This window comes from Papaver somniferum, chromosome 2 (assembly GCF_003573695.1).
Source record: "Papaver somniferum cultivar HN1 chromosome 2, ASM357369v1, whole genome shotgun sequence".
NCBI lineage: Eukaryota > Viridiplantae > Streptophyta > Magnoliopsida > Ranunculales > Papaveraceae > Papaver > Papaver somniferum.
The window spans coordinates 145299833-145371921 of record NC_039359.1 but is presented as its reverse complement, the minus strand read 5'-3'; the positions used below and the strand labels follow the sequence as shown (position 1 = coordinate 145371921).

Here is a 72089-nt window from a genome sequence, read left to right as displayed (position 1 = left end):
TTTTCCCGTAGTGTAACGAATATAAAAATAACTATCAAATTATACATATTTCTTATAGTAACAAAAATAGGTCATCTATTTATGGGACAAAACTTAAAACCAAATAGGTCATCTAATTAGGGACGGAGAGAGTATATATTACTAACGGGTACGTTTAATCCTTGGATTTTTTAATGTTGTTATTACACTGTCTATTTGACCCGGTGACCCAGGTTGAACCACTGGTTAAACCAGTCGACCCTGATCTAGTGACTTCACGATACGATGCCCGGTCGGGTTTTTAAAACATTGATCTTGGCAGCAACCAAGTTTACCATGCATACAGTCCAAAAGAAGCCCTTTAAAGATGACCTAGATAAGCCTTTAAAGATGACCTAGATATTTCGTTCGAAGCTAACAGAAAATCAACCACTGCATTAGTTGACTAGCTAGTAAATATTTAGGGCAACTCCTGCAAAACGAAACCCTAAACATAACAACTTCTTTGAAGGAATGCTTTAAGAGTTACTTATAAAGACGCACTTTGATTAACCTTAAAGTCGGTCTACTCTGTCATGGAGAAAACGGCAGCTTTAGGATCATCAAAGGCATCGGTACCTTGGCTTGTTTTTCCATATGGTGAACGTAATGAAAATCAAGCTTTTTATAATATTTTTGAACCCAATAACACAAGTTATAGAATGTGCATACCTGAGTTAAGTAGGAAAACTTTTTGGCAGAAACATTCTCATCAAGGATGGTTGATTATTCTATGTACTTCGAAGGATGATGTCGATAGCCAGTCTATACATAATTGGAAATATGGGGATTGTTTTATGTGGAATCCAGTAACCCTAGAGACAATTCAGTTACCAAGTTTGCTCTACTGGATGAATAAACCTGATGAATTTAGAATGATTGATTGTGTCTTATCATCTCCTCCTCGAGTTCTTATTGGCGGTGGTGATGACGATAAGGATCCCATAGTTCTATTTCTTTTTGCACGAGATAATCATAAACGTGAACTGATTGAGCATGTCTTTTTATTTTGCCTACCTGGAGACGGACAATGGAGAACCCAATCGGTATCTGGAGATATTATAAAATATCACGAACTTATCTCCCTCCATTGTTTTAAAGGTAAGTTGTACGCTATGAATATGAACAATAATCAGTTAGAGATCAAAACGCAACATCAAATTGGAGCTAATGAAAATAACTTGGCGATTTCTATAAATCCATTCCAGGTAAATTCTTGCACTTTGCGTTCTTTTCAAGGAGCAAGGGACGACTCTATGGTGCTAATATATTTTGCGGAATGTTACCATGAACTTTTCAAGATAGAAATGGATTGCAATTATAGTGGAGCTGTGACGGTAATAATCTCAATAACTATAACCAGATTGGATTTCATTATGATGGAGTGGAAGGTGGTGAATAGTCTCGACGATCATGTTCTCTTTGTTGGAGTTGGAAATAAAACAGCTTGTTGTTGTTGCTTAGCTGCCGATTTGGGACTCCCCAGGGGTTGTTTGTACTACACACTTGATAAAGATCAGGGGCTGTACAAATTTGACGTAGAAAGCACTGATGAGTCTGTTACCTTGCCGGATCCAAAGATGCCAACATCAAGGTTCTCGTTGGACTGGATCATGTTGCCTAATGGATGGGGAAGAAAGGAAGATATGCTTGGTGAAGATGAAGAAAAAGATGAAGGGGTGAAAAAAACAATTATAATTAGTTATAATGAGATGGAGAATAAGAATGAAATTGCAATTCATGGTGAAGAACGTAATATTATAAAGAGAAGGCAACTTCATGTTTTATGCTGGTTTTTCCAGAGTTTCTTCAATTGTTTTCAACACAATGAACGTCGACAGTTAGAAGAAGAAGAAGAAAAAATACCTTGGGGTATACTTAATGAAGACATGGTGAAGTTGATAGCAAGTTATCTTCATCCATTAGATTACGTACATTTTCGTTCCGTTAGTAAAGCAAATTGAGAGATGTTGCCTGTAGTAAAGCCTGGATTCCTTTCCCCTACTAAGACCTTAGAAACAACATATTTATCACCATGGCTCGTATTCCCTGCAGATACCAGCTCCACCATCTATAATATGGTAAACCCGATGCATAATAACGAGAAGTACCTCGTGAAGTTCTCGGAATTCCTAGTAGGCACTACAATCCGTTTTCAAAGAGGTGGTTGGCTACTGATGTCCAGAGAGGAGGAATTATTCTTTTACAATCCCTTTGCTAGAGAGACCATCATACTTCCAGATTTTCCCGGGTGTCATTACATTTCAGACATCTCTTTCTCATCTTTACCGACTGCTTCAGACTGTATAGTCTTCGGGATTGATGTTGCTGGCTTACATGATTCTCTCACCATCTACTTTGTAAGAAGAGGTGAACAAGACTGGCATGCTTCTGAAGAATATGATGTTGGAAAGTATTCGCCATTGCGTAACACTCCAACTTTGTTCCAGGAGTTCTTCTTGTCTGTAGGTTATGACGGAACTTTAGGAGAACTTATTACTGATGATGATCCTTATAGTGATCTTATGGAAGAACCTTGTGCACAATTTAACGACTCGTATCCAACTTTCTTGGTGGAGTGCGGAGGAGATCTCTTACTGGTAAAACTAGGATCGTCGGTTAGAAACTTTGAAATGGATTTCTCTGAAATGGAATGGGTTAAAGTTGAAAGTCTGGGAAACCATATGTTGTTCATCAGCGACATCCTGTGTTTCTCAGCAATCGCTCCAGATAGTCAGATGGCGAACAAAGTATATTTCCCTAGATTATGGTTGGATGGTGAAGGGATATTATACTATTCACTTGAAACTGGAAATTACCACTCTTTTGGTGGTGTTGTGCATTCTGCTAAGAATATATATGGCACCAAGGGATGGCATTCAAACTGCATTTGGATTCAGCCTAATTGGTCGAAGTCCACTCCTCGAGAACTTGACTGGCTGAAGTCTCCTTCCTAAACCAGTTGTATATTAGTATTTTTCTTATTTCTCCGATACTAAAGTTTATGTTCTTCTAGATTCTACGTAATTTCTTTATTGAATACTTTCTTATTCCATAGAAAGCCATTTTTTTGAAGACTTCAGCTACATTTATGAACCATGCATGAACGGGCAATTACAATGAATATTCTGGATTGTCATTCCAAGATGCCAAATTGCCAATGTTCTTTAATGCAAAGTCTGGTTCAAGAAAATTTGCTACAGCCGTCTAGGCATTCTTCGCCAAAAGCAAAAGCTTGTAGCATAGCCTTCCTTATATTTCCACTACTGATAGGCCCTTTTATCTAAACCGAAAGATGGAGCCAGAGATTTAACTCAATCGGGACAATAATATATTGGGGTAGGCCACCTCAATATTAGGCATCTAGGCCCATTTTTTAGAAGTCCCTCTTTTATAAATGGGAATATGCATGCATGTCTCGGCAGCTAACAACCAAGGAACCCTAAATACTACACTACTTATTTTTAAGGAATGGTTCGAGAATTTACGTATAAAGAGACACTTCGATCGGTGTCCAGGTTATATTACGTGTGTCCTCCCCTCCTTCAAACTTCACTCTTTGACATTCTCTTCCTTCAGGGTAGAAAGTGCAGCGCATAACAAGCTTATGCTGTGTCCTTGGGAGTAGTGCTAGGATTTTGCTAAATCATCAGAAACTACTCTGCCATGATGAAGAAAACGGCAGCTTCAGGATCATCAAAGGAAGTACCTTGGCTTGTTTTTCCATACGGAGAAGGTAAAGGAAAATCAAGCTTTTCATAATATTTTCGAACCAAATAAGACAAGTTATAGAGTGTGCATACCTGAGTTAAGCAGGAAAACTTTTTGGCAGAAACCTTCTCATCAAGGTTGGTTGATTATTTTATGTAGCGAAAAAGATGATGATGATGATATTGTTGATAACCGGAATTGAAAATATGGGGATTGTTTTTTGTGGAATCCGTTAACACCAGAGACAATTCAGTTACCAAGTTTACTCTACTGGGTGAATAAAGCTGATGAATTTAGTATGATTGATTGTGTTTTGTCGTCTCCTCCTCGAGTTGGCGATAAAGATCCAATAGCTCTGTTTCTGTTTTTGCATAAATATGAAAATGATCTGATTGAGCACGTCTTCTTATTTTGCCAACCTGGAGAGAAACAATGGAGAACACAATTGTTGTCTGGAGATATTTTAAGCAGACGCGAATTTATGTCCCTCCAGTGCTTTAAAGGAAAGTTATATGCCATGGGTCAGAACAAAAATCACTTAGAGATCGAAAAGCGGCATCAAATTGGAACTAATGATGAATATAGTTTGGCGCTTTTTATAATGCCGTTTCAGGTAAGTTTTTGCGCTTTTGCATTTCAAGGAGCAAGGGACGATTCTCTGTGGCTAGCATATTTTGTGGAATGTCACAATGAACTTTATCGGATAGAAATAAATTCCAATGAAAGCGGATTTGAGAAGGTAGTTACTGTAGGATCAGAATCTCGCAACGATAATGTCTCAGCGAAATTATCAACAACACAACACAACAACGTCGCAGAATAATTTCAGAAATGATACGATAAACGACGTCAGCTAGAATCACGAGAAAGATGTGATAGTCCTGCGAAAATTAGAGAGCTTGCGAGATTAACATTTGTAAGGCTGCGAGAATGTCGCAGACCATATCCTAAAATAAAGGACATATTAGCTGTCATCCACTATGTATTTCCTTATAAATAGTCGTTCAAGTTGTAAAGAAGGGCGGAGAGATCTTTTTTGAGTAAGAAACAAGTAAATAGGAGAGAGAAAGTCTAGAGCAGAGGTCATTCTTGATTCCTTTATCTTTTCTTGTAAGAATATTCAAAGATTGATCAATAAAATTAAGAGTGTAAATCTAAAAATGAGTTGAGTAATCATGAAATCATATGAGGGGTGTAGTGTAGGATTTCCTGCAACTACATAATGGCGCTAGAAACAGGGAGGTATTGAAGATTATTCTAGAAAAAATTGAAGATTAATATTGAGATTTGTGAAGATTTAGAGTGATTGATTAAGAATTTTACATAATTTCTTGCAATTTGTTAACATTGAAGAAATGGCTAGAAGAAGAAATACATCCGAACAACCGACTACTGTTAGAAGAAGCAAGAGAATTGCTGGGAGAGAAAGAAGTGAAATGGGAGAATCTACTAGAATGAGAAGTAATAGAGAAAATCAAATTCAACCACCAATTCAACAAACACTAGTACAAGGGAGGAATACAAATTATGATAGGGTGAGTATACACACTTGGCAATCAAATTCGGCAGAAGAAGTAGAAGAAGAGCAACAAACCAGAAACCATAGACAGGTAGGGAGAAATCAAGAAGCGGATGAATAAATAATTCATGGAGATGAGGAAATTGGAGCGTTAGAAACGTTGAGACGAAGAATACATGAAGAAAGAAGAGCTGAGGCAGAAGAACGTGCAAATCTAACAAGGCAAAATCACGAATTAAGGATGGAAAATATGAGACTACATAGTAGAAGATCGAGAAGTATTACAAAATCATATTCAAGATCGACTAGAAGAGAAATGAGGCGAAACTCACCCACAATCAATGCTGGAAACAATATTCAAGAAGAAATATCAAATCCTAATGAAGAATACCGCGAAAATAGAGAAAGAGCTGATGATCGTTACGTTCCACAAAATGGAACTTTTTACGATGGGCAAAATGGTAGAAATCAAGGGAACGGACAACGGCAGGGACGAAATGACCAAGATGACGAAGGAAATCGAGAGGAAGGAAGAAGAATTTTACATGAAAGAGAAACTCAAAGAAATCAACAGACGATTGAAGAAAAAATTGAAAGACATTATGCTGAACAAGCACGTTTAATTTGCGAACGTGAAAGATTGAGAGCGGAAATGGAAGAACAAGAGCTTCAGGAGAGAATTCGAAAGAACAATCACGACAATCGAGAAAGAAGGCGTACACAAAACCGGAATAACGGTAATCTCAATGAAGAGTATGATAGAGTACAGAGGATGGCTGAAAGACAGCGAATGGAATTGATAAGAAATGAACAAAATCATGGAGGGTAAAATGAAGGCATATCATATGCGAATTCAAAAGATAGAGAGAAGAAGAAATCGCAGAAGAAGACGAGATGAGGATAATGAAGAAGAAATGCAAAATTTCGCGAGAGAAGAAAGACATGAACGCAGAAGAAGAGAGGCGAAATTAAAAAGACCAATGGATCAAAATTCAGGTGTAAATAAACAAATCTTGAAAGAATTAGAAGAAATGAGAGGAATGCTAAATAATAGAGGAGAAGTAGGCAGAAGACAATTGGATGAAGCAATAGAAGAAGCTGCGAAAACTCCATTTACAAGGGAAGTACAATTAGGAGGAATACCACCGAAATGCAATTTGCCCGCATTAACCAGCATTTTTGATGGAACAACTTGTGCAATTCAACACATTAAAGCCTATGTGAGGTGCATGTTGCAATGGGAAAATCATGATGCCGTATTGTGCAAATATTTCGCATCCAGCTTAACAGGAGAGGCGTTAAAATGGTTTGAAGGTCTACCAAAGAATACAATAACATCCTTCAATCATTTGCAGACTACATTCCTAGGGGCATATATAAGTAATAATTCTTCGCGACCTGGTATAGAAGATGTGTTTGGATTAAAACAGAGGATTGGCGAAAGTTTGAAACACCTGACTAAAAGATGGAGAACTATGTGTAGCGAAATGGCTGGCCGTGTAGATGAGAGATATCTTATATTATCATTTATCAATGCTATGTTTGCAACAAACCTATTGTATGTCCAAATTTTCAGAGTCAAGAATACGATCACAATGACTGAATTGCGAGAACTTCAAGAAGAATACATTGCTCTAGAGGAAAGGCAAAATGAAATGGAATCATATCCAGTTGCGAACACCAACTCACAAACAGCGAATGCAAGCTTATTACCCAAGCTAAAAACACAGTAGCGAATACTTCGCAAGTACAACAAGAGAAGGTGACGGGTAACAATCAACAGAAACTGGTGGCTATGGGAAGCCGAGATCAAGAGGAGTATGAAAGAGAAAGAAATTTCTACAATCGTGGTGGAAATAACAAGATTCAAAGACTCGATCAACCACAAGAAACTTATGGAGGTCAAAGACAAAACTATAATAGAGGACAAGGAGGTCACAAGGTAGTATGGGAAGAAATCAAGATGCCACCTCTAAATGCAAGTGTGGAGAAAATATGGGAAGCTATAATTTTGATGGAGAATATACCAACACCATGGAACATGGGAACGGAACCACCTCCAAACCACAGAAGCCATGAGTTTTGTTCTTATCATCATTTTCATGGACATACAACAAATGATTGCAGAAATGTAAAAAGAATTATTTTGAGAATGATAGATCAAGGAAAACTAAACCACTTTTTGGTAGGGCACCCACAATCTCAACCATTGCCACCACCACCAGAGCATCACAAAGTAAACACGATGAAAAAGAAGGAAACATTCTTCATAGAAGTTGGTGCAAAAGCAAAGAATCTATTCTGTCACTCTATCGTACATTCATATAAGACAATTGAAGATTTTCATGACAATGTTTTGAGTAGAGTGTTCGCAAGAGATAACGATGGAAGAGAAATTATGAATATTGCGAAAATCTCGCCACTAGAGGAATGGCAGAAAAAAGATCATTTCTTTTACCGCAGAAGAAATTCCCGAAGGTGAAGAGGTGCATGATAATCCATTGGTAGTAAAATTAGAAATTAATCCAAAACCAAAAAGAAGATGAGGATGATGAAGCTGAAGATTCATGGGCAATTAATAGAATTCTAATCGATACTGGAAGCTCTGTGAACATCTTATTTTATCATACTTATAAAACTATGGGAGGAAGAGATGATGATCTTATACCATCAACTATAAGATATATGGTTTTAATGGTACTGCTAACAAGCCTAAAGGGGAGGTTACTATGCGAATTCCATTGAAGGGAATATCTTTGAAATATTATTCTGTGTCGTTGATGTAGAATCACCCTACAATGCGTTAATTGGTCGACCTTGGCTACATGGGATTCTAGGTGTAGCTTCAACTTTCCACCAGTGCATCAAATTCCCTCACCCCAGCGGTGTAGGAATCATAAAGGGAGATTGGGTTGAAGGAAAGAGGTGTTACGAAACTGAGATAGAATCTTGCGAAGGAAGAGCAAACAAGAAGGAAAACTGGCGACACAAAATCAAAGATACACAGAGAAGTGAGAGGTTGATGGTGGATGCAATCGAAAGAAAAAGAAAGAAGAGATGTTGCAAAACTAATGCTAGCTCAGAATAAAAATGATGAACATACCACTACCAAGGAAGCAGTAGCAGAAAATAATAAAGAAGCAGAGGATGGTAAAGGTAATAGAAACAAGAAATGTATGAATGATTAAGTTGTTGCGACACTCTCGCAATAAGTAAAATTCTCAAAAATACATTTTATTGAATGAAAAAATTGAGATTGCGAAATCCAAATACAATATGATGATATGCGAGACTCTCGCAGAGATAATGAATTTTACAGAAGACAATCAGAGAAAAATGACAAAAGAGAAAGGGGCGAACCTTTATGGCGTAAACCCTAGTTCGCGAATAAAATTTCGCAAGAGGCAAATGTAAGACCTAAAGTACGTCATATTAAGGGGTACCTGTTGCATGGCTCAGGGAAAGGCTACACCGCCACCAGAACCTGAGTCATGGAGATTTGGGGTCAATAAAGCCCATCCGGGAGAGGCACCTTGGATTCTCAGCTTAAGCATATGACTTGGGTTGGGCGACTAAGGTAATAAGGACTCTCCCAAGGAGTGCAGATCTGATCAAGGCGCCGAGGTACACGGTTGAGTCAAGAGTGCCAGGGACGTTTGAAGCGTACTTTGCCATTCTTGACAAGTCTTGGCTTATACTGCACTCGGCCTGAAGAAAACCCCACTTAGGGTGCAGTCTCGTAACCATAAGCCCTATAGGTAAAAGGGATAAGAGGCTGCGAAAACAACTGGTTGTTGTTAAGACTGGATGGGAGGAGCTAACCTTGTATGGTAGAAGTACGCCTCCTTGAAGGGGCAACCAGGGGGGAGATAAGGGCGGCGCCCTCCATTATGGAGATGATAAGTGTCTTAAGACGCAAATGTCATGAGGCTTTTTATTCGCAAGGGTATTAAGGCTTGTCATATTTGTGCAACAATCCTGAAGAGGCAATAATACAAAAGAAAAAGATAAGACGAGATCAATGGGTTTTCGCATGAAAGTGGGAAACGTCCTGCGATTTCGTCGCAAGACGGCAATGTCATGGGGCTTTATTTTCGCAAGAATATTTAAGCCTGTCATATTGTCGCAACATTCCTGAAGAGGTCACAATACAAAAGAAAAGGTTAAGGCAAGATCAATGGGTTTTTGCATGAAAGTGCAAGGACGTCCTGCGATTTTGTCGCAATGACAAGAGGTGGCATAATAAGACCTTTAATTAGGAAGGCAAAATAAGACCACACAAGAATGAGATTTTGAAAAGAATCAAAATTCACTTCGCATAACATTGCGAAGTTATACATAATTAACTGCGAAATTGAGGCATAAAATAAGAAAAATTTATAAAATCTATCATTTGGATACAAATAACAGAGGCAAGTATGGGAATGAATGAAATTAGAAAATGTTATTTGTCTCCATATGATAGATTTACACAAAGATTCAAAAATTAATGATTATATTGATTAACTGTGTTGCAAGGAAGAATTGTTTTAATGAATGCAGGTAAAAATGAAAGAAACACAAATATACAGAAAGAAGGAATAAACGTACAAGCATTACAGAGAATCAAAGAAATAAACAAAGACTACTTCTTAGTTGATCCTTCATTATCTTCATCAGACTTGTTCCCTTCTTCGTCTGCGTCAGAATTTTCATCATCATCAGAACCTTCATCACCATCAGATTCTTCATCATCAGCTTCGCTATCAGAAATAATCAGACTGGGAGTATTCTGTGGGATCTCTTCCAAGAGACAAGGATAATTAGAATGAGGGATATTATGATCGACACAAACCATTTGGATAGTTTGATTGCGAAAATGCATAGCATCATTCTTAAAATTCGCAACAGTGATCTTGATTTTATTCTTTAATCTAGAATACTTGTCGTTGCGAGAAGAAAGATTCTTTGCGAGTTCCTCCTTTTCAGCTTCGAGTTCCTCAATCTTTTCACGATATCTACTTTCAGAATATGCGAGCAAAAGACAATCAATTATTAACTTGATGAAAATTCATAAGAAGCAAAAGATTAGTAAAGAAGAGCAGTTAGTAACCTTCTCTGTCAGAAATCATATCTCTAATCAAGGATGTATGCTCAACTTGGAGACTAACATTTACACCTAAATATTTTCTGGCATCATCTAAGATTTTCGCAGCCCAAAAAAATTCATCCTCATTACTTATAAGAAGACGAGAACGAATTAGGTTTTCCCTTTCGCAGGGCTCGATGTTCTTGCGGCTAGCTTCATCCCGTTCAAGTTGAACTTCAAGAAGAGTCTCTTGGAATTTCGCCAAAGCCTTAGCACCTTGATCAGAGATGCGATCCTTATCATCTATGAGACCGCTAATTTTGGTTCTTAACTCATTGGTTTTCTCTTTAGAATCAAGAAAGAGACGCTTAAATCGGTTGGCTAAGCCTAAACTAGATCTATGGTCAATTTCTAAGAGGAGAAATTTAGATCTAAGCTCATTCAGAGAAAGAGATGAAATTCTATCATTTGAAAAATTATTTAAGGAATTATTAAGACGCTCAAGAAGGGTATCATTATCCAAGGCATTAGGAAATGAACGAAGAAGGGTAGCTTCATCAGAAAGACCATAAATGTCTGCAAAAAGGATCATTTAAATAAGATAAAACAACATGATGAATGAATGAAGGGAAAATAAAAAAGTAACATACCGTAAAGCTGATTATTAGCTTGCTGAAGACTAGAGATTTTGTTCTTATACAAAGAAGAATCAATTTCTAGTTGTCTATTTTTCTCGCGAAGATCTTTAACTTCAGCTTCTAATTCTTCATTCTTTGTGCGAAATTGAAGATTCTTCTTTTCAAGATTTTCGCGTCTCCTCTCTAGATCTGAGGCAAAGCGAAAGAAGCTTTTCCAGCCTGCGAAAAAATATAAAGAATATTAATATAGAAAGAGATTTTGAGTTATGACAATGAAGAAGTAAAAGGATGAAAGTATACCAGACTATTAAGAGAATGCAAGAAGTCGGGAGTCACTGATCTAGAAACTCCACGAAGAGAACTATCACCATCTAATAAAGGGACATCACAAATTGTAGCGAGAGCTTTGCAGGTGTTAGCGAATTGGTTATCTCTCATTCCTTGCAGAGAATCAGAAAAGAGGCCAGAGAGCTTAGCCATAGAAGATTCAGGTGGAAAATCTTCACTTGCAGCAAGGTCATCATTATCCTCATCATCCTTGTCACTTTCGGAATTTTCATGAGAAGGAATATTTGAAGGAGAGGAAGAACAGACTTTCCTTTTCTTTGAAGGAGGACCAGTTGATTTTTCCTGCGAAGAGCACCTTTGCCATTATCACTAGTCTTCGCAACATCGGCAGGTTCTTCTATTTCAGCAATAATCTTCACAGACAGATAGAAATAAGAAATAGAAGCAACAATACACTGTTTAAAATCATAAGAGAATATTTCTTACCTCATCTATGTATGAGCGAAGATCTAACATGGTACTAGCTTTCCCAGTCCTGTTATAGCTATCTTTCAGTTTTTGGATCTGCGGAATATCGCAAGAGGAAGCGAATAAAAGAATAAAGACAAATAAAGAAATATAAAGTGAACTAAACTGGAAGAAACATACCTCTTTCTCCTTCTCGGGCCAAGAGAAAACCCAAGGCTGATAAGCAGCGAGATTCACAGGAAGAACATTTGACCCAGCAATGTAAGGTCCTTTTTAGGGCTGAACATGGTGTCGGTTAACCGTTGGAAACCGACCGAACCAGACCAATAAGCAAGAAACCGAACCAAACCATTTAGATTTGGATTGGCTTGGTAAAAAATGTTGAAAAACCGACATTACTGGTTTGGTTTTGGTTTGACCTGAAAACCGAACCAAAAACCATTGGGGAACCGATTAATTTTTAAACTTAATTTCTACCGTCGATTTAAAAGTATTAGATTCTACCCATTAATTTAGAGGATAAATAGAAACCCTAAATCTAATATTTCATTATGATACTCTCCCTCTTTCTCTTTCTCCTTCTCTCAGCCGCCTCCCTTCTCCACCCCCAACTACAGCTGCTGCTACTCGATTTTTTTCTTCCCGTCTTCCTTCTTTTTTATTTGTCAATATCTAAATTAAGATATATTATATATCTTCATTTGATCTCTAGAATTAGAGTAAGCTTTAACTATTCTTGATTTTTTTTTGTCTGTATATTTGTGTAAACCAATACTATCGGCAACTACGATTTTTTTATCTGTAAATTTGTGTATTTTTTTTTGGTTTGACATAATTATTGGTTAACCAAAAACCACTGGGACAAACCGAAACCAACTGGAACTATTTGGAAACCGAACCAATGGTTAATGGATTGGTTTGGTTTAGATTTTTAGAAACCAATAATATTGGTTTTGGTTTTGGTTTGGCTAGAAACCGAACCAAAACCGACCATGAACAGCCCTAGTCCTTTTAGCATTAAAGAAAAACACACCATTTATCATCTTTGGATTGGCGAGGAGTTGTGTTTTTACCAGAATGCCAGTCAATATCTTGCATGAGAATTTTAGCTTCATCAATGTTATCTTTCCTTTTTAAGAGAATACCCCAGCGAGTATTCTCTTTCTTCATGGAGATCAGTTCATAGTTCTCAAAGAAACTCGCTATTGTGTATTTCTCAGCAATTATCTCTAGGTATGCGAATTTAGGATCCCTAAGTTCTTTGGAGTACAGAGATCCTTTACCAGCACCACGGTTAGCGAACTCTAGCATCATACGGATGCAGTCCCCACTCAGTTGGAAGATAGCTCGCGAAAATCCCGAGTGAGCGAGAATTTCATAGAATAGAGGAAGATTTGGGTCATAAAGAGGAATGGGGAGACCTGCGAGAATCTGACCTAGCGAAATTATGATTGATTGATCATCAAAGTACTGATCAGAGAAAAGTTTGACAGAAAGAATTGACTTGGCACTTTCACCAGGAATGGTAGAGAGTGTGAAACCTTTCTCAGCAAGATCTTTTTGGACATCTTTTAAATTCTTCTCATGTCTATGACCACTTGGAGCCATATTTGAATATAGAGTATGGGAATGAATAAAAAGTAAGAAGATTAAAGGGGGGAAAATTACAGTAGCAGAACCTGCAGAAGAATAACAGAGTTGCAGAGATTAGAGAATAAAAAGAGAAGAGAAAGTAAAAAGAAAGTGGAAAGAAGAGTAAGAAGAGTATATAAAGGAGATTTTTTTTACTCGAAGAAATAAACACCATTAAGACGAAAAGACGTGAGCGGTTGAAAAACAGCGGTTACAGAAGACGTGTCAAGAAACAGATGGAAGAAAGAATACGTGTGATAAATGCAGAATATGAAGAGATGAACAGCTGCGGCATTTCTCACATCATTCTCTACTTTGCAGAGAAGATATGAGAAGAGGCAAGATGTAGGATCAAAATCTCGCAACGATAATGTCTCAACGAAATTATCAACAACACAACACAACAGCGTCGCAAAATAATTTCAAAAATGATACGATAAACGACGTCAACTAGAATCACGAGAAAGATGTGATAGTCCTGCGAAAATTAGAGAGCTTGCGAGATTAACATTTGTAAGGCTGCGAGAATGTCGCAGACCATATCCTAAAATAAAGGACAGATTAGTTGTCATCCACTATGTATTTCCCTACAAATAGTCGTTCAAGTTGTAAAGAAAGGCAGAGAGATCTTTTTTGAGTAAGAAACAAGTAAATAGGAGAGAGAAAGTCTAAAGCAGAGGTCATTCTTGATTCCTTTATCTTTTCTTGTAAGAATATTCAAAGATTGATCAATAAAATAAAGAATGTAAATCTAAAAATGAGTTGAGTAATCATGAAATCATATGAGGGGTGTAGTGTAGAATTTCCTGCAACTACGGTCACCTCAAAACTTATAATCAAATTAGATTTCTCTTTGATGGAGTGGAAGGTGGTGAAGAATCTCGGTGATCATGTTCTCTTTGTTGGAACTAGAACAAGTTGTTCATGCTCAACTGCCGAGTTGGGACTTGCCAGGGGTATTTTGTACTACACACTTCCTGTAAATATGGGATTGTACAAATTTGATGTAGAAACCACTAATGACTCTGTTACCTTGCCGGAGCCAAAGATGCCAACATCGTTGTTCTTGCAAGATTGGATCATGTTGCCTAACGGATGGGGAAGAAAGGAAGGTATGTTAGGCGAGAAAAACTACATAGAGCATCAAGGGGGCAAGAAAAGAAGGAAGGTTAGTTATAACGAGAATGCTATTCAGGATGAAGAAAATTATAATATAACGCACAATGAACGTCAGTTAGAAGAAGAAAGAGTTTGGGGAATCCTTAATGAGGATATGGTGAAGTTGATAGCAAGTTATCTTCATCCGTTGGATTACGTACATTTTCGTTCAGTCAGTAAAGCAAATCGAGAGATGTTTCCCGTAGTAAAGCCTGGGTTCCTTTCATCTACTGAGACCTTAGAGACAACATATTTATCTCCATGGCTGGTGTTCCCTAGAGATACCAGCTCCGCCATCTATAATATGGTGAACCCGTTGCATAATAATGAGAACTACCTCATGAAGTTTTCTGAATTGCTAGTAGGTGCTACAATCCGTTTTCAAAGAGGGGGTTGGCTACTAATGTCCAGAGAGAAAAAATTATTCTTTTACAATCCCTTCGCAAGAGAGACCATCATACTTCCAGATTTTCCAAGGTGTCATTACCATTCTGACATCTCTTTCTCATCCTTACCGACTACTTCAGACTGTAACGTCTTCGGGATTGATGCTACGGACTTGAATACTTCTGTCACCATCTACTTGAATAGAAGAGGCGAACAAGAATGGCATATTTATGAAGATCTTAATGTTGAAAAGTATTCGCCATTACGGAACACTCAAACTTTGTTTCATGGGGACTTCTTTTCTGTGGGTTATCACGGAACTTTAGGAAAATTTAATTTTACTGATAATAGGTATTAGGTGGAAGAACCTAGTGGGCAGTTTAATGACTCGTATCCAAGTTTCTTGGTGGATGTTGGTGTAAAAATTGATCACTCCAACAGCTACCGTTGATGATAAATCTCCAAAGAATTGTTGCAAAAACACTCCTATGCTAAAGTCAAAGGATGTTCTATGTGTTGTGGTGAAAAGAATAGAATTCTGTACCTTTTGAGTTGAGATTTAGCCTCTACATACAGGCAGAAAGTAGATGTAGTTTTAGGGTTTAATAGTTATCCAAATAACTTCCCTCATCTGTATAAATCCCAAATAACAACCAGATTCATGATAAAATTTGTTATTCTATCTAATACTTATCATAATCCTTATTTATCTTGAATAATAATTATAACCACTTAAGATAATTATCCTCTTTCTTTCTGTTAGGATTTTGCAATTATCTTAAATAATATTAATAATTATCTATAATAATTATCTCATGGAAATCTTAACCTCTTTTATTAGGATCTTATTACCCATGGATTTTTGGGCTTCAATAATAAGTCAAGTGGGTTTCTATAATAAACCGAATTGGGCTTCCATATTAAGCCAAGTGGATTTCCATAATAAACCGAATCCATGCTTCCATAATAAGCCTTGTGGGTTTCCATAACAAACCCACCGGTTTCCATAATAAACCGAATCCAGGCTTCCATAATAAGCCTTGTGGGTTTCCATAACAAACCCACCGATTTCCATAATAAACCGACCGGTTTCCATAATAAACCAGACTTAGGCTTCCATTATAAGCCTCGTGTGATATGCATGTACGCTATTTGAATAGGGTACAAACATCGCCCCCTCTTAACTCTCGACTTGTTGATGAATTAAGAAAAGTATAATCACGACTGTTCGTCGCAGCGTGCTTACAATGACCCTAGTTACTTTTACGATCATCATGCCGCGAATTTAGCGTAGCTAACTTTTCGAAGTGCGCCCGGGTTTAAGTCAACATTTCTAAGTATATGAATTATACTTAAAATTTTCATGCACCCACATACTGCAGGTACCTAACACACTGGAAACACGTTCAAAGTACCAATAATGTACTAAAAAATTTATAATATAAATTTACGCACGTACCGACATGTGACGCTTGACGTGTCCATGCGCTGTATTATTAGACCCAAAACCAACGTGTATATTTAGCTTTAATAGTTCTTCCGTCGGTCCCTTGGTGGGATCTTGCTAACTCCACCACTTGTGTCATAAGCCCACGTGTTAATCACAAAAAGAACACGTCCCCTCATGATCACAATCCTTGTCACTTCTTCTATAAGTGACCATCAGCATATGAAGCCTGACAAGTCCGTACGTATCATTATGAGACCCAAAGCTAATAGGTCTTTTGAGTCCTTTTAGCTCTTTCATCGGTCTCATAGTGGAACTCTATCGCTTAGTCATGAGCCCACGTGCTTACCTCAGTCTCATATGAATCCCTCGGTCTCATAGTGGAACTCTATCGCTTAGTCATGACCTCAGTCCGTATCACCTCTTTCATAAGTGACCAACTCGTTTACTGTCAGCGTCCTTCAGTTTCCGCGTATTCCAGGTATAGTCTATTTTGAACTGTGTTCAACCAGCAACGGACTCTTTGGCCAGTAAGAGTTTGATTCCTTGTACAATTATAGACCTGAATCCTTATGGCACTATGAATTCGATTCCCCTTGGTCTCCACTTTTTTTGTACTTTTCAAACTCCTATCCAATACTGCATGCGCCTTTATCCGTCTTTTATATATATATAAATATGAACTAATAGTCATCGCAATACCACATCTGCAGCGATCTTTCTTCTCTTGCTAGCTTCCTCGGGTAAGTACAGTCTTGTCCTTTTCCTTTTCCTATGTTATGCTCCCTTTTTTACAAGAGAAGTTAGATACAACATCATCACCTTTTCAAGGGCTCGCATTCATCAAGGTACGAACCACCACTGTTTCTCCCGTAACTGCTTTGCCTTGTACTGTATGATTAAAAAATATAAAGTAATCCTCTAATTAGTTGTTTTCTTCCTTCTCTTAACCTCCCTGGACTCAGTATACTTACATATATCCCTTTACTAAAAATATATACGCACTTTTTACATTGTCCGTTAGGAAAGATTTAATCTTCACTTGTGAGAACTACTTCTCAAATTACACTTCGTTTTGTTGATCAACATCTTTATAACTGGGTGGTCGACACGCCATTGAATTAACTTCTTGACCTTATAGGTGCAATCACTTATTTTTCATTCCAAGAAGCTACACCTGGAGTGCTTGGCTCGCAAGGAAATGGAGATTGCCAGACTTCAGTCACTGGTAACTGAGAAAATTGGTTATAGCAAAAATGAACGCGTGGTTAGCTGATTTAACCACCAGGAATGACAAGCTCGAGATGGAAAGGCTGGTCATTGCTTCCCTTCAAAAAAAAAAGTCTCAATGTGACCCAGGGCACGCTCGATCGTTCCCAGGGATTCATGAGAGATGATAGGCCTATTGATAACGACTACGATCCGGAGGAATCCAATTCGAAGGATGAATAAGCTTGTCCATCCTTCCCTTTTTTGTGGTCGCCCTGTATTGAAAATTACATACGTGTAATTTTCTTTCCAACCTATAAAGAGTTTTTCATCCTAATAAAGACTAAAAAATTATCAAAGATATTGAAACAATGAGAATCAATTCCGTATATCTCATATTCAAGACTACAGGCTGTCATATATCACATGGAATGGAAAGAAGACACCTAAGGAGATACTAAACATTTTTAGTTATGTAAACTAGGATTATATGTATTCATTGTAAATATTTTGTTTCCATCTTTACGTAAATTCTTCGTTGTATTCATGTAATAGTAAAATATAAATAGACATGAAGTTTTAATCTTCCATTATCACGGAAGAAACCAATATTTGTGTTTTAATCTAATCTTTAGTTATCAAATTTAAGATGGTATCTCCTAGGGTTACAGATCCATTAGATGCTTCCGTTGACAAATCAAACTCTGAAAACTCAAACTCAAATGGTCGTTCTTTGATCACACCATCCACCAACCCATTCGAATTACATCATTCAGACAATCCAACAGCAATCCTAGTAACTCCATTGTTAACTGCTGATAACTACGGCATATGGAGCCGTGGGATTTCACTAGCCTTAAGGGAGAAAAACAAAATCGGATTCATCGATGGGACTCTCAACAAACCTGCAGCAGACTCAAAGGATCTAAAAAAGTAGGAACGCTCAAATTACATGGTGAGCAGCCGGTTGCTCAACTCCATCGTCCCTGACATTCGTTCAAGTGTCCTTTACTGTGACACCGCCAAAGAAATTTGGACCGATCTCCATGAGCGTTTTTCCCAATCAAACGCTCCAAAGATTTATCAGTTGAAGCATTCAATTTCTTCCCTCAAGCAAGAAGGTCAGGATGTCTCATCCTATTTTACCAAGCTGAAAACTCTCTGACTACCGTCCAACCTTGCATTTGTGGCCACGGCAAGGAGATGATGGAACGTTTTCATCAGGATCGTGCTTTTTAATTTCTACAAGGTCTCCACGATCGCTTCTCAATGGTACGTAGCCAAATTCTTTTAATGGATCCGTGTCCATCTACTGGAAAAATTTATGCTCTTGTACGTCAGGAGGAGAAGCAGCAAGAAATTGCTTCCCTTGCTGTACCCACTGTTGAATCTGCGACACTCAATGTTCAGCGATTCCAAGATCGTAACAGTGGTCCTAACAAGCGGCCTAGGCCTCACTGTGACCATTGTAACCGTGTCGGGCACACTCGTGCAACATGCTACAAGTTGCATGGTTATCCACCAAAGAAAAAAGAAGGCTCCACCTTTATTGCTGCATCCCCTACATTTGGTGAAGCATCGTCCTCTGTTCCGGCACCGGCACTCACAGCTGATCAATATGCTAAGCTCCTGGCAATGCTCTCTTCCGAGCCTGCTGACACTGCGCCAATTCTCAACATAACAGGTAAATCTTTACACTTTTCTTCATCAGTTTTTAATATAACTTCTAAATCATCCAAATCATTAGTTTTTTCATCACACTCATGGATTATAGATACTGGTGCGACGAATCATGTATGTTTTGATCTTACTGTCCTTAGTACATACGAACCAGCACCTAAGAATTTCAATGTCCAGCTTCCTGATGGTTCTCTTGCAACCATATTACATATTTGACGTATTATTTTCTCCAAAGATTTAATATTAGAAAGGGTCTATCATGTACCCTCATTAAAATTCAATTTAATATTTGTGAGTCAACTCACCAAGTCGTCTCTATTACAACACTTCTCTCATCAAATTACTGTCAATTTCAGGCCCTATCCTGGAAGAAGCTGATTGGTCTGGGTGAGTACCGTAATGGTCTCTATTATCTACGGCCACCCCCGGAAAAATTAGTCACTACTCAATCATCGTTTGATCTATGGAACTGGAGATTAGGACATCCGTCTTCAGCGCGCTTTAAGTTTTTATGTCAAAATTTTAATTATATTAGCTCAAGTTGCAGTCGACCTTGTGGGGTATGTCCGCAGGAGAAACAAACTCGCAACTTATTTCTTTTAAGCACTAGTTGTAATAAACAACCATTTGAAATAATACACTGCGATATTTGGGGGACGTTTAATATTGCTTCACTCTCTAATGATCGTTATTTTCTTACTATAGTCGATGGTTACACACGTTGTACATGGATTTTTCTTATGAAAACCAAGTCAGAAACATCAAAATTTCTCAAGTATTTTTACGCTCATGTTATTACTCAATTTCAAAAGAGAGTCTCCATTATAAGCTCTGGATCTGGAGATATATATTTACCTCAATTACAAACGATTCGCTCCGATAATGGAACTTAATTTCTTTCTAATGAAATGAAAGCTTGGTATTTCCAACATGGAATTACCCATCGAAGAAGTTGTGTCCACACTCCACAACAAAATGGTATTTTTGAACGTAAACATAGGCATCTTTTGGATGTTGCGCGTGCACTACGTTTACAATCTAATTTACCTTTATCATTTTGGGGTGAATGCATAATGCATGCTACTTATTTAATAAATAAGATGCCTACTCCTACTTTGGGATACAAATCCCCCCAAGAAATGCTCCTGGGTGGTCAACCAGACTATTCAATTTTAAAAACATTTGGTTGTCTCTGTTTTGGACGCAACACCAAACCATCTCACAAATTTGATAATCGTTCATATCCTGCAATTTTTTTGGGTTATCCACATGGACAAAAAGGATACAGACTATATGATTTGGCTACCAAGAAAATTTATGTCTCTCGTGATGTTCATTTCCATGAAACTACATTCCCTTACAGTGACATATCTCCAGATGGTCAATCGACGTCACTTTCTCATTCCGTTAATATTAATCCCTTGTCTGACTATGTTTCATTTGATGAAGATGATCACTATTTCACTGAATATTCTGATGGTACACACATATTGCCACTTAATCATCCTACTACAGTTGATGTTCCTCCTCCAATGGATACTAAAACTGATCCATCTCCTACTATAGTTGACATATCATCCACGGATACTTCGCATTCCCAATTAATATCTCCATCACCATTTATATCCCAAAATGAGGGACGACCTATTCGTACTCGTAAAACCCCAAGTCACTTCAAAGATTATGTTTGTCAGACTACTACTTTGTTGACGCATGAATCTTCAAAATCCGTAAAATATCCATTAACCTCCTATTTATTTTTTCAACAATTTTCTCCTACTCACAAGGCATTCCTCACAACAGTTCTATCCGATAGAGAGCCACGATCCTATACGGAGGCTGCGAAAATTCCTGTATGGCGCAAATCTATGGTTGAAGAAGTTAAGGCACAACAAGAAAATGGCACTTGGGACATCGTAGATTTACCTCCTGGCAAGACACCTATTGGATGTAAATGGGTATATAAAATCAAACGCAATTCAGACGGATCTATACAACGCCACAAATCGCGCTTAGTTGCCAAAGGGTATACGCAGGTCGAATGGGTGGATTACCATGATACATTTTCCCCAGTTGCTAAATTAGTTACTGTAAGAGCCTTACTATCTGTTGCTACCATTCAAGGTTGGTCTCTTCATCAGCTCGACGTCAATAATGCCTTCCTACAAGGAGATTTACATGAAGAAATTTATATGCGTCTACCTCCAGGTTTCGCTAAAGAAAATCCAAATAAGGTATGTCTTTTACGCAAATCTATTTATGGGCTAAAACAAGCCTCTAGACAATGGTTTGATAAATTTTCAAATATTTTGATTCATGAAGGATTTCAACAATCTTACGCAGACTACTCACTGTTTACCTTTCGTCGAAATTCAATCATTATTTATCTTCTAGTCTATGTAGATGACATAATCATCACTGGAAACGACGATTAGACAATTTCTCAGTTAAAATTATTACTCGCTCGTCATTTTTCCATCAAGGATCTTGGACGATTACAATATTTTCTAGGTATTGAAGTGTCTCACTCTCCACGTGGTCTATTTCTTGGCCAACTTAAATTTATCGCAGATATTCTCAATGATGTTGGTCTGCTTGGAGGAAAAGTTTGTAACTTTCCAATGGAACAAAATCTAAAACTTCTTCCCACATACGGCACTCCTCTTCCCGACCCATCTGTTTATCGTCGTTTAATTGATCGTTTACTATATCTAATTGTAACACGGCCGGATATCACCTACTCTGTCAACTACTTAAGTCAATTTATGAAAAATCCACATACAGCTCACATGGATGCTGCTACACGAGTTCTACGTTACCTAAAACGTACTATCAATCACGGTCTTCTTTTGTCTTCTTCTAGTTCACTTCATATCAGTGGCTTCACTGACTCTGATTGGGCTGGTTTCCCAATAACACGTAGATCTACTACTGGATATTTTACCATGTTGGGTTCTAGTCCACTCTCCTGGAAAAGTAAGAAACAACATACTGTTTCAAGATCGTGTGCTGAGGCTGAATATCGAGCACTTGCCTCCTTAGCCTCGGAACTTCAATGGCTCAAGTTTCTACTCCGTGATCTTGGGATACCTCACTCTAAACCCATGACCGTCTACTGTGATAATCAAGCTGCATTGCACATTGCAAATAATCCAGTCTTTCACGAGCGCACGAAACACATTGAAATCGACTGTCATTTTGTTCGTGAAAAAATCAAATCTGGTCTGCTTATCCCGTCTTTTCTTTCTTCCCATCAGCAACTTGCTGACATTTTTACTAAACCACTGGGAGCTGAAGCTTATCAAAGAATCGTTAGCAAGTTGGGCCTGGTCTCTATCTCTTCCCCCGCTCCAACTTGAGGGGGGGTATTGAAAATTACATACGTGTCATTTTCTTTCCAACCTGTAAAGAGTTTTTCATCCTAATAAAGACTAAAAGATTATCAAAGATATTGAAACAATGAGAATCAATTCCGTATATCTCATATTCAAGACTACAGGCTGTCATATATCACATGGAATGGAAAGAAGACACCTAAGAAGATACTAAAACTTTTTAGTTATGTAAACTAAGATTATATGTATTCATTGTAAATATTTTGTTTCCATCTTTACGTAAATTCTTCGTTGTATTCATGTAATAGTAAAATATAAATAGACATGAAGTTTTAATCTTCCACTATCACGGAAGAAACCAATATTTGTGTTTTAGTCTAATCTTTAGTTATCAAATTTAAGACCATGTTTCCCTTTCATTGTAAACGTTATCCTTGGTAGGCGTCCGTCAAAATTTATCTATGCAATTATTCTCTTTAATAGAATTGTTTTCTTCTTTATTCCGACGAGCAGTCTCCCTATTTCTTCTATAATTGTACATGACCGCACTTAATTTTCTCATTAATAGAAAAATTTTCAATCCTTAATTCAATGTTTGGATCCAATCGATATCCTAACAAAAACAAACCCTTATTTGTACTAGGTAGCTCCCGAATTCAACTAGGCACGTCACCCGGCTGATACGGTCTTGCCTAAGCACACTTGCTTCCCTTATGCTTCATTACCTAGGTAAATACACTTCTATTGAAATATTTTCCAATCGTCTTTCTCTTTATTAGAAGAAAAACATTGCACTTATTTCCAAAGTACTTCGTTTTTTCCTGTCTTTCTCTTTATTAGAAAAACATTACAACTATTTCCTCTAATAACCAGAATGCTTTGCCTTTGTCTTTCTCTTTTATAGAAAAACATTGCACGTATTTCTTTAATAAACACATGCAAAAAAGTGTTCTCAGTTGTGACTATAAACTCGATTTATAATTGTGAAGACTTACCGCTCCTCGGTGTTCGTTCCTTCCACTCTAGTCGCCCCCATTACTTGCAATGATACTGAAAGGGGTGTGTCTTATTGTTCGACTTCCTTAACCATATTGGTTTTGATTGCGTGCTAGGCGTCACTTTATCCGCCCTCAATATCTGTAGAGGTACTCCCAAATTGCAAAGACGCCCCCAAGTGAGACAAGAAATGGATCTACTATATCCAATCTTTATGCTAGATGGTTATGAGCTTATGATCGGGTGTGTTCTCCGTTTCCATCTTTGTTCTGGGTCCATTATGGATTTTTCTCTTGGAATTACCATCAAATTGTTGTTTTGGTTTCGCGTGTCCCTCGCTCCGGACCCTTTCGTTTTACGTAACAACTTTGCTTTCTTTTCCTTCTCAGCTTTCGCGTACCTATCACCCCTGTCATACAACTCCTTGAGGGTTTCGACTGGTTGAACTGCTAATGAGTTGTAAATTCCAATCTCATCATAATCCATTGCATTTTTTATATGCTTCTATTATGAATCCCACGCCCACCTTTCCAATTTCATTAACTTCCTGACGAAACCTCCTATTAAAATCAAAAAGACTCTCGCCTGGCTCTTTGTGCAAAAGGAATAACTGACTGCTTTCTTTTTTTATTCCGAGGTTAATCTTGTATTGCTCAAAAAACACATCTGAAAACATTCTGAAACTTCTAATTGAATTTGACTCTAATTGTGAGAACCAAGTTAGAGCCTTACCCGTAAAGGTCATTGGAAAGGTTCTGCAGAGTAGCTCGTCGTTGAAGCTCCACAAACTCATTGAGGCTTGAAATCGTTGGACATGCTCCACTGGATTTCCATTGCGCCCGTCAAAAAATTCCTTGAATTGAGGTTGGTTGAAATCCAAGGGTGGGAGGAAGCGCCTTATCTTTTCAATAAATGGGGAGTCCATTGATTTTTTTCATCGATAAGATTTGTTGCTCTTCATCTTTGGATTGCTTTTGGGCTAACAACTCACCAATCATTTCATTAAGCCTTCTTTTGTTGAGTTCTTCACCTCTTTCTGAGTCTCCTTCAGTCTCTTTGCGAATCCGCTCATTCCTGACAGGATCCGTTCTCCTTTTAGAATGGTCTTTATCACGTCTAGACCTCTTCGAGTGATCATCATTGATATGATCATCCCTTTGTATGTGTCTTTTGTGACTTGGTCTGTTTCGCCTATCTTGCTCGACTGTGTAGTAATGATCATCATCGGGTATATAACGATCATAATAGCCATCATTATGGTGATCACGACTTTGATAATCGTTCCTAACATCCTCGCTTCTTCTTGCATCACTTCTATTGAGCCGACGATCGTCAAGAACTTCGTCCCCTCTGCGTGGGTTGTCTCGTTCTCGATGAGCACGACGGTTTAACCTATCACTTTCGGAATGCGGAATAATTGCTTCTTCAAACTCCTTTCTTTTCTCCAATGCAACCTTGAGTCGCGTGTTTTCCATTTCCAATTCCTGGAAAAGCTCATGTAACGTCAAGTCGATAGGAGTCACCTGCGGGTTGTTAACTTGTGCAGTTGGTGGGTTGGTATCTTGCGCAGGCAGTGGGTTAGCCCGCACTTCTCTATTAGCGATGTCCTCCTGACGAAGCTGATGGATGCTAGGGTGTTAACCTTGAGTCCCTCTTTGACGATTGAGGTTTTCTCTAATGGTTCGGGGAGGAGATCTACGTAAGTGAACATTGTTTCCCCTGAGACTTGGAGTGGATCTCACAGAACGAGCGGCTGATGCTGTTGATGAAACCGATGCTTCGTTTCCGTCCCTTTAGTCTTGATGAGTATGGACGACAACACTCCTTAAAGTTCGATTGTTGGCATGTTGACCTGAAGGATTTCCAGTAGGTGCATCAACATCCATCTCAAGTCGATTTGCTCTTGAAGAATCCATAAGTTATTCTTTCTTTGTTAACTTCGCTTTTAACAACTTTTTCGGATCTTTCAACAACTTTTCTGAATCGTCTACAACTCTGGAAAAGTTCAGAAACTTTATGCAACTCTGGATCTTCCGCAACTTTCTGAAAAGTTCAGAAACTTTCTGCAACTCTGGATCTTCCTCAACTTTCTGAAAATTTCAGAAACTTTCGGCAACTCTGGATCTTTCGCAACTTTCTGAAAAGTTCAGAAACTTTCGGCAACTCTGGGTCTTCCGCAACTTTCTGAAAAGGTTCGGAAACTTCCTGCAACTTTTTGAGAAAGTTCAGAAACGTTTTGCTCACAATGATTTTGAAACCCTAGTTTACAAATCGTGTGGGAACAATTTCTTTTACTCGGAGAACACGATCTTTACTCGTAGTCCCCTTAGTCAGCGCCAAAAGATGTTGGTGCAAAAATTGATCACTCCAACAATCTTCGAGATGCGTGTGAGTTGACCCAATCGCTACCGTTGATGATAAATCTCCAAAGAATTGTTGAAAAGAGGTGGGGTACCTGCAAAATCACTCCGATGCTAAAGTCAGAGGATGTTCTATGCAAGTGTGTTGTGGTGAAAAGAATAGAATTATGTACCTTTTGAGTTGAGATTTAGCCTCTATATATAGGCAGAAAATAGATGTAGCTTTAGGGTTTAATAGTTATCCAAATAACTTCCCTCATCTGTATAAATCCCAAATAACAACCAGATTCATGATAAAATTTGTTATTCTATCTAATACTTATCATAATCCTTATTTATCTTAAATAATTATTATGTTGAATAATAATTATAACCACTTAAGATAATTATCCTCTTTCTGTTAGGATTTTGCAATTATCTTAAATAATTATCCCATGGAAATCTTAACCTCTTTTATTAGGATCTTATTATCCATGGACTTCAATAATAAGCCAAGCGGGTTTCTATAATAAACCGAATTGGGCTTCCATATTAAGCCAAGTGGGTTTCCATAATAAACCCACCGGTTTCCATAAAAACCAAATCCAGGCTTCCATAATAAGCCTTGTGGGTTTCCATAACAAACCGAATCCAGGCTTCCATAATAAGCCTTGTGGGTTTCCATAACAAACTCACCGGTTTCCATAATAAACCGACGGGTTCCCATAATAAACCGGATTTAAGCTTCCATTATAAGCCTCGTGTGATACGCATGTACGCTATTTGAATAGGGTAAAAAATGGAGTGCGGAAAAGATCTCTTACTGGTAAAATTAGGATCGTCACTTAGAATCTTTAGAAGGGACTTCTCTCTATTCAAATGGGTTGAAGTTGAAAGTCTAGGAAAGCATATGTTGTTCATCAGTGACATCCTGTGTTTCTCAGCAATCGCTCCAAATTGTCAGACGGAGAACAAAGTATATTTCCCTAGATTATGGTTGGATGGTGAAGGAATTTTATACTATTCACTAGAAACTGGAAGTTATCACTCTTTTGGTGGCGTTATGCATTCTGCTAAGAATGTATATGGCACCAAAGGTTGGCATTCAAACTGCACTTGGATTCAGCCTAATTGGTCGAAGTCCACACCTCGACAACTTGACTGGATGCAGTCTCCTTCCTAAACCTGTACTAGCATTTTCTTCTAGTACAACTAATGTTTATTTTTTTCTAGATTCGGGATCAATTTTTGGGAAATATTACGAAAATGCAATTTTTGTGAACTATTTATTTATGAAATATTGTCAAGGAAAACCCATCGACAATTGACGCATGAAATTTCTAGGGAATTATTCTGACAGCCACCGACATGGTGCTTGCTTTCTGGTTAAACACATCCTTTGACTCGGCAACCAGACTAGGCTTTGACATAGGCCACCAATGGGCAGCAAAAGAGAAGAATATCAGCACAGGAACTACTCATAACTCTTCCTTGGATGAATTGTCTCCTTCTGCACAGTTTCTATTTCCAGTGCGTCTAACTCTTGATCTAACACTTGGCACAGATCCATAACTACACTGTCATGTACATTCTGCCACAAATGAGCACAGAATATCTGAATCAAATATATCTTCAGAGTGGGAATCTTTCCATGCATGAATATACCCGTCAGGTCTAATGGAACCTGGAAATTCACATACACATTAGCACGATTTATGGTAGGTGACCACCAAAGGGTAAACCTACGGTTGGGTATTTGGTTAAGCCAAGATCTCTGAGCATTTCATAGACTTCTCGAGACCAGATGCTTTCTCCAAGATAAGACCTTCCCAAGTTAGAAAGCTGAAACATACGAAAATAGTTTAAGTTGGTCACAAAATCGAGAGAGACTGCCCCTCGTGATTTCATAGTATGGAAAACTGCAAACGAAGATCTCTTTATCATATATATAGAAATAGTTGCAGATGGCACAACTATTTCTAAAAAGGTTTAGAAGACGATGAACATCCTCACATAACTCATAGAAATGTGACTAATTAGCATGTTAAAATAGATTGTCCTATGAAAGGCAATGCTACATGCTCAGGTTGTTTATCTAATAGAGTTGATTGGTTCCCTTTATCATATATAGTAGATCAAAACCGAAAAGAAAGTAACTGGGACTTACTATGTTCCCCTGAACAAGGTATGCTCCAGAATACCCTCTACTCCTCCAAGTGCCTGGATAACATCCACCCTGTAGATATTCAAATTCCACAATTTCCCATCGTGTCGCTGGTGAGTCCACCAGAAAGGATTCTGCTTTAGAACTTGATACTGCTTGAAGTCAGTACGCACCCTCCATCCCTTGTCATATGACAGAGTGTGCCAAACCCCATATCCCAAGAATCCTGCATTGTTTGAGAAAAGAATCTAACATCAAGTATCATGTATAGTGCGGTGAAATGCTAGTGCAGGTTTTACCTAGAACGGGATAGGGCAACAACAAAAATAAACCATCTTAAGCTCCGAAAGTAACAATGAAAAATTTCACCTCAAGATCCTCAAGAGTTAAGCGCCTGTTCTGGGACTGTGCCTCCTGCCTCTTCAAACACGTTGTGAATCTATGAACTCACTCTCCCATGGCTGTCGAAACATTGATATTAGTATTATACATCTGAGATCTATAAGCAAACTGGTAACATCCATAGGTAAAATTAGGTTCGAGAATCATACCTGTATGTAACAATAAAGATTTGGAATTAGCTGGTTTACCCCAACATCTGTTTGTTGACTGTATCTAAGGTCACTTAGTGGAATCAATATGTGACCCGTCGACAACATACCAAGGCCTCCAATTTCTTTCGGCGTGTAGAAAATGACAGGAGGAAATCTGAACAGATATCGAAAAACGTTCTACATTTAAGATACTATTAATCCAAAAAACTTTGTATACAGATAAAATAGGTAAATTCAAAATTACTTTGACCATGAATGTAACAACAGGGTGTTTTACCTGCTAGGCATTTTTGAATGTAGCCCAATCTTGATACAAGTTTGAATTGTATTCTCTCACTTGACCAGCAAATCTAGTAGTTCCTGGGTATGCACAGTTGCTTCTCGGAAATATGTCATAAGACCTGCCAAAAGAGATGTTGGAAACCAAGGTTACACGAGCTTGCGAATTATATCAACTGGCAGGATAAAGCAACACATGCAGTGGACATCACGAAACAAACACACGTACCTATAAGAGCTGTAATCCACTTGTTAACAAACTTTGTGAATGTTGTTGACCCGGACGACATAAGGATCTGCCCAACACGATTTTCAAATACTTTCATATGCTCATCATCAACACGTAAAAATGCAACTGCAGTTCGTTCTTTTGCTTGTTCATTCTGCAGATTCCAGATTCCATCCTTCACCCAAGGTTAACTAAAACAACAAAGAAAAAAACAAAGATGAATGTTATGGACATTCTACAGAACAATGAAGATCAAACATCCAAGGGAAGAAACAACTTACCATCATGTTTCATGAGCCTCATTCTTGCATCTCTTGGCCAACACTTCTTGTTGGTTATACCCAACCATGTTTTCATTGTTGGGATCAGGATGTTCAGTAAGATTCCGCTGGATAAGATCTCATGCCTCTTCATGAGTAAATAGAAACAAAATGTGCCCTCTTGTATCCTAAAAAGTAATGAATTCATTAGGCATCTGAGGAGGGCCCACGATTTCAAGAGCCCGAGTCAAACCAAGGAGCAAGAGATCCAGCACGAGTCCATAGAACAACAAACGAGGCAAATGGAAGACCACGAATCCGACCATACGAGTTAGTGTGGCTCATATCCTTGTAAGATAACACGACATTATTCTTAGCAGTACACATCAACATCAACCAAAAACTATGGTGCACATCCGTAATGAGTTTGGAGCACAGACAGTTTATTACCTATTAAGCATAGTCAAGACGATCTTTTCAAGGAACTTCCCAAACTTCGTCTGCAGCATCACTATACACTGTGCATCACCGGTGTCCCATATACCTTGCAAGTTATTGATACCTTGACACCATTTATACACTAAGAGTGGAGGTGGTTCAGAGTCGGCAGGCTTAATCCAATTGGGAAAGAGATGACCTCTGTCCCCTTCATGCCAAAGATATTGGTCAAGGTATGCATCTGTAATCTTTTCCAGTGGCTCAATCTCGTACACTGGAATCAGGTAACTCTACAAGTCCATGAACTCAATGCCAACCCATCACACAAAAGAAAGAACACATAAGCCTTCTATATATTAAGCACACAAATTACGAAATTTTTTGCAGAGAGAAAACGAACTCACCTCTTTAAAAGCACGCTGTGTAAGAAGGTGACATTTTATTCGTGGCAACGCCTCATGAGGATTGTCACAGGCTTGTTCGATGAGACCTAACTCCTCTCTTTGTGACTGGTTTAACCTCACCACCACACTAAATGATTCCTTCAGCCTCTCTAATGCAAGAATTAGGAGCTTTGTGTCATGCTTGTAGGACAAAGGAGGGAAAGGTATTGGTGAGAACTCCTTGATTCTAGCCAATGCACAGTCGTGGTGTAAATAGCAACAGCTTCTTGTGACATATTGACAATCCTTCAAATAATTGTGTTGTCACTCCTGTAATTAGAGAGAACAAGTAAATAAACAGAAAATTGTAGTAAAAATGACTCCATTATAAGCAAAAATAACCATCCTTTAACCACAGATGAGTCAATCTTCCTAAATTCTTTCTACAAACAGTTTTGTCGACTGTGGCACGTCTTCTAATACGCTCACGATTGTAGTGGGCAACATTTGTCCACCAATCTACTTCTGACTTGACATAACGAAGAATCATATTCTCAATTGGAACAGGTAGACTGGGAACCTTCCAAGGAATGTTAGCTTTCCAGCAGCGCCATGCTTCACTAAGGTGCTGCAAGATAGTCCTGGCTTTATTTTGCTGAATACCCTCTGCAAATAAAAGTTTGCATAAGTAAAAGGTGACCATAAATAATCCGAAAAGGGGTAGGATATACATATTAGTTCATGCAGAATGAATAGAACATTGTGCCAGAAAAAAAAAAGATAATTACCTGGCATTGCATCAAGCACATCATGCATAACAGCAGCTCGACTCTCAACATGTTGCTTAGTTACAGCCTTGGCAACTCCCTTAGAATGATGTCCTTCAAATTGCCTGGCTAATAATTTTCCAAGCCACCTTTCCAACAGAGGCATAATTCCACGAAGGAAGAACAGCCATACCCTCCACATAGGCGCCCAGAAACCACAGCCAGGTCCTTCCCAACCGGTCCAGTATTGAAGCGGTAATATATCAAGTGCTTCAAGTCTTTACACATTCTGATCTGCCACATAAGTCTGTATCTGTACCGATACATACCAGTCAGCTGACCAACATGCGAGAATGTGTGCTCAAGTCCATCTGACAATTGGAATGCATCTACATTCCCCAAACAGAATTGGATGTTGGCATCCACCACAAGTTTTGTCAGACGCAAGATTTCACGACACAGATGAAACGCATTACCAAAACGTGACTTCTTACGTTCCTTAGTTGTAAGAGTCTTCACGGGTTTCAGATTAAAATTGTAATCAAGATGGAGATGATTCAAAAAAAATTCTGTGAATCAAAAGATTCAACATGTTGTATCCTTGCTTACAAACTTGAAGACCGTCTTCAGCCCAATCCGCCAGAACCAGGAAAAAAGTAAGTAGAGATAACTTCACATGTTTGGACCCCATCACCCTTGAATTGAATCCTAGATGGCCCTTGTATATCAAACCATGCTTATGTAAAATCAAACAAACAAAGAAAAAGGTTGATCCTTATTCAGTGTCTGGCATGTTGGTAAGCTTTATATCACTTCTGCGCCCTTGTTTTACCATAATATAAATTATTTCTTAAAGCTGACATAAACACCAATACACGTAACAATACTTCTTCGGCTCAATAATACAGAATCAATAAGCATCTAACTCAACACAACCAACTGAACAATTTTACATACTCACAACACGAGTTAGTAGCAAATAAAAAACTTTCAAGGGAGAGAAATTTAAAAAATGTAAACTCTCAATAGATGCAAAAGCTTCCCGCTACCAGAGAGGGTCCTAAGAAATGCATAGATTCCTGAAAGTATAATTTCTCTACAGTAGACCTTAGCTAGTGCCCGAAGAACCAGAATATTTTCATTTTCTGAGCTCTTTTGGCTCCGCAGAACCTCCCAAAAAAGAAAAGTAACAAATTTACAGAAAATGAAGCCACATCGAGGATTTCGTTTTTTAACTAAAATTTCCACTAACTGTATAGAATGCAGTAAAGAAAAGGATATCCACCAAACTAAAACCGAAATTCTTGCCCATTTGATCAGCGGCACAATAAAGAAGAGTGACACAGAAATCCATATTGACCCCTCTACTGAAGTATACCCAACTAAAGTCTGTTGGCACGTCTTTCTGAAATGCACCCCATAAACAAACACTAAAATGTGCAATGGCATTAATAGGATAGCATACAGAAACAGTTACTAGTAACCAATCCGTTCTAGTATTACGGCTAATGAATTTCTTCCTGAAATAACCAATAATCCGAAAACAAAGACAAAGACAAAGCAATGATGAATTAAAGATTTAAACCATCAATCATTACTCCATGAGTGCATGAAGACCCTCCTCCGCCAAATTCATGAGAATTCCTCTGTGGACAGCCAGGGTTCATTCAAATCATGCATATTACTGAACGGATTCTCAATGTCATTTTATGGGAACATAAGAAATCAAAGAACGGAGATGTTAAGCAAATAAAGAACAACAAAAATAACAAACATTCGATATTGGACCCTATGCCAATGTACATTCCATAGCATAAAAACATATTTGAAAATCAAACTGATATGAGAAAAGTTTTTCTGACCAAAAATAACAACTCAATAGAGACTAGATAAAAAGAACTTCATTAATCTCGTAATCTTAAAAGCAACTAATTACACTAATTTGTATTAAGTTCTTCTCACTGAGATTCAGTTCATTTATCCATAAATTGAAAGTAGTGAAAATTATAACCATGCAGAAACAAGCCTACCCTATGAGATGTTTCACGAGCTTCACAAAATACAATATAAAAGTGAATACTGACAGCACAAAGTTCATAGATGAAAGTTACATGTAATTCCCTTTCCTTCTGAGCAATAAACGTCAAATAAAAGGAAATAAACTTCTGGTATGTACCTTAAATCAGAAGTCCATGCAACTTCGAAGTATTAGAAAACTCCTTACCAATAATCTCCGCAAGAACACTTTCCATTCTCGAAATGATGAAACCTTTTGTTGTCTCGAACAATAAGCTGCCTCCCAACAATCTTTGCCATGATTTTAATTGCATTATGACAGTCACCACAAATTCGAAGATTTTTAATAATCCTAAGAGGTTGCCTAGCTGGAGTGCTAATTAAACCATAAGCAATTGCCAACCTCTCACTGTGATAAAGCAAAGCCTGTTCTTTAGCCTCTTGATCAATATCGTGAAGAACATATCTTGTGTCGGGCACATATCCAGCTTGCTTCATCTGTCCATTTAAACCCTTCTTCTCCTCCAACTCTGCCTTGTAAGGAGTAATGTATCGATATTCCCCGATTCTGTTCTTCCCTTCAAGCATGTTATTCGGCATCGAGCGTTTCTTTGGTGGCGGTGTAGGCAACTTGTTTTTAGGAGCCTTGGAAGAGTCGAGTAGAGTCATCAATTCCTCAGCACGATCTTCTAGATCAATATCCCCATGAATTTGACCATAATTCATCAAAGCCTCCCAAATTTGAGCTGTTGGTTCAAACGGAAGGTTCTGAATAAACTCCTCTGCTTCATTAACATGCCCTGATTTTCCTAAAACATCTATGAGACCCAAATAATGCTCAATCCCAGGCGTAATTTTGAAATCAGTTTGCATTGATTCAAAATGTATGAAGCCTTCTTCAACTGCTTCAGCCGAAGCACAAGAAGCAAGAACTGCAAGAAATGTCTCTTGATCAGGCCGTACACCAACTTTCCTCATCTCCTCATATAACTGCAACCCGTCATCTCCAAGACTATTTGCTGCATACGCATACATCATCAAATGCCAAGAATCCATACTCTTCTCAGGCAATCTATCAAACACTGCACGAGCATCCTTCATCAGCCCCGCTTTCCCAAACATCTCAATACATTTATTAACCATTTGAAGATCACCCTTGAACTGAGACCTCATCACATAACCATGAATTTTTCTCGCTTCATCAACAAATTTCGGATTCCCACACAAATTCAGTAACGCATATATGGCTTCCGCGTCAGGAACAACAACACCTTGGATAATAAAACCTACAGCTTCTTTTACCTTACCCTCTTTACATAAACCAATCACATCAACATTTTGTGGCACATCCGCAGGAGGAGGCGGGGCTTGATTAACCGCAACTTGTCTCTGATTCTGCGCTTGATTATCCCATAGATTTGTGCTAGTGTTCCCCCTTGGAGGAGGAGGAGGAGGAGAAGGATAGTTCTGACCCTGATTATTCCATTGATTCGGATTCGCATTTCCGCGTGGGTTATAATTCTGACCCTGATTATTATTATTCCATTGATTGGGAGGGTTCGTGGTCTCAGGTCTTGGATAACCTTGATTCCTTGGATTCCATTGATTAGAGTTGGGGTTTTGAGGTTTTGGGTACCCTTGATTTTGAGCATTCCACTGTGGATTTGAATTAGGATTAGGACTAGGTGGATTCTGAGGTCTTTGGTACCCTTGATTTTGAGGAGGTCTTTGGTACCCTTGATTTTGTGGATTCCACTGATTTGGGTTTTGAGGTTGATTTTGAGAACTCCACTGATTTGGGTTAGGGTTTCCACGTTGAGGAGGATAACCTCCAGGTCCAGCTCCTCCTCCATCACGTTGGAAGCCTCTAGGATCATTACTGTTAGGTGTTCTATCATAGTTGTAGTGTGGGATTGCAGAAGTTGTAAGAGTTCTACTGTTTCGAGACGAAAATGATGAAATTTTTAGGGTTCGATTGTAGTGTAAAGGAATTGAAGTTCGTACCTTTGAAATTGAAGAAATCATCGTGTTACCAGCTCGCTGCATCGCCGTTAATGATGACATTTTTGGTGGAGAAGACGAAGAAGAAGAAGAAGAAACTGGAAGTTTCAGGGAGAGATTGTTTTAAGCCCTAGAAAAGGGTACAGAGAAGAAGTGGATAAAGGAAATGCGGGGTTTTATCTAGGGTTTTGTTTGGTGGTGTGAACGTAAATGAAGTGAAGTGTAAAGGCTTTATTGTCATTTCAACGGGGTTTCTTATGCGCCCCATCTCTTTAGCTGATAAGGGCTTATACTTCTAGGAGCACCCAGCCTGGGAAGCACTGACGGCAAAATTCAAAATCATCTGGACAGGGACACGTTTATATAAATAATTTTTATATACTAAAATCATATTGTTATAGTATATTACATTAATTATACAAATACATGAAAAAAAATCAATTTTATGTCCTTAAGTTAGTCCACATGTTGAAAAACTAATATTAGAATATCGTTGTCACGGTTGGGAAGGCCGACCGAAAAAAAATGAAACACCGTTGTCATAGGCAACAAAAGTGATACTTAAAACGCTCTATACTGTACAGCAACATATTTGAATGCAAAATCATTAATCTGAAACTCGTTTTACCATCAGGACGGTATTAATCAATGATTAATTTATAAAATGAATCCAAATAAGACTAAATGGGAAATAGATTCAAATGAGGCTAGTTATCTAAATGGCTGTTTTTCATATTTCAGAGTAACGTAAATGGTTCAACAATCTAAAATGGCTACACGACCTTTGTACTCATTCTACATATGCAAATTCAAAGTTCAACCAACCTTAGATTCATCTCGATCCAGAAAAAAAAAGAATCAACCTAAAATTCCTAAGCAGCTAGTGATGAAACCAAATCATAGTTCATTATTATTTTACTTCTGATTTTTACTTTTTCTTTAACTATTAACAACAGCTTCTAACACCAAAATTCTGTAATAATTTTCCTGGCGAGATTGGGGTATACCCAGATTAATTGGAGTATACCTAATGAAACAAAACCCAAGACATTTTGAAGTTAAAGAAGCCACACATAACCTTGTATTTTCTAAATGGCTAATATATCCTTGTTTAATTAACACTAAAAATCCTGATTAGGTTAATTAATTGAGTTTAGATTAACATTTTGAAATTATGAATTCAGCAGATCAAAAAATTTGGTTTTGAAAATGTGAAAGGTCGGCAAGGTCGACGTTTGAATATGGTGTCGACTAAGTTTCGCCGGCATGGTCTACGTTTGAATAAGGTGCCCGACTAAGTATAGCCGGCAAGGTCCGCGGATGAAGAAGACGCCGACCATTTGTAAGCCGGAAGGGTCTTTGAATGAAGAATATGTCGACTATCTTGGACCAGCAATCTTACGGTCGGCATGTAAATATTTTCTACAATGCCGGCTATCTTATAGTCAGCATGCAAATAATCTCTAACATTGTCGGCTGACTTATAGTCGGCATGCAAATAATTTCTAACATTGTCGGTTGTTGAAAAGTCGGCAATGTAACCTTGCCGACCTTTAGTTATACCCAACAGAAAACAGAATATGGGAAGATGCAATCCATTTTATTCATGCAATTTTGGTTACTACATTGATTGAAACATAAAATATAACTCCTTGTCGACGGAAAAACGAATGCACTTAGCATGTGCATCAAGCCTTTGAACTCCTAGGAGACCCTAGTGGACGAGTTATAGTCTCGTGAGGGTTTACATAAAGATCTACCCACAAAATCTACACTGAAACCACCAATCTTAGTTGGAGGAATCCCTGTCATCTCCGGCCTACATGAAGTCCGGGGCATACTCCGGGATTTTGGAGACCATGAATTCATAACTTGCATCGGATGCGAATGCTTCCCCCTTTTCCTCCAAGTAGCGCGCTTTGACGACTTCATGCTACAAAAGCAAAACACAAACTTACTTTGTTAGTGGTGTTTAGTAGGAAGACCAAACAACATGGATCACGTAAAATAAACCACAAACATACTTACAAATTGTTCAATAGACAAGTTGAAGTAGGTAGCGTTGAAAATCCGTGGTTGGAGAGCTAAAAAAGTAAGTATTGCATTTTCGATGACTAGATTCCTATCATGGACTTGTTGAACACTTCTTCCATTTGGATTTCCAAACTCTTGCCTAAATCTTTTGTGTACCCTAGCCCAAAAGGTTACGGCATCCACCCTTACGGAGGACTGATGTCTAACTCGAGTTTCCGCGTACCACGCTTTGGTGATTGCCAAATCTTCATTTGAATCAAATGATACCATTGTTGTGTGTAGAGAGCTATTTGGTGAGTTAGATGGAGTGTATGATGATATGAGCTTTGGAGAGTATACGCAAATAGGTGTGTGTTGTTTTGTACATAGAACTAGTGTATTTATAGGATAGTGCCCAAATTTGGCCGTTATAGTGCCTAAGTGCAAGTCAATCAATGCAATTGTACTTGCAAAAAATTTGAATTTTGAATTCGCCGGCGCGGTTTTTGTTTCCCCAATATGCCGACTAAGTTTGGCCGGCAGGGTCTTAATTTTCTTATCCTGCCGACCTTATTATGATTTTAGGCATCAGGAGTTCATTTTCTTCTATTTAACCGTCGGAATGGTATTTGATCATTAGCGTGCTGGCTTGATTATAGTCGGCAAGGTCGTAATTTTACAACCCTACCGATTTTATTCTTTTAAGACAACATGAGAAGGTATTTTTTGCTACAGATACTTGGCAGGGTCGATAATCTAATACCTTGCCGGCAGTCAAACAACCGGAAATGTGGTAATTTGCTTACCTTGCTGACCCTGGTAACTACACCATTTCTGCTGTCAGGGCCGGAAGTATGACGGTTCACAACCTTGCTGGCCCTGGTTTAGTCGGCAATGTAACTTAACAAAAGCATGCCGGCGGAACTATTGAAACTTTACATAGCTAAACAAACCATTCATTCAACAACTAGAAATCCAGCATTTTTTGTCCAAAATACGAAAACATGTCCCATAAACCTTAAAAAAAACATTTGTCCAACCATTAACCTTATCATTTTTCTACCACAACATAAAGAAATAAACTAGAAATGCATTCATTCACCACCACGACCACAACCTCGTTTAGGAGCACCACCACTACTACTACATTCACCACCACGGGAAACGACCCCTCTTTTTATCAGCATTCATCTTGGCTTGTGCAACCCTCCTAGCTTTTTCTTCCCTCTTTACTTCAGCATCAGCTTGCTTGAACAATTCATAGGCATCCTCATTGTCAACATTGCTAGCGAAGTCAATGTGCTTACTTTGCTCTTCAATTGACAAAGGCTCTCCTCTTTCTCTCGCGCAACACATCACCCTCACAAAGCTCTTCAAATGATCCTTCTATTTTCAATTAAACAAAAAAAATTAATAGAATGATTCGATAATGTAATCTTAAAACAGTAAGATCAACTCTAAAATACTTAAAAAGAACTTAAGACTTGTTGCTGGTCTTTCGATGCCCATCTTCCTCTTACAAGCCAATTCTTCAGTAGTCATTTCCTTAATCACAGTAGGACGAGCCCAACCCAAGTACCACGTCATGCATTTCTCATGAGCTTCATGACCTTCGGTCACCTCGTCCAAAAGACTCGTATCGACTTTACGGCCACGTCTTCCGTTCCGATGATCGTTAACTGGCGCTGGAGCGTAAGCGACGACAATACTTTTTTGGGACGTGGTGCAGTCCTCCCTTACCACTTTAAAGTCCGGCTCAGCATCGAAATGCGGTTCTTCTTGGACGTAACCCAATTGTCGCATTACCCGATGTGGATCGTACATTGAAAATCCATGGGTTAAAAACAAGGGACCGTAGTATAATGCAACATCATCTCTCCTTTGGATTAAACCTTGATTTCTAGCATCTCGATATGGATCAAATATTACCTCATCAGCAGTCAATTTGTCCAAGGCGATTCGGATTTTGATAAGTTGTTGCGGCATTTCCTTATCCTGACCACCCTTAAAACCGTATTTTTGTCCTCTTGGCTTATCAATCGCAACATTCTCATTCACTTTGATATAGGAGTTAGATTTCACTGATGTAGGGAAGTTCTCATATATCCAAACCTATGTAAACACAAAGTTTAATAAGAATCTTATCTTACTAGAATTTTGAAAATATAAATGATTTAGACAATAAAATTACCTAGAAGAGACATATATTTCCGTTAACTTGCGCAGTGAGTGCCCTCAAAGCCTTTGTCAACTCATTGTTCAAGAAGGCAACCACCGCAATACCCCAAGAATACTCATGCATCTTATCTAAGGGATCCAATAGTTGCATATACCTGACGTCGACCAAGATTCCGGAACTGTCGGGGAAGATACATTTGCCCAGAACGTTTAGCAAATAAGCTGATGCGGTAGCATTGATTCGCACCAAGTTCACCCTTCCTTCTTCATCATAGATTTTCTTGGTCCCAGATAATGTGTCCCTCAACTTCTTCAGATTAAACGTCTTGCTTAGATGACCATCCTTCATCATAGGCATAGACTCCGTCTCAATCTGATCCCAACCAAACAATTTCTTGGTCAATTTGAAGATGTTCTCCCAACAAATGCCATTATCGAAGCCCTCACTGATTGCTTTTCCCTCAACCACGATGCCTAGAATTTGATGAGCATCATCGGGAGTTATCGTCATCTCACCGAATGGGAATAACATTGTATCAGTCTCTCCGTAGAACCTCTCACAGAATGCAGATACGGTAACTCTATCATGCTCAATATTTGAACTCTCCACCGCAGGCCACAACCCGGAGTTCTTGACAATCGCTTGCACCTCGTCACATTCATCGTCAAGACCCCAGTTCTTAGTCACTGAACATGAAGCTTGGCGCCTCATGAGACGGATGGCATGCTTGTGATCCTAAATACCAAAAAAAAAAAATGAAAAGAAATACAAACACTTGACGCAAATTTAAGATAGATATACTTAAATAAAAAAACAAAGACGGATTGAGATTACTTACGACAGTATTTTGGATTTGGCATTCCCATGAGTCTTTGTATCCAAAAAAAAACATCTCCACCATCTTCTGGGGTCACCTTTAGAGGCTCACCTGGTTTCAGTTTAACCTTCAAGTGATGGGGAGGCATGTGGGAATCAGCTGGTTTAGTGATAACCTTCTTCTTCTTTCCGGTTTCAGTTGAAGTTGAAGCTTGGGTTTGTTGAACATTAGCTTGAGTTTGTTCTCCATCTTCTTCTTCTTCAACAATTTCATCTTCGATATCCTTATCTTTATCTCCATTACCATCATCATCATCACCATCATCATTACCTCCTCCAACAAGTGGCATGTTTTGATCACCATCATCGGCATTATTGTTACCTCCTCCAACAGCCGAAGTTCTTTCAACAACATCATCATCATCACCTCTTCTACCATATGGAATTGATTGGTCTTCATTTGGAGTTTCATCCGAATCATTTGGTTCCGGTGGTGGTTGAGAATCATTCTGTACACGGATCTTGAGCGTCCACGACTCAACGAATTCCCTTGGATGTGTTGCAGTCAAGAGTTTTTCACCAACACGAGGAGGTCTTGAAGGAGGAGTAGCAATTTTATTATTTCCTTTTTGCGACCTAAACAAGAACAATTTTAAAAAAAAATCAACAGTCGGCAGGGTCGACAAATACAACCTTGTCAACGACACAAAAGTCGGAAAGGTCGATATCTAAACTACATGCCGGCTAAAGCATAGTAGGCAGCGTCTTATTCCAGTAACCTGCCGGCTTATAACAACTTGAACACAGGATTTTCAACATCAATAGTCGACATGCTTTATAATCAAAACAATGTCGGCTAACATAAAGCTGGCAGGGTCGTGTGCAAATACCATTTCGACTTTAAAAATTTAAGGCATCAGGAGATACTGAAAAATTGAAATACAGCCGGCATGGTAAAAATTTATAACCCACTGACTTAAAAAAAAAAACTAACGCCGGCAGGCTCCTAGGTTGAATACCTTGCTGACCCTGTAAGTAGCAGTTACAGACATTAACCGCCGAAAAGATCTTCAACCTAAGAGCTTGCCGACTAAGCCTAGCTATGAAATGTCGGCAAGGTCGTGGAACAAACACCTTGCCGGCTAAATAACTGCAAATTCAGAATTTTGATTTTTCTGACCTAATTTGACATGCAAACATGAAATTGAAGTAATAGAGTGAGTTTAAGTAGGCCCTTACTTTCTCAATCGCGTCATTTCTCTTTTTTCAGCGGCTTTGATTTCTTCTTCTTCAACCGCTTTTTTCTTCTCTTTCTTTTGAACTAACAAAGCAATTCCATGGTTGTATTCGTTGGGTTTTCTACTTGTGTTTTTCGTACGACTAGGTTTTGGCCGTGGTGGCTCCATGTTTGAAGATTAATCGGAATTTCGAATCGACGAGTTTTGATGGTGGTGTGATGGAGAGCTGGTATGGTCGTGGAGGAGAAGAAGAAGAGAAGAAGGAAGATGAAATGAAAAGAATAAAACTGATTTAGGGTAATTAGAATTATAAAGTGTAAGGGTAGTATTGTAACTTCACCCAGATTCGGCCTCCCCTTAGTAAGGGCACTGTTTCCATATAAATCTAGGTATACCCCAATTAATCTGGGTATATCCCAATCTCGCCTGGATAATTTTGGCAAAATAAACAGGAAATTAAAAAAAAAAATGAATACACGCATGTGCTGACACATAATAAAAAACTCTTCATTAAGAGAAACACGTGTTAGATACATGATCACTCCTAAAAGTCTTCGGTCTTTATTTTTTTTGTCTAGCATTTCCAGGGGGTTAGTCCACGAGTGAGTTGGGAGGAGTTTAATGTATTTTGGATCTTGGGGATTTTGAGGGAGTGTAAGAGAGTATAGGAAGTTTGAGAGAGTTTGGTGTTTTGAGTGTAGGGAGTTTGAGAGACTCTCCCAAAATCTCTACTCTTTTGAGAGATTTGGAGTGAGGCAAATACACTATAAACTCCTTAGAACTCCTCAGAACTCCCCAAAAAACCCCAACTCCCTAGCATTCTAGTTTTTACCACTAACAGGGAGTTTAAGAGTTTCTTTCAAACTCCCCCACGACTAACGGGGTTTTCTAGGAAGTTTGAGAGACTCTTCTAAACTCTCCCACGACTAACGGGGATTTTGAAAGACTCCTTTGGACTCCCCACGACTAACGGGAAAAACCCAACTAAACCCAACTCCCCCAACTCCCTTGAGGACTAACACCCTGTTCATCTCACCGTCGCCGCAGTGGCGACATCACTACAACCTGTCAACCTTATTCGTTCATCTCTCTCAGCTTTGATCAATCAGTGAAGGTAAAAGTGCTTTTTTATTTGCTTTGATTGATGCCCTAATTCGGGTCCTTCGATTTCTTTAAATCTGTACATACAGTTTCGATTTTTTTAATTATTGGATGATATCAATTCGTGATTGAGGTGTAGTAATAATGAGAATTTGAAATTCGTACGGTATACATCTCAATTTTGGTTTGAATTTATCTCACTGACATTGACGAAGGTGGTGCTGGTGATTGGGAAGAAAGTTGTTTGGTGAAGTACTCGTTAAAATCAACAACTTTTAAATTTAACATAAAAGATAGGGGTGATGGTGGCTCTAACAATGAGATGGGGCTAGGACGGCGGTAATGGTTTGAACATCTTTCTGATGGTGGTGATGGTATTGATGTTTCTACTGGTGCTAGCGCAGCGCTGGCGGCATGGAGATTGTGGTGGTCGTAAACTCAAATTCCAATCGTGAAATAAGAATTTGATGAGTCCCCAATTCCAGTCGGGCACTAAGTTCGTAAGTTCAAAATCAGAGTTGTTTCTCCTTGTAAACTCAACTTTAGGCTTTTACTATGGTGGTTGTTACGGTGGTGATGTTGGTGGTGAGTAAATAAATAACGGTGGAGGTGATGGGGTTCAAAGCGGCGGTGTTAACGGCTCTGTTCGGGCGCTGCTGGTGGTAGAGGAGGGCTATTTTCGTCAAGTGACCAAAAAAACCGGACGGAAATTAAATTCTTTTTTTGAAATTGAAATTTTATGTTAGGTGTCAATTGAAAAAAGTGGTCGTAAAGGGGTCTATGGGCCCTCCGGCCGGTCGGCCCAATTATACCAATTTTGATGACACACTAGATTACCCAACTAGTTAAATGGAGTATAAATTTCTACACGTGTGTCGTGTCGGTGTCCCATGTGCGTCATGTGTCCGACGTGTGTCTGACATGTACACGGCACTGATACTGGTGTGTCCGTGCTTCACAGACTCGGCTGTTTTGCCTTGGAAGAGTACTTGTCGGACGAAACAGAAATTCTAGTTCTTGATGAGGCAACTGCGTCCATTGATCAAAACCAGATGCTGTTTTGCAAAAAGTCATAAGGCCGGAGTTACAAACAGCACCGAGATCACTATAGCTCATAGAGTTCCCACCGTTACAGTACTTTCTTGTGGTTTGTTGCATTCTATTCATTACCTGTCTGTACAAGATTACAGGCATATAACATGAATTGCACATGTTGATTGATTGCGAATCGGTTCAGTACCGAAATCTGAAAATGTCCGATGTCAGACTTCCAATTATTGGCACGTACTCACCTGACTTCAACATTTCAGAGTGATATTGCAGTAGCTAAGTTACACTATGACAACACTGATATTTTGGGTCTCAACTCATGTTTGTTTCAGTAAATGTTGCTGAATGCTGGTCCAGCTGCAGAAGAACTCAACTATTAACCTCCATAAGGAGGCATGGTCACAACTCGCAAGTACCCACCTCAAGGGGCTTATGTGTACTTCAATTTCGAAGTTAAGGCCTTTTTATTTTCCATAAGTATTTAATTGCAATTTGTAATTGAAGTTCAGAAGATCATCCTACAAAAAAAATAAGAACCTCCAATTTCACTTCATTTGATCCCATATGACACGACAAAAATTTGAACATAATCGCAGCTGAATATATTACAGGTACTTAAACAACTTACCTCTACACACAAGGAATATCTTAACTCCCAATCTGAATGACTGCAAAACACCAAAGAGGATGGTTGATAGACATTTACAATACATCTAACTAGCTGAAATACTGGCATACTGAGATTCATTACCCCAAAAAAGATATCACCTCAACCGCGAACCAAAAAAAGAGGGACTAATGGGTTTTTGGTGATAACATCAAGAACCATCCATACACTAACCATGATCTAAATACTAGTAGAAGTCATTTACAAACAGACTTGGTTCATTTGGAAAACCTGACTTTCAATGTTGCTAATGTGGCTCCTAGGATCATTGATATTGATTCTTTCTTCACTTTGGTGACCGTTTCTACTGTTTACTTCTGTGTACATTTCTTCTATCATTGGTTTCCAGAGGCGCACACGTGCGTTTATAAACCAATTAGATACCTGATACAAAACCAGCATCAGATTGTAAGTTCACTAAATCAGTGCAAGAATCTAACTTATTCCTCAGCTTGTATGAGAATGGGAAAAATAAAGTGCGCGCTTGTAGGGAAATTTCATTATTATAAGTATGGCAAGATGTATATACCTGGTTCCTTGTTAGTCCACTTCTGATTGCAAGTAAATGCTTCTCCGCGTCCCTGGGATACCTGAAAATAGACATCCGTAATTATGAAGCTAGTGTATGGAAGCTCTGAGACTGAGTGCCTAGAAAGCATGAAAAAAATTGTCATCCTACAAGCAATTTTAATCACAAGGCAGACATGGAGGTTTCATAGAACTTTGTGGCTGTCAGTTTAACGTATGACGGCTAGGATTTTAAGGCTATGCCCAACATGAACACCAGCAATGTCCCTTAGCGAAGTTGAGAAACATGAGTCTGAAAAACAAAAATCATCTACAGGATCTACGGGATCCAGCCATCCAGGTCTTAAGATCAAAAGCCGTAAAGCATGTAAAACAAATGCATTTCTAAATTGTTCAACTATATGAATCTTACGGATGGAGAAAGTTCTGGAACAGCCAAGCTCGTAAAACTGAGACAGATCTTTCGGGCAACCCTCGTTGAGGTCTCCATGACTGATGATCTTTTCTCTTTAACTGTTGTTGCAGAGCCCATTGCTTTTGTAAGAAAGAAGACTCTAGCGAATTATTTTCGCTATGGTAGCCACCACTATGGCATTCTCCAGCTCGTAGGATCTGATTAGCAATTCTTCCCCTCAAGTTTCTATATAAAAGAGAGACTGATTGAAGGGCGAAACGAGCATGCATTTGCGGGTCCAATTCAGTTGCAGCGTGGAATGCTGATACAACTGTATGCATCTCATCTAAGCACTGGTTGTATCTGCTATCAACCTGACATTAAGGAGAGAATAGTCACAATCTGTACTAATTAAAATTACGGAGAATGAATTAAAAGTACAGACGATGAAACAAGCAAAAGTAGCTTTCGAACAGATAACAAAAGTTACCCAATGATGATTATGCCAGAATATAATCCTAGTTAAATAGTATCTGGTGTGAGCATACCATTTGCAGCAGTGACAAAAGATGAGCTTTGATCTCTTCGCTATCCTGTTTCTGCAAATTGGAATTAATTTGAATCCCAGTTCTAATTTCTCCAGACGAATAAGGAAACTGATCAGACCTATTGTCCGAAATTCTCCAATCAACAGTGCCACCCGAAAGAGAAAATTTTGGATCAATACCCATGCCAGTTTCAAGATTTCCAATTGAATAATGTGCAATCTCAGTAAGTATTTGCTGTACTGCATGGAAATATTTTGAGCCGGATAATATATCAGACGGCTGAACCGAATGATAAGAACTGAAACCCATAGTAAGACCCTTACTGTTAGAAGCATTTTGCTTTGATGCTACTCTAATTTCACGAACTGTATCATGTGTCACTCCTGAACAACTGATTTCTGAGCATTGGTCTGGAATATTTTGCAAGTTAACAATAGAAGGCTGTTGGGTGGAAAGAGTTAACGACAACTCATTACTGGGGATGTTTAAGCCGTATAGACTACTTGCCACTGTTACAGAAGATTTTTCTGCAAATTCTGGAGGACCCAGTAACTGATTGAAGTCCCATCTAGTGGCGAGTTGGCAGTTCATTTCAGCATCTTTCGTAGATGGAAAGAATTCTATATCTCTTTGCACTCCATAACCACAGTTCATGGAGTTTGTAAACAATGAATTTGAAGTGTCACGACAATTGTTTGACACCAATGTTCTCAAGTCATCAACCTGATATCCATTCAAACTTTCATCCATCTGATACTGGTTGAGGTTTTCATGCAGACCAGATCTTGAAGCTAGAAGGTTGGCAACTGAAGTACCTAATAAACTTGTTCCGCCAACAAAGAAATTTTCCTGATTACCCAGTGGCACATTCGCAGAACTCAATGCTTCTGTATTAGTAATCCCACCATGCTCAGTTACTTGAAGACCATTGATGGATTCTCCATTCAATGTTGACAGAAAAGGATACCTAGCTGTAAACTGGCTGTGGGTGTTAAGATCTACGGCATCTGGCTGAATCAGAGAACTTGAGAACATATTCGACATCCCAGCAAAAACCGTAGGACTTCGATCACCAAGATAAGGATTGAACATGTTCCTCTCCATACTTAGTGGTGCAGTTTGGGTAATATGCTTGTTATAAACAACTAATATAGTTCACATTCCACAACCAAAGAAGCTGTTGCTAGCTACTTCACTTCTCAGTCAGAAAATTCAACTATATACCCAATTCAGTCAGGTGAACTGTACCTGAAAATGGAATTGAGATGATAAATAAGAATCTACATGATACAAAAAAAATTACAAGTATTCTGATACTGTTTAATATAACTACAATACTAGATCCCAAAAATAGGAAACGATAAACACCCATGAAGCAGCAGGGAAACTCTACAGTCAAATTTTAACGATTTTCAATCAAAACAAGCATAAACAAACTACAAAATCATTCTCAGTCAGGTAGTGCAGAGCTGGCCTCAATGGCAACTGCTCTCATAGCCTCAGTTTTTTGTTTTTTAATCGATAAAATTCTGTAGTTATAGCCTTATAGGAATCGAACTCATGACATTGGGTGAACCGCCAACATCTTAATCATCAGACCAACCTGGCTTCCCTAATGTTAGTTGGATAGACTGTATAACAACAGTAACAGTCTAAACTAACTTTAAACAAATTATCCACAATGGACCTCAAAGGCACAAACATATCCAATTTGCTAACATAATGATATGGCAGATCGAAGAACTGAAGCAGTAAAATAAACTGTAACCTCTAGTTGTGGTCCTTATCAAACAAGAAATTCAGAAAATAGAGAAGACAACTCTAATCCACAGTTTCAAGCAAAATAGTCCAACACAAATACTATGAGAAAATATGGATGCAAGAACCAGAAACTCTGCAATAACAAACCTGCATTTAGTCTCTGAATAAGCTAAAGCCAACTGCAAAATGAACCACCACCAAAGATACAGTTTCTTCTTCCTCAACACCTGATCAAAACCAAAACAATGAAGAAGCTCATTGTCTATCTAAAAGGACTCATATAGTTCCTCTCTTACTGTCTCCCAAACTAGCAATACAAAATCTTCCCAAATTAATCAAGAAAAGTAAAAGAGAAACCCCTTTTGTAAGAAAGAAAGAAACAACACAGTGGGGTTCCTTAGAAAATTCAAAAAAACAAGAGAAGAAAGTAAAAGATTCAGTAGGAATCAAATGTTACAACCTCCTTCCAAACAGTAAATTTTCTTTTTCTTTTTCCCCCTTTCAATTCACACTTTGATTGATTAGAAGTTTGATTTTACTTTACATAAGTTTCAAGAAACCTCACAAAATTCATAAACAAATCTTCACCCCAACAATAACCATATGTCCATTTACAAACATTATATATAATGTTTTTCTCACCTATAAATCAAACCCCATTAAAAGTTCAGATTTTCTCAGACCCCATCAAAGATCAAATTGATTTCCAATAGATTTTGTTTTTGCAACAAAAACCCACTAAATATTTAAGATCATAAACCCCTCAAATGGGTCCTCAAAAGAAGACAAGAGAAGCTCAATAACAAGAGAAGTCTAATAATGAAAGGGGAAGAGTCAAAAAAGCCATTTTCAGTGAGATATAATAGGACCCATTGCAATTAAGATAACAGTGAGAAAGAAGAAGCTGCTGCAACCACACACAATGACACAAAAACAACAAAAGAGTAAAAACAAGAAGAGAAAGAAGCATTACCTCTCTTGATGGTGCAGTGCCACTCATTTCTTTTGCAGCCTTTTGATATGAAGAGCAAGGCCCCATCTTTCTTTCTGAAACTTGTTTGGGTTCTTTCATTTCTCTGCAATCATCACAAGCTACTAAAATTATCAATCTCTCTCTCACTAGACTCTCTGCTCAAACTCCTGTTCATGGGCAGAGCATTTTTCCCTTTACTTTTTCTCTCTCAAGTCTTGTACTAGTAGTAATTTTGAAACTTAAAATCTAAAGAACTTGAGTAAAAATCTAGAGAGGCATTAGAGTAAACAGTAGCAGTGCAGTAGTAGTACCTTTAAGAGATAAAAAAGACTCTGAGTTGTTGTACTGTGAACAGTGCTAGGTTTAGAAGATAGAGATAAAGATGAGGTAAGCAAAACCCAAGGAGGGAAGAGAAAAATCTTTTGAAAATATTTATTGGGTAATGGAAAATGGTTGAAGGCTGTTGGATTGATTAAAGCTGTGAAGGAGATGGAATGAGTTTGCCACAAAGGGAAGCCTAAATGTATAGGGTAGTCTCTTTGCTTGTGTATGATGGTCCTATAAAAGAGAAGCTAAGCCTCTATGCTATGCCTGTTTCCCCTCTAGGGTATTATGGAGGTGGGATTTGGGGGAACTTTAGACATCCATGATTACCATCTATGTAGATGATGTCAGATGGAATCCCATGCATTAATTTGTAGGTCCTAGGCTGAAAGCAAAGCCATGATTGGCTACTATTTGGCCGACTCGAATACATCAGATTCGGATCTACCGGCATCCAGCTCAATTATCTATGTAGGTGCGGATCCAATAGTTACCCGATCACTTAGAATTTAGCCGGGGCTGGTTGATTCGGTTTGGTTCGGGGCACCAAAAATTATGCTCTCTGTGTTTTAAAATACGGGAAATTAGGTTCAGGCCCAACCCATGGATAACCCATAATATGAGGCCCCGGGATAAAAGAGTTTTATTAGTAGGCCCTGAATTAAAAAATAAATTTAATAAAAGCGAAAAGACTAAATTAGCCTCAAGTATATAAGAGGCGTCACCTACCTTTCTCTCGTTCAGACGCCATTATTTCATTTCCAAGGAGAGAGAAAACAAATCTCACTCACCTGAAACAGAAAGAAATCTAGAAAAAAACCCAAAAAATCAAGAAATCTTCCTGAAATCTGTTCCAAAACAAAGATCGAGATCAAAAACTATTCATCATTTGCTAACCCCTAAATCAGAGAAACTGATCGAAAAAGTTTCAGATTCAAAAACCAAAAAAAATCAAAAGAAACAGTTTCAGATTCAAAACCTAAATCGCCGTTGTTACTGATTCCTGTTGATGAAATACTCCGACGATTAATCACTAGGTAAGTTTTGATTTGAAGCTGTTAGTTTTGATTCCTGTTGTTACTGATTCGTGGGTCGAAAATTTCTGAACTAGGGTTTGTAATGAGAGTACAACAAACATAACTCATTCTGACTGATAATTTTACAGATCGGAGAAGGAGAACAATCGTTTGTGCATAAAATCCAAGAAATAACTGATTAAATAGAAACAAAGGTAAGTCATGGATGTGATATAACTGATTGATTTAGTGGATTTCATTTCTGAGATGTTACTGTTTGAAAACCCTAGAAACTCTAAGTTGAATTGCAATCAACTAACTTGATTTTATTACTACATCAACTGCAGATTCAGAATCAAATTTCTTTTGGAATAAAAATGGTGAAAGGAAAAATGAATCCCCCTAGAAAAGATGATACAATTACAGGTACTAAGTTGTGAAAACTATTGTTGTCATGGTCTCATGTTTATTTCTCATATAATGCTTGTGAATATGTAATTACACAGACAAGGACATGTGTAACTATAAGTTACACACTCAAAATGTAACCACTGACTGTGTTGTGGTTTGTATATTGATTGTGTAACTTATAGTTACACATACCAAGTGAGGCTGTCACCACTGACTTGCCTAGGGATGTGTAACTAGTAGTTGCACATAAAAAATTGGTTGTGTTTAGGATGTGTAACTTGTAGTTACACATAGAAAATTGGTTGTGTAAATTAAAGTTACTCATTAATATGCATGTGTAAGTTAAAGTTACACCTTGTAGAATGTCTAGGATTGAGTGTGTAACTTGTAGTTAAAATCTACTAACTGAAGAAATTTAAAAGTTTCTAATGTAAGTGATGCTTTTGAATGTATAACTACGCAAACAAGGGCCTGTGTAACTTTAAGTTACACATTCAAAATCTCACCACTATGTTGTGGTTTGTATATTGAGTGTGTAACTTGTAGTTACACATACAAATGAGCCTTGCAGAAGTGGCTGTGTAACTTGTAGTTACACATCTTAACTGTGAGTTACACATTCAAGATGTTACCAATGACTTGCAAAGTGGTTGTGTAACTATAAGATACACATTGAAAATCTAATCACTGACTTGCCAATTGACTGTGTAACTACAAGTTACACATGCATAATAACATAACTGATTTGGCAATTGCCTAGATAACTAAAAGTTACACATGCAAAAATATAACCTATGACTGTATTGTGTTTGTAAATTATAGTTGGACATAAAAAAATGACCCCTTTAAACCTTCATATGCATGTAAGTTAAGGTTACACAACACAGAATAGAATGATTCAGTTTGTGTACTTGGCAAATACACATAGTTTGTAACATGATTTTCATTTTGTAGTTAAAAACGAGTGTATTTGATAAGTACACAACATACTGACTCATGCTATTTTTGTGTGTGATGTGTACAGGAAACCTAAGGCAGTCGTTGAATGCAGTAAAGGATTTAGTAAAGGTGATAAAGCCTATAGGACTGACTGATAGGGCTCATAGATATCTTAGGAGAGCTGCTTACGGAGAACTCGTAATGATGTATTACGATGACTATGATACAACTGTACCAACTACAACAAGACAGATAACTACCAACAAACACGGCGTCTTGAAGCTCTTGAACTGCTTTGACATGGATTGTGAGACACCATGTTCATTCAAGTTTGCTGATGATAAGATTATAGAGTCTACACCGGCAAAGCTGGCTGGTATATTTTGCATGCAGAGGATTGGAAGCAGAAAGGGTCAGAAGCTGTTAAAGTACTATTGTCCTAGTGATTTGACTGACAATGTTTTATACAGCAAATACTTCACCGATATCAAATCTACAAAGCATCAGACGACGGTGACTAAGACAAACATTTTAGAGAAGATAAAACAACTTATGGCAAAAAGGAGAAAAAGTGGGAAAAGAAAGAAAGTTGATGAAAAGGATCTAGTTTGCCTGATAGGTCTTTATCTTTGCTGTGTATTGTTTTTTGGCGACAAAAATGCCAATGGAGTGAACGCGAAATATCTTAGTATCGTTGAAACTTATGATACGGTGCTCAAGGTGTCGTGGCCTGATTTAATACACGAGCACTTGTTTGAAGAGATTCATACTAATCTTAGTTGTTTGTCAAATGTGAAGGCTTGTGTGCAATACCTACTGGTAAAAAGCTTGTGTGTAATTTCTATTCCAGCAGTTTTAGTGTTACGTGATGGATATTTTTGTTCAATCGACTAATTAAAATTTATATGTTGCAGTTATTGTTTGCTGAACACACGCCAGCAGGATTAATCCCGAAAGTTGAGAACCACGAGGAAGATATCCCGAGGGTTGGGAGATGGGATATATACCAGATTTCTGATTACATTTGGAAAACAGACATGACACAGTTTTCGGTAAGTGTTATATGTCAGTTGGTTTAGGTTTTGTAAATTTATGGTAATGTAATTTAGATAAAACTTTGATGTAATCAAAATTGTCATGTGTAGCTATAAGTTACACATTTAAATGTGCTTGTGTAATTTATAGTTACACATGCAAAAGATAACACAAGTGAATGCAACTATAGGTTATGTAACATATATATCCTGTTTGTATATATATCCTGTGCTTATGTAACTATAGGTTACACATTTTATGTATATCCACTTTACATTAGATATATGTGTAACCTTTAGTTACACATATCCACTTTACATTAGATATATCTAATGTGCTTATGTAACTATAGGTTACACATATAAAATGTGCTTATGTAACTTTAAGTTACACATACAACCGAAAAATGTATATTTAGAATGTTCAACTGTTTTTTGCAATCTCTTTTTAACCTCTCCATCTGTTAATTGCAGCCAACTCCTAGCTTTGTGGCTGAGTTTTCACAGCTTGAGAAGCAGCTGGGTATATCAACCGTGGTACCCAGCAAGGACGACCTGCAAAGTTGGCTGAAAGCGCAAACTATTGAGAATAGCCATCTGAAAGAGCAACTGCAAGAAAAGCAAGCAATGCTTAAAGCAGTGTATGCAATTGCAAGAGAAGGGATATCAGAAGGGGACCTTTCAGGAACAGCGGAATTCAAGGTTCACAAATTTAGTTGCCAAATTATGCAAGCAATGGGTATTGATCCTTACAAAGTGACCCAGGAAGAGTTTATGCAACATGAAGATGATGTACATGGAGGTACTGAGCATGGAGCTACTGAGCATGAAGAAGAAGAGTTACAATTAGTTGAGACAGAGCAACAAGGAGATGGAAGTACTGAGCAAGAGAAAGAGAAAGATGACGCGGAAACTTCCTTCCATGAAGAATGTAAGTAGTTGTTCATTTTTAATATGCTTCTTTAACTTGATAGAGGTACCCAATTAGTTGACACTAAGGTCTTTGAACCTTTTTAATTTCATATTTTACTTGTTCATTTTTAACTTGCTTGTTTAACTTGATTAGACTTAATAAATGTTGAGTAAACTGATCATATGGATGTGTAATCCCTAGTTACACATGCCACATGCATGTGTAACTTCTGGTTACACTAGTTAGATGCATGTGTAACTCCATGTTACACTAGGTATCCATGCCATATTCATGTGTAACATGAAGTTACACATATTAGTTATCCAAGCCAGTCGATTACACATGATATATTCTTCTTGAAATTTTATTAAAAAAATTTAACATCATCATCATCATCCTAATTCTCGTTTCAATACTTGTGCAGTTCCATGTATGAGCCTTGCAGCTGGAAATACGCCAACAATTCTGCAAGCTCAAACTGCTGCAGAGGGGCACAAAAGACCACTCAGGACATATAGTTCGAGTATGAAGAGTGTGACAACTTGCAAGACTCCACCAAAGAAAAGGCCTGTCGCAAAGCAAAAGCCCACTCCTACAAATAATGTTGATGAGGAGCAGAAGAAAATGTTGAAGAGACACCTGTTACGGATGAGGCACAGAAGAAAGCTGCAGATGGTGGAGTTGTGGATGGGGCAGGTGATGATGTAGCTGCAAAAGCCGTAGGTGATGATGTTACTGCAAAAGTCAATGAGGATACACCTGCAACTGTTGGTGACGGTTTGGTTATGACTGCTCCAACTCAGCCAACTCCTGGAACTTTTGATGACAGTTCTGCTTCAACACAGTTTGAGGACTCCATGGTGATAACTGCTACAACACCGCAAACACAGCCTGACAATGCTCAGACCTACAGGTTGGTGCAACTAGGAGCTAACCCCGATGATATGACGAATGTTGAAGTGAGTGAAATGATAGATGAGATCGTCAGCAACATTAACAAAACTGAACATGGACCCGCAGTGACGGAGAATGCAGAACCTACCTCAACTGGTAACCACTCTTCCGTTCTATGTTTTGTTTGTAATGGAAGTGTAACTTCAAGTTACACATTGTAAAAGGCATGTGTAGCTTGAGGTTACATACAGTGTGTTTTGTTTGTAATGGAAGTGTAACTTCAAGTTACACATTGTAAAAGGCATGTGTAGCTTGAGGTTACATACAGTACATTATTATTTTGGCTTGTGTAACTTTAAGTTACATACATGTGCTAATTTTACTGAGATTCTGCCTATATTTGTTTGCGCAGCTACAACGCAGGAAAACGTTTTTAGCCTTGGATTAGAAAAAACTCCAAAACCTGCAGGAGAGTTACTGAAGGAAGCTGCGAATACAATAAGAGAAAGGCAACCATCATTCATACAACAACGTGTGCTGAGGAATAGAAAAATCCCAACACAAGATCTGAAACAATATCAAAGAAATTCAAAGAGGATTAAGAAGACAGCTAATGAAGAAGAAATGGCCGCAGTTCCAGAAGTAGAAGAAGATAGAATGGCTGAGGTTGCTGAAGAAGATGATGGAACAATGAGAAACGATGTGAAAGGTTCAGAAGTTATCGAAAGGCTGGAAGGCGAGAAAAAGAATAAAGTGCTTGAATATTTCAATACTCATCCGAAAACGTAAGTAGCTTGACTCCAAGTAGGCTTGATTCTGTTATTGATTGTTGTATTTTACTACTTGATTCTGTTATCTTGATTGATAATAGTTTACTTCTTTGTAATGCAGAGACATTACTTGGATGGAACGCAAAGAAGATGGTAGCGAGCTGTTTGATATATCTGGAGAACTAATGATACAGCTTACAAAGAAAGAATCCTTCTTGGAGTCAGAATTCATCGACTTCTACATTAGCAGATTGAGGACGAAGATGAACTCTAACAGCAAGTATGACAAGGCGATATTCCTGTCGCCAAAAGCATACGTAAGTACTTCGATATATTTAAAATCTTATTGCATTTATAATGTGTAGTATATGTTGTAAGATTATGATAACATACTCAAGATTTTTTTTCCAGTGTAAAACCCAAGGCCCTATGTGTAACTTCTGTTTACATAATCACTTGTTCATTTGTAACTTTTGATTAAAAATGTGAGTTTGACATTCCAAATGGTTTTTGCAGATCTCTTACTTGAAGGATTACGAAGAATTCAAGAAATTTTGGATTCCGAAGCTTGCGAAGGAGTATGTCAAGTACAAGAACGATGCAGTCAGACTTTTCGCCCCAATGTGCAACAACAACACACACTACAAACTGCTGGAGTATGACTTGAGGAGCTCTAATCCTTGGTCCTACATGAACTCGTCAAACGTTAAGGAACTCAAGGGTGAACACCTTCTTCAAGCCAAGAAATATGCATTTGCAATTACTACAGAACTGAGACTCCGCTGTCCTTTTGCTCTTGGGATGAATGAAAATGCCAAGAATCTCAATGCGCCCCCACAAGGTACAATTCCTGACTGTCTTCCATGTGTATGCAATTACATGAAGATCAGGATGAAGAATAAACCACTTGACAAAAAATTAACCTCAACTATGATGCTATGGTGGACTGACAAGCTGAACCGCATGAGAGGAAGCATGCTATACAAGATTCTTTCGGATCCATCTAGAGATGTGTAAAGCAGTCATTAGGATTAGAAAAAATTCTATACTCGCAAATATGTTGTTAGCCACAAACAGATGTTAGACTTGGAAAATATGTTGTTAGAAACTTTTAAATTTCGTCAGTTAGTAGATTTTAGCAGTTCTTAGTTTTGCAAAATATTTTTGGGTTGAAATTCTTTGAATTAAAAACTTTTATCTTGTTAGAACTACTACTGCTGTGTGTACAGGTTTCAGAAAGTATGCAACAGGTTAAGTAACTACACATCTTAATTTGATGCAGAAAGTGTAACCTGAGTTTACATATACATTTATCATGTGTAAGCTAATGTTACACATCCATATATTTGAGTGTAAACTGAAGTTACACAAGCCATTGATCGGATTGCCCAATAAATCAAAATAAAGTTACACCAGCATTTATCATGTGTAAGCTAATGTTACACATGCATTCACAGCAGTGTAACTTCCGGTTACACATCCATATATTTGAGTGTAAACAAAAGTTACAGAAAGCATTTGACCACTGATCAGACGTATACAATAAATCAAAAATAGAATAAAATGCATTTCAACTGTGAACTGACAAAATATAAAATCTGAATGAATCATCCTTACACATAATCAACGTTGAAGAAAAATAAAAACGTTTGGTCCATGAAAACCAACATGAAGAAAACTAAAAAAACAAATAATCAAAGATAAATAACAATCAAATCATTAGTTGCAGAAATGAATTTTGTTAGGCTCAAGCTAGTGGGGTGTGAACTTCCGAGGATTCCTGCAACCTGCCTTGTTGTGACCTGTTTCCTTGCAGTTGCTGCAATGAACTTTCCTCTTCACCTTCTTCTCGTGTTTACTTATAATCCTTTTCCCTGGTGGTCTACCTGGTTGCTTCTTCACGGTAGGTGGGTTGACGGTGTCGTCTGGATGATATTCAACAGGCCTGTTGTAGTTGGGAATCGGCTGGATGGCATGCATATAAGTCTTCCTAAAATAGTCGCTTGTAAAATACGGTGAAATGAAATCAATAGCCTCACGTTTAATCTTGCGTATGGCTGCAAGAGCATGAGCACAAGGAAAACCATATACGCGCCACCTGGAAGAAAACAAAAAAACAAATCAAAAATCAGTTAGTTGCACATACAAATCATAAAACACTCAAAATTAGCTAGCTACAGGTGCATGTACAGGATGTGTATCTTTAAGTTACACTTGCAAAAATAAATTTGTAACTATTATTAACACATGCATATATCTAATGTAAAGTGGATATACACATTCTTAAAAAAAAGAACATACAAAGAGAAGAAAAAAGCATAAGAAACCAAACCTTTGACAGGTGCAAGTCTCGTGTTCGAGGTCCACCATGTGAGACCTTTCACTAATAACTTCAAACACGGTAGGACTAGCAACCAATACTTCCCAAGCCAAACCTTCATCTTGAAGAGCCACAAGCTTTTCTTCATACTCAGGGGTTAATGGAGTCATCATATTAGCACCAATTTCACGACGCTCCGCCATCAAACACATTATTTTCCTCCTAATCTGAAAAGGAGAAAAAAACTCATCAATGCATAAAGTGACAAAACATGAAATAAAAAACAACAAAACAACAAAACACACACACACTCAATTAACCTGATCAAGAAGAGCAGATGCAGGCATCTTCTTGTGAACCAGAACCCAGCTATTGACTGATTCTGCTAGAGTACTAGATGTTCGTCCATACCGACAACCTTTGAAATAGGCATTCGCATATGCTTCAGGTGGGATTGTCTCGATGTAATCAGCCACCCAATCGCAGTTCAAATCTCTAATCTTCTGTATGGCTTTCGCATGGTTTTCAGGTGAGAGTGCGTATGTCGCCTCTCGGAAATGGTCCATCACAAGTGAGTACCTAGGATCTGTTGCAGTGATGGGTATATTCTTCGTCAAATGATAGTAGCAGAAGCTGTGGAACCCATCTGGATAAACAAGTGGAACACCTTGCAAGAGTCCTTCATGGCGATCCGAAAGGAAGGTGATTGGCCTCCCATCACCAACAACTTCTTTCAAATTCCTTAAAAACCACTCCCAGTTGTCGATCGTCTCAGAATCGACTAGTGCAAAAGCAAGGGGGAAAATCCTACAAAAAAAATTGTGCAGAATCGAAAGAATAATAAGTTTCACACATGCTAAAACAAATATGTAACTTAAGGTTACACATGCTAAAACAAATATGTAACTTAAGGTTACAGATGCTGTTTTCTTAGTTACACACTGAGTAAAGTAATGTGTAACTGAGAGTTACACATGTGTAACTGTTAGTTATTTGTCAACTGAAGTTGTTCATAAAAAAAAACACATAGAAAAAACATACCTTTACCACCATTGATCCCAGTAGCTGCCATCAAGCAACCTTTGAATGTACCAGTAAGGAAAGTAGTATCCAAGTATACCATTGGACGACAAAACCGGTACCCTTTGATGCATGCAGCAAATGCGATGAAAATCCGCTGGAACTGTTTATTTTCACGTTCAAACTTTATCACACTACCAGGGTTGGTTTCCCTTATAGCATCAATATACCATACCAAGTGCGAGTAGGACTTGACATCGTCGCCATAAATCGTATCATAAACCTTTTCCCTAGCATTATATGCCTGGTAGTACTCCATGTTGATCCCATAGTTGGTCTGGAAATCAGCAGCAATTTGCTTGGGCTTCTTGTGAGGATTTTTGCGAACTTCTTCCTCAATCAAACTAGACGAGAAGCTGGTGGAGTAAGTTTGGTTCAAGTTGCGTCCACCAGCACCACAAATGTGCTCAGGGTTATAAGACCTGACCTGAAGAGATTCATACAAAATATAAACAATTCAACCAAAACACAATATGGTGCCAAAAACATCATGTGTAAACCAAAGTTACACATACTGTAACAAAACATAACATATGCTAAGCATTAGAAAACATAACAGAAACAAAACATATGCTAAGAAAACCTACCTGAAACATTTCGTTCCTTTCATCGATAGAAGCTGCATGGAATTTCCAGCCGCATTTTTCATCTGCACACTTAGCCGTGAACCTAGAACGCTCATTGTGAGTTACAATCATTTGGAAACCAGTGCGAAGACGATACTTGGTAAAAGCAACCCTGACTTGCTTAACTCCTTCAACAAACACATGGCCAATATCACCAAGAACCTTGGGCCAACCATCCGATAACAAAGGTTTCGCTGGCTTACTTTTATCTTCCAAATACATTGCAACAGTAAGATTGTTTGTGGACGAAGACGTACTACTAGACCCATTAGAAATAGAAGAATCTGCCCTAGAGCTAGAGGAAGAGGCCACACGAGGAACATTTTGCAAGAAAATATCAACACTGGTCTTCTGTTTACTATTTGTGATAGATATAAGAGCTTGCAAAGAAAAATCACAGTCAAGCGGAAAATCTTTCCCACTTTCTCGAAAGAAGAAAGTAATACCAAGTGGAGTAAACTGCTTCCATTCCTTGCAAACTTGTTCCTTAAACTCATCAAGTTTGATATCAGTATTAACACGCAGGGTAATGAAATCAGAAAAGTAGCGAACAACAGCAATGCAACTAACAGCAGCGCAACTAACAACAGCCATGACAACCTGAAAATATCAAATACACAATAAGAATATCAAAATTTGAAAACGAACGCAATTCACTCGGGGGCGTTGCCCCCTCGTGAGAAGTATATTCTATGCGGCAAGCTAAATATAAGTAAAAGATACAGATGATACAATTGTTTACAAATAAAACATGTTACAGGACATATATATGTAACTTCAACTTACACATTCTTAAAATACAACAGGATATATATGTGTAAACTAAAATTACACATGTTGTAACTAAAAAAAAACATCTGCATCTTCCTCACACATGCTTAAAAATACAAAGAGGATATATATGTGTAAAATAAATTTACACATGCTGCAACTAAAAAACATCTGCATCTTCTTTAAGCATGCTTAAAATACAACATGATATATATGTGTAACCTCAAGTTACACATACTGTAACAAAAAAAAACAGCATGTGTACAAATCAATTTGAAGTTGTTTTTTTGAAACAAAATTGTTTCTTCATACTTCTCTCAGTATCAACAAAAAGTAAAACAACAAATTAACAGATCGCACATGAAAGAACAACAAAATAATTCAAAAAAAAAATTGAAAACAGATCTGAAATCAAAAACAACATAAAATTCTTACCTAGATTTGTTGTTTTCTTTCTTCTGAAACAATGTTTATTTTGTTCCTCTTCTCAGTATCAAACAAACATGTGTAAGCATCAACAAAAACATGTGTAAGTATCAAAAGTGACAAAAATAGATCGAAACGGTAAAATCAAAATCAATTGAATTTGAAAACTAAATCGAAATCACAATTCGTACCTATTTTGATTTATGTATTCCCAACTGTCTTCTTCCTCTTCTCAGACTCAACAAATTCGAAACAGAACAAAAATCGTAATCAGTAGAAGATCGAGATTCAAAAAATCGATGAGAAAACTAGTGAATCAAGCAACAGAAAAGCTAAAATCGAACAAACCTATTTGTTGTTCATCAATGCAGCTTCACTATCTCGTCAGATCTGAAAAACAGACGAATACACCTCATCGAATTGAGAGAAAATTCGTTTTCTTCTTCTTCTCGTTTATGTTGTTCTTCTTCTCGTTTTCTTCCTATCAAATTAACGAAAATCAGTATGAAACTATCAAAATTCACGAATTCGTCTGAAGAAAAATCTCCAATTCTGTTTCTGAACGAGAGCGGAGAGAAGAAAGAGCTGAATCTGATTTGGTTTTCAGTTTCTGGTAGGTATAAAACGTCTATAAATAGGGAAGGTTAATTTCGGTATTTTTACTTTTATTAAAAATCCTGATGACGTCAGCAATCCGGGAAAATTGAAAACCAGGCCCCAAAAAAAAAAATTCTGGGCCTAGAAATATCAAAAACGGAAAGTGTGGAGTTGAGGGTGTAAGATCCATTTTGTGGGGCTTGTATATGGTTGAACCCATATAGTAGGGGGTTCTAGTATTTTTGACTTTAAAATATGATAGTATGTTTCATGTTTCAAAAAATAAAGGCTGATTTTAAAAACTATATAAATTTTCAATCTATTATTTTAAAACCAAGGTAGTATCAATTAACAAATTTACAGGGATAGTCAATCAAGATTTATATAGACTTTCATAGATTTTTAATTTGAGTGACTCTCGGAGATTCTCTGAAAATCTAAAGACTTCTAGTGATTCTCTGAGAATATTTTAGAGAGTCTTTGTGACTTCTAAAGACAAAAAATTGAGATTTGTAAAGAGTCTTTGTGATTTATAGAGACAAAAAATGTATAATGTCCTCTAAAAATTCAAAACGTCTACCAATTTTTTATTATCCATGTTACAATGTTTATAAAAGTACCATGAATACCTAATCAAACATGTTTTCATCGAAAAAAAAGAAAAAAAAGAAAAAAAAAACAATAATCAACTAATAAGGACAAGCATGGAATTCCAGAAGAACAATTGACTCGCATGTTTTACTTTGAGATGATACGTGTATTTATAGATGAAATATCATACGTATTGAAAGGAAACTAAAAATTCCAAAATAAAATATTTCCATGAGAATTTTTATAATTGCTGTGTATCGGTTAGATCTTAGCTTTATAAAAAATAATTTATGTGCAGTAACTAATCTTGCATATCATAATCAGAATCCTGGATATCAATTATCTCTTTTAATCTTTAAAATAAAAGTAAAAAAGATTTGCATATATCTCTTCACATCTAATTACTATCTACCAAATCATTTATTGCATGGTGGAATATACTCATCATTCACGACATTCTCTTGTAGACAGAGGCTCCATCTGGATCCATGATAATTTCTTCATCCATTTGAAATAAAGGAGGATTGCCTCTTAAGAGGTAGAATAAGATTCACGATGATAACTAGGTTGGATAAGCATGGAACAGTGACACTTGTTCGTTGGATATCCATGACAAAAAAAAAATACTGATAATTGGGTTGAATGTAATCCTCCGTAATTCGGTTAATAGGGAAGCATTGTTATCTTGACTCTCATGTTTACCAAGTTTTTTTTTTTCAAATTTTCAAGTCTCCCAAAATATTACCTCTTGAGGAGAGATTTCAACCATACCTATTTTCATAAAAAAAAGTCTCCCCAAATCACTAAAAACAACAAATCAATGACTTTCAATTCTTATTCGAATAACAGGGGTGTTAAAGTGACTCTTACAAATTCATAATCCAATAACATGGAGTTTTAGAGAATTTAAATGACTTAAAAAAAGTCTCTAACGAATAACAAGAGACATTGGGAGACTTTCTAAAAATCCTGATGGACTAACAAAAGATTTGGGAACTCCCCAGAAGTCCTCTGATATCTCGTTTGACTACCACCCTGTTAATATATGTCAGATAGAATTGATCATAACCTATCAAATTATCGGTTCCAAATAATCTTTATCTATACCAAAGGGCAAGGAGTCTGACTAGTTCCAAAAAACCATATGGGGTTAGTCCAGTTGGCCAGGAATCTGACTCTCAAGTAGGAGGTCAGCAGTTCGAGTCTCCGCTCAACCATTGGAGATCTCGTGTAATTACTACTAACTTACTGTGGGGAAGGGGCCGAGTTTGCTCAGGGAGAGTAAGTCGGTGGCTACGCTGCCAGGAGGCAGGAAAGGCCTATGCCTAGTTTCAAAAAAAAAAAAAAAGACGTCGTGATAAATGATTGCAGTTGTTAACTAAGTTTTAAAGGTTATTTGTGTGAGATTTTATTTCAAAACGGCTTTTTATTTATTTTTTATTCTCACTTAATGAATTTATCTCTTTCCCCTCTCATCTTGAATCGTGGCACCATTTATGTGGGTATTCAAATAGTTGTTCAGTAACTTTAAATCAAATTTGAAGAAAATGCCTTATTTTTTAAATAAATCTCTAGGTCAATCCAAGTTCCAACGAAAATGGGTATCTCCCAATACCCTCCTTCAAACACTCAACTCACACCAAATTCAATCTTCTCTACAATTTTTCTTTACTAATAATCCTTCTAATCATTATTTTGTTTCTCTAAATTTCTTAATAATGTCTCAATCTTAATTTCAAGATTTCAGCCGAAAAGAAAACAAAAACCACCTCGAATAAACCTAATATACCTCTGTCGAAAAAGAATTAAGTTCGGATAAAGAGAATAATGTCAATCTACTTTCTGGTCCGGAGATAGGCAGAGCTCAAGGTTATCTCTCTACAAATATTAAGTAAGACAATTCTGCTTAAGAAACCAACAAGCGGTTGGTATGAAGTTACAAAAAAATTATGTCTAGCTACCGTAGGGTTCTAAAGGTATTGCCAATAAATTTCCTTGGTTTACTTTGTAGCGTATAAATGCGAAGAAACATAAAAACACACTGCTATTTGTATTTGAGGAATATTGGTATACCGCGTGTTTCATTAATTTTGAATACTTCGAAATAGGTTTGTAAATATTTGATCTATAGTTTAACACCACTAGATTTATTTTTCCTAATTGGAACACCTTATGGTTTGGGAGATGATGTTCCATTTATCTAAGAATGTTGGTCGACAGAAGATAAGAAAATAAACATCAGTGGTACTTTAGCCTAACAAGAGAGTCAAATCATAAGAACTTAATAGGTGTAGAAGTCCTAATTCCGGTTTAAAGGCATTTACCACACAAATTATACAATAATGACTCTAAAGCGGATACATAAATTGCTAAGGTATTTATTATATGGTTATTTGGTGCATGTTTCTTTCCCACCTCAAACACTAATGCTCAAGTGGGATGTCTAGAGACGTTCTGAGATATGAAGGTTACTACCACTTATATATGATTGGGGTTCTATTATCTTAGTCGAGTTTTACATTTTTCCTGATGTCATGTCATTGGGTTCCTCAAGCATCTTGGGTCTATGAGGCATTGTTGAGGTAAATATAACAATACATATCCTTTTGTCTTTGAACTGATGAGGGTACCGAGTACATCACAATATTTTCGTATCAATCTACTACAAACACATATTATGTAATCGTATAGAGACAATAACTACCAAAAGATTGCTTCAACAAGATGTTAGCTCGGTATACAATATATGTTCGAAACTGAAACAACTATGGGATTGTATACTAAATGGAGTAACATACGAGTATTACTTAATAATAATAACAATTATGATGCAAAAGAAAAGTAATCGCACGAGACACGAGAATGATTACTTAATTATGATAACAATTATAATGCTGGAAAAAAAAGTAATTGCATGAGACACAAGATTTGTAAACGATCAAAACTGCAAGATAGAAAAAACTCAGGACCTAGCCCAGTTTTGAATAATCTCATAATTAAGATGATATACAAATTGATTACCACAACTTTGTATAGTTATGACCAAGTAATTACTCCTAGTTACTCAGTTTCTTCAGTATCCTTGTGCCTATAACCAATCTTTTCTATGCACATGAACCCCAAGACATAATCCACTATCTTGAGCCGCTTCACCTGCTGTGAATACTTCTGCTTCTCAACTTCTTTGGATCATAACCCGACAGAAAAATACTAACTTGTTCCAGTAACCACCTCACCTATATCTCACAAATCCAACAATGATTAGAGATTAAGTTGATTAAGGGATCTTCTGTTAAACCAATATAAACTCTTTTGGTCAAAGATCAAGCCAAGACAAAGATTACAGAAATAATTTATCTAGTGAACAAGCTCTATCCAAGCAACTCTATAAGTATAAGCAACTACACAGTGTATTCGATCGTTTAACAAATTTGAGGTTTATTGAAACAAAATGCTTGTTTGCATCCCATAGATTGAGTTTGCACAAAGTATCAGGAAGATCAGAATACCAAACCGAAAAGTCTTTTAATATTCAATATTCAAAGTAACCTTTACAAACAACTCGATTCCTACTAATGATCAATACACGTAGAACAAAGTCTGTTTATGTTGATTGATCACTAGTTATATCTATGGATCTTGAATCACGAGATCTGCAGTAGTCAATCTAAAAAGGAAAGGGTACTTAGTACACCACCAAAATTTTCGTCCGGTAACCTGTATAAACAAAACCCGATAGAATTGTAAGTAAATCTAAATTAAGGATCCGTAAAGAATAGGTATATAGAGTTTTTCTCTTATCTCTTCCACAATCAATGTGTCTAGACTAAGAAGTTCGTCAACCTGATTGTGAAGAAGAGTTCTTGGACGATCTCACAAATCAATATCCAAGGTCAATCTAGTTGTATCCAAAACAAAATGATCGGAATTTTGACAAGTATGAAACTTGTAATTTACCTTTCAAGATACGAATTGAACAAGAACAAGTCTCGTTATCGATAAAAACTAACAAGGACTCAAACTAACTAGATTGGATACGTACTACTTTTGGTATTCCTATTATAAAGATAAAACAATGTAATTCGGAAAAGGAAAACACAAGATACCAGAAGTTTTGTTAACAAGGAAAACTACACCTGCATAAAAACCCTGGGACCTCATCCAGCTATGAATACGAAACTGCATTAAGCCGCTACAAACGTTAGCTTACTATCAGACCTCAGACTGAAATGTAGTTGAAATCGGATTAACCTTCCAAGCAACTCAGCTACAGTCATAATCATTACGTCTCTTGAACCTCGCAATGTTTTATGCAATTGATTCATGTAGTTGACGACCTTCACAGCCTAAGAGTTGCTTCAACCTAAGTGAAGACTTTCAAAAAAAATAAGATCAGGATACATGAATTATCAGGTAAAAGATAGTCGAACCTAGTTTAACCAATCCCTAACTGAAGTCTTTAAGTTGTAAACCTGATTAGGTTTCTCATAGAAACCTAGGTTTTTAGAGGACGACTCTAGCAAGCAACTAGGACAAAGAAGTGTCAAGTATTGGGAAGTCATGTTGCATGAGTCTCTTTATTTATAGATTTTCAAGGCTCTAGGTAGCTTTGAATTCAAGCTAAGATAACTTGAGATTCAAGTAAATACTTTATCAGTTTATCAGGTATTGGGAAGTCATGTTGCATGAGTCTCTTTATTTATAGATTTTCAAGGATCTAGGTAGCTTTGAATTCAAGCTAAGATAACTTGAAATCGAATTCTTGGGGTACGCGTAATTGGTAAGCGTACCTCCCTCCCATTCATGAACTCAGAACCTTACGGTAAGTATACTGGGTATGTGTAGCCTTGCGCATTCCGAAAATCACACTACTAGGGTACGCGTACTAAACTTCATACCTACCATGTGTCCAAAATTCAGTAAATTGTGAAAACCCTCTTTAAACAACTCGAATCATTCCCAATCGCCATAAATAGTTAATATCATTGCTTGGGCAATTTCCAAATGATTAACTTGAAAAAAAACTAGTTCATAAACAATAAATTATTCTTAACCAATATTGTTAAGGATCTATGAACATTCATTTCTTGAATCATATTTCGGGTGATTTGTCAAGGCAATCTTGACTCGAAATTTCTTCTTTACAATATTAAATCCGCTAAAATTATAGGACATAATTTCATAAGATAAAATGGTAAATGTCACGAGTAAATAGGATGGTTCAGTTTTCACATACCTCTTTGTCGATGAAGTTCTTCATATGAATTCGTTTGATCTTCAGTCTTCAATCTTCGAGGGTTACTCAATGATGTTTGATACTCAACTACCATACTTTGATCCTATCCTAAGACTTGACTTTAGTAGACTATACATCAAGATATAATTTTGTGAATCTAAGATTGACAACAAGCTTGAGATAGAAAAACTTGCGAGTTCGACCGAGCAGTGCTCTAATAATCTCCCCCTTTGTCAATTTTAGTGGCAAAACTTTTAATACATATGGATTCAAAATATTTAGACCTTTCAGCTCAAAATCTATCTCGCTTAATTTTTTGGAATCTTTAATTTCTTCTTGATTCTTCGTTCTTCAAGTTCTTCTATGGTTCTGCATATTATCGTTTTAGCATCTTTGTTGTTAAAGTTTCGTAGTGATAAAACTTATGAGAATACTTGTTTAGAGATTTTCTAGAATGAAAGAGTCACTCAACTCAATGGTTGTCACGTCAATGCATATAGTATTGTTACCTTCCTCAAAGTCCAATTGTACCAAAACTTTGAAGCAATACTTCGGTGATACGTTCTCCCCCTTAGTATTTACTTACCTATTTTGCATAATAGGTAAAACCTGTAGATTATAATCCACTCCTCCTTACTCAATGCTCCAAAAATCCATATGTTACAGTTAAGTATTACTAAATAACATACCAATTTTTGTCAACAAAGTTGGCAAAGGCGAAAAACAAGGGATCTTAATGAACTACACAAAAGAGTTATCGAGACTAGAGATAACATACCACCTTTTTATTTAGACGATTTCACCATGTAAACTTAGTGTTTTCATCAATGAGAGACAAAGGTACAATCATCTCCTACAATTTCACAGGCTCACTCCCCACAAAGATATATAAATTACGTACAAATTCTCAAATTGAACTCTCCCTCATTTTTTGTCATTCCCAAGAGAACAACATGAGCGACTTTTCTCTAACTACAAGAGAAAGATTTTCTTGGACATTAACAAATTTACAAGTCAATTTGTATCCTCGAATATTTTTCTCTCTTCTCGCCAGTTACGAACAAAGAATTTAAAACCCAACAATCTTAATATTAGAGGCACTAATATACATTACTTTCGTCAAACTAAAAATCATCGACAAAAATTATTCTCTAGGCCAGTTGCGAACAAGGAGCATAATTTTAGCGATATGACTCAAAATAAGAATTATATCCTTTCTATCCATGTACGAACGCAGAGATTGAAGTTCTCGATCTTATTTCCTGTCAGTTATGGTTTCGGGAGAAAAGTTTACGACTAAGAACATCTTGCGGAGTCCCTCCAACATATCCACAAAGTCTAATCGTGGGAAGATAAATATTGTAATGTTCAAAATAGTTTACTCATCTTTTAGTCGGTGACAACAACAAAGAGTTAAGAGTTTAACCTACGAGAACATATGAGATATCCGTTCTAATCACCAGAAATATGATAGCAAAGAACAAATCTCACTGAATAAGCAATACGCATAATAATCGATAAAGATTGGGTATTGCAATCATCTTCAAAATAAAATTCTACAAAATAAACTTTAATCAATGCAAGATGAAAGTATGATACTCCAAATCTAGTATTCCTCTTTAAAACAATGAGAATAGAATTCCTGCAAGGAGTTAACTAGAAAAAATACCCTTAAAAAATCCTTTATTATTCTCGAACTCGTTGTCAGCAACCGATATTGGAACGTAGGGTTTATGAATAATATAATTTAATCTCTCAAACCTATTAGTATGTTGTTTGGCAAACGTTTTTTGATTTTCAAGAAATTTTTCCAGAATAACTTTGAGACCCCACACTCCCATCTTGGTATTCTCAAGTTCTTCAAGAAGAGTTGTAAATCTTTGATAGTTGGAGAAGTTTGTTCGTGGCTTCTTTATATTATTCTTCTTATTTTTAAAGAATGAATCATTTTCCTTAGGGTAAGATTTTCATCTTCCTTCGTAGTTGTGTGGCTATCAAAAACCATAAGAACAAATGTCTCACTAGAAGAAATTGTGCTTGGAGGATCCATAGTTCTGCAAATATATTTTTAGTGTTCACAAGGACCACATATATAACACACCACAACAAAACATGGTTTTAGCAACGAAAAAAAAAAATGATACACACATTTAATTTTGCATCACAAATAAATTTTTCCAACATTTTTTATCTGTCGGTCAATGCGTTATAAAAGGAGGTATCATAAATAATCTGACTGATGCTTTTAGCGTCACTTATGTCGAGGATTTTTTGCAGCACAATTTCCTATCACGATTATATATTTTGCGTCACAAATAACTTAACCGTTGCGTAAACAATTTTTCCCCATTTTATTAATAAATTGTTTATTTATTTTGAGAATTATTAATGAGTTATTGGTATGACATTTATTTTCTATTGCACTGCTATTAGGAGTGGCAATTTTTACAACAATTTGTTGTTGCTACCAAGATAGATAAAAACTCATGAGCAGACGCTATTTCATGCCATTAAAAAAATTAACCACAAATGAGAAAATGAATATAATTTCCAGTAAACAAAATTACAATTTCACCAATTATGAATAAGAGAATTTACTCCTTCAAACCTTTTAGGATGTTGTTTGACAAGCGCTTCTTGAATTTTGAGAAAATTTTCGAGAATAGCTTTGAGACCCTGCACTTCCATCTTGGTCTTATCAAGTTCTTCAAGAAGAGTTGAAAATCTTTGATGGTTGGAGAAGTTTTCTCTTGGATTTTTCATAATCTTCTTCTTAAAGAATGAATCATTTTCCTTAGGGTAGGATTTTCATCTTCCTTTATAATTGTGTGGTTATTAAAAACCATAAAGGTCTCACTAAAATAAATTGTGCTTGGGGGCTTCATATTTCTACGAATATGTTTTTAGTGTTCACAAGGTCTACATATATAACACTCCACAAGCAATTCTTGAAAAGTTTCCAAAAACAATGTGAGACAAGAAAGGGAAGGATGACTTAACCATATGGAGTTATGGAACTATTAGAATTCTCAGAATCGAGGATTCCTTTCACGAACAAGAACTCAAACTAGAAAGGTACAATACCAATTTTAGCTTTTCTACAAGCTTGTACAAGGATAAGTCTTTTGAACACCATTAATTGGAATATAGAGACTAATGAAGATGTTAATTGAGGTAAATTTTGTGTCCCAAGAATATATGGAAACCTCACCAATTAAGGCAAGAGTTTAATAAGTTTAAATATCAAATGTATGATCATATATTTTTTTTTCTAAAAGTATACTTATAATCTTAGCTACTCAGGTAGATATTCCCCTGAATCTTGTTCTCGTAGCCTCATATTGGATTCATCTTAATGGACCAAGGCCTAACAATTAACGGTGAATGGTTGTTATTTTTTTTGTTGTGAATGGATACAATTAACAAGGATGTCATAAAAATAGAGCCCCACCTTATTACACAAAATAGACATAAAGAAGATGGAATTTTAAGTAATAATATTGTAGACACAAACTAAGCTAGTTAATTCCAAGGCCCTTGTGTGCACAATTCTTCTCTCTTCAATGGGCGCATGAGACAAGAATGCACTTTTCAACACAATTAAGTTAAAATTAAAACTTTAGGTTTATCCTTTCCCTTAGAATCATTCAAACTTTTAAAAGAAGAGGCTACAACCTTACATACCTTAGATAGATTTGAATTTTAGAAGAGTTGAAGAAAATTTGTCAAACGGGTAGACCTTCACTGCAGTTTGTTTACATATCTTACCTTTTGTTTTTACTTGAAGAACTGTTTGAGATTATGTCCTTTAGAGGTACAATAAGATCATGTACTGTTGGAGAGAGATTCTGGAACACAACCTGCTTTTACGGACAGACACAATTGTAGTGATCCTGAAATGTTGACAAGGGAATGTCCATTAGTAAGCGAAAAATACATCCGATCCTCCAAGGTATTTGATGTAGAATCATTAAGGAAATTGTCAAAATTGATGTCAACATTGCTACATGTTAGAGCATTGCTCGATCGAACTCACAAGTGTTGCTATCTCAAGCTTGTTGTCAAATTTAGTTGTCAAAACTATATCTTGATTTCTAGTCTACAATTAGTTAAGTCTCGGATTAGGATAGAAGTGTAGTTGAGAAACGGACATCACGGAAGTCATCATTGTGTTCTACCGTTTCAAGGCGAAGATCAACCGAAGCTTTTGGAGAATTTCTTCAGAAAAAGGTAACTAAAGACTGAAACACCTATTTCTCAAGTTATATTCATCTTTCTATATATGAGATGATGCCGCATAACTAATTAGACTATCTTAAGCATATCAAGAATTTTGAGTCAAGATTCATCTTGTAATTAGTTCTCGAAATATGACTAAGCTTAATGAACATTATTTATAATTGATGAATTTCGGTAAGGACAATTTATTATTCGCAATCAAAATCATGATTCAAGAATTATCATTTGAAAATAGCCTGGAACAATGATATGTGTCATTGATGTTATTCAGAAATATTTCAAATCGATTTAGAAAGAAACATAGAACTATTGTATATTTAGATATAAGACAGTGTACATACCAGTCTTACAAACTGGGAGAATTATTATAAGTATGAAACTGTAATACATGTACTATGTACACGTAACGAGATAGTTATATGTCGATAAACCGATTTTTGGTTCGCATATTAGCAGGCACACCTAAAAAGTCTGTGAACTCGTGAATCCGGATCGGTATGCAAAACAGTACGCGTACTAGAAAAGAACTGTTGATTACAAAACCGGTTTGGTATCTATAACGGTACACGTACCAGAAAAGTTCTGTGGACTCCGAAATATGGTTATGTTTAAATGGTATCCATACCAATACACGTACCACAAAAGTTCTATGGATTCCTGAACTCGGTTATATTTAAATGGTATCCATACCGGTACATATACCGAAAAAGTTCTGTGAACTCCGGAACTCAGTTATATCTTAAGGTTTACATATCGTTACACGTACCATGACATAACTGTTCACGAACACGTTAAATAATTGTACCTTGTACGCCTACTTACCATGTCGATTAAATTCATATGCACATAAATCATTTCTCCAAGATAATTAGCATTTGAACAATCTCTAAAAACACCATAGATATATTTGATCGCATGATTGTATTTCGAGTTGAGTCTTAAGTGTTATATGAAAATGCTCAAGCTTATAGTTCACTTGGCTAGCTTCGGCTAACCATTCATGAGCGTGGTCTTGTACATGGTTCGGTTACAGTTCATCCTAACCAGAGTGTATATCTTGATTATGTTAATCAGATTCAAAGATTTATCTAACGGTGGATATTGTTTGCTTGGTTCCAAAGCTATCTTAGCTTATACCTAAAGCAACCTACGCTTTGAATGTCTATAAAAGGGGAACCTCAAACAACTGGGATCTTTGAATCCCGACACTACTTTTCTTGGTGTGTCCTAGTTGTAACTAGAGTCGTCCTCTTCCTAAAACCCTTTCAGGGTTTAGGGACTACAAAGACTTCATAGGGATTTGTGAAGCTAGGTCCAACTATTTTTTTATCTGATAGCTCGAGTATCCTGATCTTGTTCAATTGTTGAGATGCTCACTTGAACAAGATAGATAAGAATTATCAAAGTTCTCTTCGTCTCAAACTTTGTTGATTCCACAAGTTTAATACTTGTGAGGTGAATAATAATCTAGGTTGCACTTCGGGTTGCATAAGTCCGGATTTCGAGGTTAGCTAGACTTTGTCTATCGCTATCGATTTCCATTACCTTTATCTACGATCAAAAAGGAGATCACACATATAGGCTTATCTGTGGGAGGCATATTGGTTTAAATTCTTCAATTGAGTTGAAGCAACTCTTAGTTGGTGTGAC

At 37.3% G+C, this 72089-nt stretch overlaps 3 protein-coding genes and 1 pseudogene across 5 annotated transcripts; 1 reads left to right on the top strand and 3 right to left on the bottom strand.

Annotated features, from left to right (window-relative positions):
- Window positions 1–27171: 27171 nt before the first annotated feature.
- LOC113349363 lies at window positions 27172–32454 on the bottom strand (annotated as a pseudogene).
- A 399-nt stretch (window positions 32455–32853) lies between these two features.
- LOC113349362 (pentatricopeptide repeat-containing protein At2g15690, mitochondrial-like) lies at window positions 32854–35152 on the bottom strand. Its single transcript, XM_026593334.1, has one exon. It carries the CDS (start codon window positions 35045–35047, stop codon window positions 33188–33190), a length of 1860 nt encoding a protein of 619 aa, XP_026449119.1. The 5' UTR covers window positions 35048–35152; the 3' UTR covers window positions 32854–33187.
- Window positions 35153–43925: 8773 nt separating this feature from the next.
- Window positions 43926–48803, bottom strand: LOC113354074 (homeobox protein ATH1-like). 3 transcript variants are annotated; one of them, XM_026597520.1, is made up of 7 exons: window positions 48564–48803; window positions 48253–48371; window positions 47427–47506; window positions 45519–46766; window positions 44989–45344; window positions 44578–44638; window positions 43926–44432 (listed from the first exon to the last, which is right to left on the bottom strand). In XM_026597520.1, exons 4-7 carry the CDS (start codon window positions 46620–46622, stop codon window positions 44250–44252), a joined length of 1704 nt encoding a protein of 567 aa, XP_026453305.1. In that variant the 5' UTR covers window positions 46623–46766; window positions 47427–47506; window positions 48253–48371; window positions 48564–48803; the 3' UTR covers window positions 43926–44249. The 3 variants fall into 3 exon arrangements, with proteins under 3 accessions (XP_026453305.1, XP_026453304.1, XP_026453303.1); XM_026597519.1 differs by having other exon boundaries at window positions 48253–48355; XM_026597518.1 differs by lacking the exon at window positions 48564–48803 and having other exon boundaries at window positions 48253–48450.
- A 2402-nt stretch (window positions 48804–51205) lies between these two features.
- On the top strand, window positions 51206–54710 carry LOC113352137. The gene is made up of 7 exons (XM_026596001.1): window positions 51206–51761; window positions 51857–51994; window positions 52451–52907; window positions 53314–53585; window positions 53693–53939; window positions 54196–54317; window positions 54675–54710. Exons 1-7 carry the CDS (start codon window positions 51243–51245, stop codon window positions 54708–54710), a joined length of 1791 nt encoding a protein of 596 aa, XP_026451786.1. The 5' UTR covers window positions 51206–51242.
- Window positions 54711–72089: the final 17379 nt, after the last annotated feature.

Excerpts from the sequence above, each read along its gene's own strand:
- LOC113349362 (XM_026593334.1), bottom strand. The coding sequence starts at position 35,047 with ATGTCATCATTAACGGCGATGCAGCGAGCTGGTAACACGATGATTTCT.
- LOC113354074 (XM_026597520.1), bottom strand. The coding sequence starts at position 46,622 with ATGGAGAGGAACATGTTCAATCCTTATCTTGGTGATCGAAGTCCTACG. Across the intron at positions 45,345-45,518 it reads TTTTGTCACTGCTGCAAATG|GTTGATAGCAGATACAACCA; the intron begins GTATGCTCACAC and ends CCTTAATGTCAG. Across the intron at positions 44,639-44,988 it reads TTCCAGAACTTTCTCCATCC|GTATCCCAGGGACGCGGAGA; the intron begins GTAAGATTCATA and ends GTCTATTTTCAG.
- LOC113352137 (XM_026596001.1), top strand. The coding sequence starts at position 51,243 with ATGGATTGTGAGACACCATGTTCATTCAAGTTTGCTGATGATAAGATT. Across the intron at positions 51,762-51,856 it reads CTTGTGTGCAATACCTACTG|TTATTGTTTGCTGAACACAC; the intron begins GTAAAAAGCTTG and ends TATATGTTGCAG. Across the intron at positions 51,995-52,450 it reads CAGACATGACACAGTTTTCG|CCAACTCCTAGCTTTGTGGC; the intron begins GTAAGTGTTATA and ends TGTTAATTGCAG.